The 65,025-nt window shown below is 40.9% G+C and overlaps 3 protein-coding genes across 7 annotated transcripts; all 3 read left to right on the forward strand.

The window, feature by feature from the left end:
* The first annotated feature begins 8,115 nt into the window (after nt 1–8,115).
* On the forward strand, nt 8,116–21,674 carry slc1a3a (solute carrier family 1 member 3a). 2 transcript variants are annotated; one of them, XM_008289475.1, is made up of 10 exons: nt 8,116–8,174; nt 8,661–8,993; nt 9,822–9,959; nt 16,444–16,648; nt 17,008–17,050; nt 17,676–17,944; nt 18,046–18,279; nt 18,639–18,833; nt 19,337–19,471; nt 20,724–21,674. In XM_008289475.1, the coding sequence occupies exons 2-10, from the start codon at nt 8,810–8,812 to the stop codon at nt 20,929–20,931; spliced, it is 1,611 nt and encodes a 536-aa protein (XP_008287697.1). In that variant the 5' UTR covers nt 8,116–8,174; nt 8,661–8,809; the 3' UTR covers nt 20,932–21,674. The 2 variants fall into 2 exon arrangements, with proteins under 2 accessions (XP_008287697.1, XP_008287698.1); XM_008289476.1 differs by lacking the exons at nt 9,822–9,959; nt 16,444–16,648; nt 17,008–17,050; ... (3 more) ...; nt 19,337–19,471; nt 20,724–21,674 and adding an exon at nt 9,132–9,220.
* Nucleotides 21,675–24,690: 3,016 nt separating this feature from the next.
* On the forward strand, nt 24,691–52,449 carry nipbla (NIPBL cohesin loading factor a). Of its 4 annotated transcripts, none has more exons than XM_008289477.1 (49): nt 24,691–25,055; nt 26,582–26,653; nt 28,033–28,182; nt 28,443–28,608; nt 29,555–29,655; nt 29,790–29,901; nt 30,104–30,267; nt 31,955–32,103; nt 32,535–32,625; nt 32,870–33,088; nt 33,286–33,543; nt 33,668–34,416; nt 36,031–36,244; nt 36,409–36,585; nt 36,840–37,013; nt 37,319–37,480; nt 37,609–37,715; nt 37,820–37,906; nt 38,168–38,399; nt 38,943–39,094; nt 39,204–39,284; nt 39,505–39,605; nt 39,831–39,960; nt 40,071–40,153; nt 40,695–40,827; nt 41,247–41,390; nt 41,599–41,685; nt 42,091–42,311; nt 42,501–42,603; nt 42,781–42,879; nt 43,062–43,208; nt 44,220–44,354; nt 44,561–44,659; nt 44,794–44,847; nt 44,939–45,047; nt 45,255–45,385; nt 45,653–45,793; nt 45,901–45,994; nt 46,124–46,278; nt 46,498–46,588; nt 47,233–47,406; nt 47,641–47,831; nt 48,131–48,238; nt 48,800–49,000; nt 49,406–49,552; nt 49,687–50,066; nt 50,209–50,383; nt 50,867–51,064; nt 51,155–52,449. In XM_008289477.1, the coding sequence occupies exons 3-49, from the start codon at nt 28,119–28,121 to the stop codon at nt 51,515–51,517; spliced, it is 7,653 nt and encodes a 2,550-aa protein (XP_008287699.1). In that variant the 5' UTR covers nt 24,691–25,055; nt 26,582–26,653; nt 28,033–28,118; the 3' UTR covers nt 51,518–52,449. The 4 variants fall into 4 exon arrangements, with proteins under 4 accessions (XP_008287699.1, XP_008287701.1, XP_008287702.1 ...); XM_008289479.1 differs by having other exon boundaries at nt 37,612–37,715; XM_008289480.1 differs by having other exon boundaries at nt 33,668–33,843.
* Nucleotides 52,450–53,137: 688 nt separating this feature from the next.
* ndc80 (NDC80 kinetochore complex component) lies at nt 53,138–60,053 on the forward strand. The gene is made up of 17 exons (XM_008289482.1): nt 53,138–53,211; nt 53,683–53,781; nt 54,169–54,243; nt 54,516–54,642; nt 55,161–55,333; nt 55,589–55,691; nt 55,871–55,960; nt 56,081–56,174; nt 56,346–56,446; nt 56,744–56,888; nt 57,394–57,599; nt 57,812–57,961; nt 58,248–58,337; nt 58,454–58,546; nt 58,629–58,759; nt 58,931–59,033; nt 59,524–60,053. Exons 1-17 carry the CDS (start codon nt 53,204–53,206, stop codon nt 59,650–59,652), a joined length of 1,917 nt encoding a protein of 638 aa, XP_008287704.1. The 5' UTR covers nt 53,138–53,203; the 3' UTR covers nt 59,653–60,053.
* Nucleotides 60,054–65,025: the final 4,972 nt, after the last annotated feature.

The following is a 65,025-nucleotide window of genomic DNA, read 5'->3' on the forward strand; positions in this document are numbered from 1 at the left end:
GAGAAGCACTCAGATTTTTTACATAAGCAAATATAACAGCACAGTAAAAACAATAAAATAACATTTTAAAAAAGCATTGTTACAAGTGAGTCCTGCAGGACTTTTTATTCCACATAAAAGTAAAGCTAAACAATTAAAAGTAACATAGAGTAAATGCAGTTAAATAAATTAGAGACTAATAGAACTGTAAACTAATATGGACTGCAAGGTGGGGCGGTGGTTAGCACCGTTGCCTCCCAACTAGAAGGTTGCCGGTTCGCGTCCCAGTGAGGACGCTCTTTCTGCATGGAGTTTGCATGTTCCCCCTGTGCAGCTTCCACAAGGTCCTAAAACATGTTGAGGTCAATTGGTGATTCTACTCTTCCGTAGGTGGGAGTGTGAGTGTGTCCAGTGTGTCCCCTGCCTTCGTCGTAAGTCAGCTGCAGTCCCCTGCAATCCTAGTGAGGATTAAGTGGTGTATAGATGATGGATGTTTACTAATGTGCTAAATAAGAACTGCTCAATTATAGTAATGCATCAAAGTCACTACACACTACTGCCAAATCAGGTGTATATTCCTAAAAGCCACATTTACCTAGACATATACTCAAATTATATAATATACATTAACAATATAATATTATCATTATTTGTGTATTCATGTGTAATCATCACTTGCAGCTGGAGTAAGTGGCACTATATACATATTTTTTACTTTTGACCAGCTTTATATACATCATTCAGCCACAGCATTAAAACCACTGGCAGGTGAGGTGAATATCACTGATTTTCTTGAAACAATGCAATGTTCTGCTGTGAAACATTAGGTCCAGACACTCATGTTGCTACCTGTCTAAACATTGCTGCAGACTAAACACATGCAGTGCACCCTGCCACGCAGCAAAAACTGTTCAACATCAGCTCGAAGAACATGTCACCAAGGTGTTGACTCCAAAACTCCCCAGATCTCAAGATTGAGCATCCTTGAGAAGCTCTGGAATCAGCCACAGAGGTCCCCACCCTGCAGACCACAGGACCCAACGGACCCACTGCCAACATCCAGACACCACAGGACACCTACAGAGGTCCGATGTCCTCAACAGCTTTGGCAACACAAGTAGGACCTTTAAGAGCCAGGTGGTTTTAATGCTGTGGCTGACTGGTGCATCATAAAACATCATCATTTATGAGAGATTTTCTGTGAATGTATTCTGAATCTGAAAAGTAACTTGTAACTAAAGTTGTCACAAAGATGTGGGGGAACGAGAAGGTAGAAATATAAAATAGCGTTAAATGGAACTATTCAACTAACATATCTCAGAGTTAGCTTCTTTACACCAATGAAGACTGGCACACTATAAAACTGTGTGCAGTCCACATCCATGAAAACTACCACAAGATGATATGGTAAATAGATCAGGTTCCCATTCCTCCATCTTTTCAATTTGCTCTTTAGTCATCAGTCAGTGGTGTGGAACGGAAAAGGTTCCCTGTTTGCAGGAGGGGAAGTTTGTTTTCCTGTGTAGTAAACCGTACTGCTTCTGAGCCTCTACTCCTGTTACTGAGTGTCTAGACTTCCTCTGTCTCTTCCTCTGCCGTTAAACACCTTCCAAGTCCTCCTTCCATGTGTCTCGCATCTCCCTTCGCTCCTCGCCATCACCGCTGCGCTCCTTCTCTGCCTCCAGACGACAGGCCGCTGGGACCACATCCAGCGTGGCCTCATTCAGATCAGTGAGAAGCGGTGTGTGAACGGTCTCGTCTCCCATCGCGCTCATTGAACAGCTATGAGTGCGCTGAGACCCCTGGGTTTGAAGTCCGTAACATTTGATCCATGGGAAACCCTCGTGCACAATGATGCTGGTGAACAATGCGGCCCCAGTTCTGTGTGTCCCAAGAGGGCCACGGTAGACTGCAGATCCTATAACCTGTCCTGGATACATCACCCCCATGGGAGAGGACCACTCCCATCTGAAACTACTGGCAGCCAGAACCGGCTACGGTTACACAAACTCACTGATGCTGAGATTGAGGACATGGTTTATGTGTGTTTCTGTACAAAATGTGCCGATGTGTGTGTGTGAGAGAGGGAAAGTGTATGTGTTTGTGACTCCAGGTCTTTTATAACAAGCCCATAGGTTGCTGATGACATCATGTGCCTCTGAAGCTGCCAAACCATCGACCGAAGTTCCCTCTTCTTCTTTAAAACCTGCTGAAACATCTCTCTGTCAGTGATCTATTTGATGAGGGATGGCACAGGCGATCACATTTTTGATTTTTAATGCTTTCGCCAGCATGTCTGCCGCGATCTGATCATCCGCTTTGATCCCAGCACCATTAAAAACTCATGGCCTGTATACAGCGAACAATGAATCAATAGATTGTCACGTCAAGACTAAGTAACAGAAACCCATTTGGTTCCACATTCCTCCTATAATCTGTTTCACAGAACTCAGACTAGACCACTAACTTAAGTACTTGAGGCGCTGCGGTGTCCTAAAGAGAGCTGCCGAGTTGTTTGATCCATAGTGAGGCTGATGAGAGGGGGAAAAAATGGAGCAAAACTTGTGAAAAACGTTGGGTTTCTAACACAAGTGATGCAAAAATAACAAGAAACACAAATAAATCTTCATCTTTTCTTTCACATGCCTCATCTGTCATCACCAATTAAAGCACATGGTGGATGGGATACATCACTGGCTCACTGTCAGTCCTTAACCAAACACAATTTCAGAAGTAGGCTTTTGTACAGATTAAGCAACTACTGTGGAGATGTTGTGGTAGAGGGATTTTGTACCTTCCAATTCTTGCTAAGTTAAACAAACCAATTGCTGCTTTATAATAAGTGTACAGACACAACACTAGACGAGCTTCTTATTTAAGTCCTGGCAAGAAAATGTGAAATTATTCCTTTTAAGTACAGAAAAACAGTCTGTCAGATGAAGACACTCACACAATAAGAAAACATATTATTTTTCGTCTACAAATGAGATGTGACGACAAACACACACACAAAGGCAACAGATTTTTTTTGTCAGGACTCCATGGCAGTTTGACACATTCACCTGCTTCCCTGTTGTTTCTGTGTGTTTTATGGCATGATCCCTGATTCTTGTTTCCTTTCTTCAGTTTACAAGTTCTGCTCTTCGGGGCCGACCCCATCAGCCGATTCCTCGCTTTGCCCTCTGAAGACAAAGGAGTCTGTTGTGTGTTGTTGGTTGTTGGGATAGCTGTGTGACGGATGCCATGTGGGTCGCTGCGGTGAGAGTGAGGAATGGGGGGGAGGTCTTGATTTAAATCTTTCCAGATGAGCTGAGGTTTAACAATGTGAAAGACAAAGTTTTTGGACTGTCAGTGTCGGTGTCACACACACACACACAAACACACACAAACACAAACACACAATTTTCAGGAATGATTTTGCAATATTTCCCTGAAAAGTATCTGCATTCTCTGGAAATGTGAAGACCTGTTCTAAACAGTGACGTGAGAGTCACTGGCATGTGGCCTGTGGTGAAGCATTAACATGTTCATATTAGTTATTTCAGAATAGCACAAACAGACACAGACCGATGTCCCCTGCAGACCAAATCAAATTATACTGATGGTTACTGAATTCAGGACAAGGTGCTCCATTCAAACTTCTCAGGACTTTTGCAAATCATTTCAAAGATATTTTTCTACAATAATTAGATTCTCTTGTTAAACCTTTAGGAAAATAATCTCAAATGTCAATGAAACAATATTTATTTAAAACCAACAAAGAGAATATTGTTTCGTTTTGATCGACACTGTCAGAGAGGCATTCATTTAACTCTTATATCTACATTTTTGGGTTGCAAGGTGGCGCAGTTGGTAGCACTGCTGCCTCGCCGCTAGAAGGTCGCCGGTTTGCGTCCCGGTGGGGGCACCGGAATCTTTCTGCGTGAAGTTTGCATGTTCTCCCCGTGCAGCGTGGGTTCTCTCTGAGTTCTCCAGCTTCCTCGCACACAGTCCAAAAACATGTTGAGGTTAATTGGGGATTCTAAATTGTCTGTAGGTTTGAATGTGAGTGCAGCCCTGTGATAGACTGGTGATCTGTCCACGGTGTCCCCTGCCTTCGCCCTAAGTCGGATGGGATAGGCTCCAGCTCCCCTGCAACCCTAATGAGGATTAAGTGGTGATTGTATAGATAATGGATGGATCTACATTTTTGAGGTTGTGATGTTGGACTGGACTGTATTAAAGTTGTTTTTAGCGTTCCGTGCATTCCTTTATAAACACGAAGAGCATATAAAAAAAACACATGTCAAGGTCAATCAAAAATATAAAATTGAATCAACAGCTCTCACAAACTGAGCATGATAATCATCCTGCAGTGTCCTATATCCTCCCACAATGTTTAATTTACAAATTAAATGTTTAAACTTGAAGACTTCATTTGCAAAAACAGATGACTCCATCGTCACAAACTTTCAAAACACCCCCTTTTCCATCGTCCACCTGTGACAAAATCAATCAAACTTAAGTTATCTCTATGTTTGTCACGTCATTTCTACTGAGTCAACTTCAGTTTGATTGATATTATCTCAAGCAAACAACAAAAAAATACGTTTTCTGAAAACCTGTTATCTGTTTTTGCAAATGAACTCTCCACTTTCTTAAATATGATTCTGTTTTTCAGAATTTAAATATTTTGCAGAAGTCAACACAACAACAGCAGCATTGAACACCATCACAGTTTCATGTACATGTGATGTGCAGCAGCAGAGGACATCAAGTCTTTTTCTTTTTTAAGATTTATTTGAATAATGGAAGTACAAATGTATTGTCAACTCATAATTGCAGTTTTGTTTTCCATCATTGCACACACTAATGGTGGCTTAGCTATTGTGCTATTCAAGCTACTGGCCTGAGCATCTGGAACAATAAAGTGTTTTCTGTGGCCACTTTGACATGTGGACATGAGCTGGTGACTGAATTACTAACCCTGCAAGAAATACATGGACTCACCTAAAAGCTGAAAATCTTCCATCAATACGGATGTGATTAATAAGCAGTAAGATGATAGTAAAAGTTGACACATTAACACATTTTTGTCCAGGCAGCTACGTCGAGTTACCAATTCTTAGCAATCAACTGCTGAAAAGTATGTCACAGCTAAATAAATGTCATGACAGCAGTAACATAGTGGGATTAGCTGTGCTGACAATACAGCCGCAGACAATTCCAGTCTGTGCGATAAGCCGGTGACTCAGTCTGAAGGCCTCAGTCTGAAGTGACGAGAGGAGCTGTTCAGTGTTTCTGAGGCCCATGGGGATGACAGCGGAAGATCACAACACAGTACTGACACCTGCAATTCAGACGCTAACTGCCTGTTTGTCACGAGCTGATGATGGTTATCCAGGCATCGTAGAGGAATGATGATTTCAGCAGCGACTCTGTGCTTTTCTTTGCTGCACATTATATTCTGAATAATGAGTGCAGTCTGAAAATAACAGCTCCAAGTATTTGCGCTCTGATTGCACATATCTTGATCTGCATTGTGTGTTTGCGTGCTTGAGTTTAGACTTAAATGGAAGGTCATTGCTAATGTCTTATGTCAACATGCTTGTCATTGCACTGCCATTGTGTGACCATCCTATCAGTAAATTACTGCTCAGACTTCAGTGAATATTCTCAGTATGTACTCACAAACCAAAGAGTTGGACGAAATAAATTGGACACTGTAGTTTACAGCACAATGTCCAAAGAACTGGAAACTATGTCATATATGAGTCATTGTGAAGATGACATTAGTAAAAGTCCAATTTAGAAACTTATGATCTTTTGGGGGCTGCAAGGTGGCTCAGTGGTTAGCACTGTCGCCTCACAGCAAGAAGGTCACCAGTGCGCGACCCGGTGAGGACACCCGGGATCTTTCTGTGTGGAGTTTGCATGTTCTCGCAGCGTGGGTTCTCTCCGGGTTCTCTGGTTCTCTCCTCCCAAAGTCCAAAAACATGTTGAGGTTAATTGGTGATTCTAAATTGTCCGTAGGTGTGAATGTGAGTGTGCTTGGTTGTCTGTCTCTAAGTGTAGCCCTGGGATAGACTGGTGACCTGTCCAGGGTGTCCCCTGCTTTCACCCTGAGTAAGCTGGGATAGACTCCAGCCCCCCACGACCTTAAGTGACCCTTTAGCAGTGTATAGATAATGGATGCATGGATGATCTTTTGGATGAACCAAAACAACGACACTGGCCCAGATTTTTAAAAAAAGCAGTTTTGCTCTCTTCCACCTCATAAACGTGAAACATCAGGATGAAATATTTCAGTAATTACCATAAATGTATTGTAATTACTTACATTAGCTATTTGTTTTGATTACATTTATTTTTATCGATCAAAATGCAGTGTTTCAGCCTGCTATAATGCAAATATCCCTCCTTTCCATCAAATGTGACATTAGATAAATCAGACTCACAAATCAGTAACTGGCAGCATGGGCAGAAAACTTTCTCTTTTTTTGACCTGCTGTTGTAAACTGTACTTATTAAAATAATGCTAGAAATATTAACATGACACAGACATATGTGCTTTTCTACAGTTAGCATGTACCACGTGTTTGTCATAAATAAATAAGTAAATAAATAATTATGTAAGCAAGTAAGTAAATGAATAAATAATCTACAGACACCTATTTTTTTAAAATTAAGTTTAAGAAATAAATAAATTAAGTATTGACCTCGACAGAAATGCAAGAAAAAAGGTTCCAGACAAAGTCAGCGGATGACCGTGAGTCACTGTGTGATACGATGAAATAATTTACTGCTAAATTTAGTGCTTTGAATTCCTCACAGCAAATGTTGAAATAATGTGCTGCCCTTATCTCCTAATTGGAGCAGATCCAAACTATCTGGGTAAACACTTATGATACCGGGCAGGAGGGAGAAAAAAAAAGGTTTCATGGCCATTTTAAATGAACATTGTCTTACATTCACACAAGTGTAGTAACTCTTAATATCATCAGCACTGGTCGTGTTATCCTTGATTTCTGGAAGTATGCGCCGTCGGAGAGATTATACAATTTCACCAAGGTCATCTGAAATATTTCGCAACATCTCTTGCCATACATGGCTTCCCTTGCTATGACTCAGAGAAGATGGCTTCAGCCTCTCTGCTCTTGCTATTTTTTTTAAAAACACTTTCACCCACTTTTACACACACACACACACACACACACACACACTTCCTCGGTCTGAATCGCATCGCACATGCCAAACTGTAAATTCCTGATGGGGCCACGCTAAAATTCATGTCACGATTTTCTAACCGCTGTGTCTCTTGTGGTAAAAACTTAGGTAGTAATTATGCTTTTATGGCACACTGAGTAGCTGTGACAGCAGCGCAGCAGTCAGCTCGTTTGCCAAAAATCCCTGGAGAACAAAAAAAAAGGCGCACACACAGACTTCCTAACCAGAAGCTTGAGCACCAGTTGCACCACTGGCACTCGGCAAATATTTACCTTCTCTGTTTAGCTTCACAAGCTAAAAACTGCACCAAGAAAAGGCGGCCAAGTGGACTTTGTATGGCAGAACGCACTTAGATGCAACAAGAAAAACAACCGACTGATGAATGTTGGAAATGTGCCAGCAGCAAATGCATGAATGGGTAATCCACTTCCATATTTTGTTTTTTTGATGGATGGGCCACTTTTTTTATTTCTCTGTTGACTCATTCTCTACAGGAATCTCCAATCAGGCTGAACTTATCAAGCGTGAAAAACCATTTGAAAGGAAGGCTGAGAGGGACACAAGAAAACAAGAAGGTCCTTTCTCTTTTTCCTGCTTGGAAAGCTCATTATTCCTCAAGCTCCCCTCTGTCTGAAAAGCACCCCCTCCTCTACCTTACTTCACTTTTTTTTTTTTTGGAGTCTCCGCCTCACCTCCCCACAAGCCCACACTGTGTGAGTGACTAACACTAGTTTTTCTTCTACTATAGCACCGCCTCCATTCTCTCACTGGCTCTTTCATTCCCTCATCCCCGCCGCTGCTCCCTCCTTCCCTTTCTCCTGCCCTCTCCTCTTTCTCCCCTCTTTCTCTTCATTGCTGGTCGTCCACACCGACCAGCTCAAACCCAAAGAGCTCCTCTCTCCCTCTCACACTGATCGAGCTTTAAAGCCACAACTTTCCCTCCTCTCTCTCTCTCTCTCTCCACAGGAAGTTATTGCTCAAGTCTAAAGGTACAGAAACAACTTCTATCTCAGCATTTTACCATTTAAATACGTCTGCAAATGCATTTAACCATTTGACCGGCAGCTGTGATTGTGTGTGTCTGCATGTGTGAGAGAATTGAAAGTGTACACGTGTGTTGTAGTTAGAGTGTACGTATGAGGAAGTCTGCACTTCTGTCCAGCTGCGAGCGCAACACATGCGTTCGTCACTTGGACTGAAAACGTTTCTAAACAGATGTTGAAGCCTTTTTTTTTGTGGGCCGGTGTTGCATCATTATAACTGTTATTGCAAGAGACAGTATTTGTCCAATAGGCTGAAGTAAGATATTGACAGTTTAATCTATTTTGTTTGGGCTGTGTGGGATTTAACTCAAAAGATGGCAAACCTCTATTATCTCACTGAACTAAGTGCTTGACAGATTTGCAGTCTGCCTTACATAAAACCTTTGGAACATCTCCCTCTAACTCTTGTGTCCCTCCCTCCCTCCCTCTCAGGCAGCTCATCTGAACCAAAGCAGAGGTGTGACAGAGAGGAGGAACAAGATACAGGTGAATCAGCGGCACCATCACGGTGTCGACATCCCAGTCGAGCGGAGTTCAAGTTCCTGCACGTTAAAACAGATCTGAAGATTCCCACAGCAGCTATGACTCAAAGCAACGGGGAGAACCCACAAAGGGCTCGCAGCGGTCTCCATCAGATCCGAGCCGGGATCCAGTCCCGATCGCTGCTGGCCAAGAAGAGAGTGGAGAACATCACGAAGGATGACGTGAAGGGATTCTTTGTTCGAAATGCCTTTGTGATCCTTACCATTGCTGCTGTCATTATTGGTGAGTAGCAGCAAATGTTTTGACACTGAACTCTAGATTATTGGAGAACACCTTCTCCTCTTCTCTCCCCGTCTTATAAAGAAAAAGGAAACACATTGTCTGCATCTCCCCAATAACCAATCAATCTGGTGTCTGTAGGAGGACAGGAGAAGGAAAAGAACAGAAACAAAATCACCGGATGAAAGAATAGACGGAACTCAGATGAACTCAGCAGTCTGGCCGTTATCTGACCCCGTTGCCGACCTTTGACCCGCTCCCATTAACCTCTGAGTCTCACCCAGTAGGAAGTGAGCCAGGCCCACCCACCGCCTGCACATCTGCAGCCCTGCTAGAATTACGCCGTGCCACGACAAACACAGTTGATTGATTGTTAAATTCAGGATATTCCTGACTTCGAGCTGCTGGGTCCGCCACCTGGGCTTGTCAGTGGATTAGCGCTTGACTAAACAAATAACTTACTGAGAGCATAGACCGCACTGATCCCGGAGAAAAAGAACTCGCAAACATTTTGATAAGAAAATCTAGTTCAAAGATCAACCAAAGCAGGAGTGACAGCCACTGGTGTTCTGGAGAATCTAAACTTATTCCCCCTCCAACCATCTTAAAGAGTCAACTTTTGCTAATGTTTACCATCATCAAGCTCCACTTCTCATGTGACGTTGTGCCATTTTAAACTACTTAGCATTACTATAGTGTGGATACTGGCTTATAAATATGAAATATTTTGCATTAATCCGATTATATCCAACTGCAGGTGTCAAATCCAGGTTTTGTCACGTTGGCGTAAAACGTTTTCTTCTTTGCTTCCACATCTGACCCACGCTACAGGTATAATCCTGGGATTTGCCCTGCGGCCGTATAAAATGTCGTACCGTGAAGTGAAGTTCTTCTCCTTCCCCGGGGAGCTGCTGATGAGAATGCTTCAGATGCTGGTGCTGCCCCTGCTGGTTTCCAGTCTCATCACAGGTATGAACATCACGACAGTCTAGTGCAATCAGGGCACCGACAGCTACAGATGCATCTCGGAATAGAGTCATACTGATTTAGTTAGTTCACCTCTTACTCTACCTTTTAGTTTTGGATAGTCACTGAGTACAATTTTGATGTAATGCCATTTGTGCTTTAGTGTCTTTGCTACGTCTAAGTCGCTGACAAACTGTCTTATTAATCTAACACGTATGATTTACAGATTGCATCAACAATTACACAATAATCAAAATGTGACAATGTTGTGCACACCCAGTTCCTATACACAGCTCTCCCACATGGTTGTAGCAGCAAGCAAAGTGTTGTCATCCACTATTTTTGTTCTAAATTTAACACAGCGCTTCATGACTCCTCCTGATATCACAAACATTTTCATCAAAGCATTTTCTCGTACGTGCACATCCGTCTGTTCCCTGCTCAGCATGACTCCATTGCTTTGTAAAATACAAACAACCCGCGACAAGACACAATTTCATCCATCCATCTACTACTGTGTCCCCTACAACTGTCTCTCTACTATCCTGGAGTGGAAGTGCAGCGTAGCATGGAAAAAGTAGCACTCTGACTTTATTTATATGAGATTTCAGATAGCAAAATAGCCGGTGTTGTCTTTGTGAAATGGTGATAGTGTTGTGTGTTGTTTTTTTTGGCTCTGCTGATCATCACGTACTTCATGAGTGGCAGAGCGAAGCAGCTGTTTGTTCACACGGCGCTGTTTGTTTCTTTAAGGCCCAGTGGTGGAGGGTTAGGATGACCTCATGAGTGAGACAGAGAGAGAAATGTGTTTTAACTCGCATTTCAGGTCATATGCCTAGTATATGTATTGACGCTCGTGTTCCTAATAAAACACGACCTAAGCAAACCCTGTTCTACTGGGTAGTAATTAAAGCTATTCAGTATTTGTGAAAGGGATTATTTTTGTTTCGGTACATCTTGTACCTTCTGCATCTCACATGAATTTGGGCCAGTATTTCAGGAAAACAAAAAAACATATGACATAGCAGTGTTTTCTTCCGGAGGGCTGATGAGTTTGTTATTGATCGGAATCTCTATTTGTTATTAAAGCACAGGCCGAACTTGTGAGCTTCCAAAAAACACCAGTCAGCAGCACCGACTGACAAATGTAGGTGGGAGGACCAAATGTCCAGGCTCTGAGCGGTGACTGACGGGAAAAGAGGCCAGTCTCCTGAAGGGATGACAGAGACCCGCTGTCCGATAATAACCTGCTTTGTGTTGCAGCGGGGCGTAACATCAGCATCCTCTGACATCATGTCACATGACCACAGCTACAGCATGTGGAAACCAACAATGAGTGCTGTTCTGCAGCCAAGTCATCAGTGGATGTGCACTTCTACGCATGTTATCAGATGTCAGCTGTTGCATCACTACAGTTAACACACTTTTACTTTTACCCATCATCTGAAAACAGACTTGGAAACAAGTATTAGAGTAAAAAAATAGCATTTTTTATTGTTGTTTTTTTTTCTTTTTTTGTTGCTATAATGAAATAGCAATTTTCTTTAGCACACAACAATAACAGACATTACATTTATGCCATTTTTTTTGGAGACAGCGCTGATCTAAACAGACTTTATCTGCATCAGCCAGAAAGATGTGTGCCAAGAACATACACAATGGCAGCATATAGAAAGCAAATTTACCAATATTATTGTGTAGCAAGACCCCAATATGCAGATGTTTTAAGTATTGTGTATTATTTATACCCAGTAATTAGCATATTTGGATTCTAAAATGCTGATACAACAGATTTTGATTGCTGTCCCTTCATTCAGACTTTAATTGTTGCAAATGTTTCTTTCAAGTATTTTGACACGCCGGTTTAACAGTAGCTTTTCATGCACACATGCACCTTAAGTCAAAATTTTAAAAGTGAATCTAAAACTAAATGTCACCTCCTCTTTACTGTTAAACTTGCTCGTACCTTTCCCTGTTCTTTTCAGTAAAAAACTAACTTCCTTATTTACAAATATAGGATATAATTTTGTATGTCAGGATACTAGTCTATACAGCTTTGCCTCTGTTAATCACATCAGCACTATCTTGTGTAATGTATCATAATACTAAAATATGTGGCGCGATGATAACTGTATTTTTGTGGAAAATCAGTCACTAAGTTGGGAGATCATTACATTTTCTTTACTCAGATGAGGGAAAGGTTACATAGCTGATGTTTTTTGTTTGTTTTTGGCTGCGATGTACATCTGCAGGAAGCACAGTTTTCAATTTCTTCCACAGTTCTTTCAGGTTTCAGCAGTTATAAGTCACCTTAGGTCACTTTACGCCTTCTCTCGATCTTGAACAAACCTAAGCTGTTTTTGTTTTTCTGTCCTCGTAGCATGAACTGAATTCACCAGCTTTCCCATGATAACCAATATCTCACAGCTTTAACGTAGTCTCACTGGGCTTTATTTATAGGAGTGGCTCCTTTACATACATGACTCAGAGCATGACTTTGAGAATAACATATTTTAGAGGACAAGAACATCACAGCTAAGCTCCTGTGACTTATATTCCCCAAACACGTGGCCCCCATGCAAAATGAATGTCACGCTCCCAAGACTGAATGGTGCTTCTATGTGAAGCGAGGACTTGCCTGTGAATTGATCCGGTCTAAAATTGGGGTTGAATTGAGAATCAGAAAGTTTGACTCCACAGGGGCCCTGAGAGGTAGCTTGAGCAGAGTACAGAGAGGCCCTGGGAGGTAGTTTGAGTAGAGAGGCCCTGGAAGGTAAGAAATGAAGGAACGAGTGGACAGGCAGGCAGGAAAAACCGAGGATCAAGGATTATGAGAAAAGGGCTTATTTGTTTCAGCAGTAGAATGAGGAAAAGAGAGCGCAGATAACTGTAGAGTTCATAGGATATGGTCTTTTTTTTTTGTATCTCTTAATCTCTTGGTCTCTGTCTCTCACGTGTTCACTCACACAAACATGCTTCACTGTAACCGCTCCATATGTGCGGTCAATATGGTTAAATCCATATTGTCTTCAGGCGTTTCGTTGTGCGAGAGGAGAGGCCACAACAGAGTCTTTATTGAGTCAAGAAGGCGCTGGATGGAAACAAGGAAAGGGGAAAGAGGAAAAAGAGGATGATTACAGGAAGTGGAGCTTGAATCATCTATACATATATATATATGTGTGTGTGAGTCAGCTGAACATGAACGGCTTGTTTGTGAAATTTAAGGAAAAAAACTGCTACTATTCTTCTTTTCTTTAAGCAAAGTTTTATGACATTTTCTTCTTCGTTGACTTATGATGGATTTAAAGAAAATTTTAAGGTCTTGCTATTGCTCCGTTGATGTATCACATGTAAGAACAAGCTTTATTTGTATTTGATTTGCACCATATCCAAGCAACAATGGGGCATATAAAAGGTGATGCAGTTACATTTATTTCTTAGTTTTTTTCAGAATTAGAAAAATTTTAATCCTTGTTGATGCCATGCTGTAGCTGTTGTAAGGCTGCAAAACAGTCTTTGAACATGTTAAAATCGTCAATAAATGACAGAAAACAATGAACATCACAACCTCCTCTAGCTCAAGGTGAGATGTTCCAAATGCTTGTTTGGTCACTCATTTGCTCTCCGTTATCAAAAGACAGAAAGAGCAAAAGCTGTGAAATAAAACATTTCAGACTCTCAAACCGATGAAAAATAGTTATCACGATGGAACAGAGGACTATTTTGTTAACTCTACTGAGCCCCATAGTTTAAAATTCCACAGACTGGGCTTCAAACTGTATGCCTTTAGGTAAAGTCTTGCTAGAACTGTGGAGTTAATGTTTGCCCAGAATCAGTTGATGTTAAATGCCTTCTGGAGAGACCTCTTGCAGTTGCCATGTCCTGCGTTTCAACTCTTTCCCCTGAGTGGGCCTACTTTTGTGTTTGATGAACATTCCCCAAATGAGAAAGAAAGTCATTCTCCTTGCTCTCCTTCAATCTCGCTTCTCTCGTTCTTTTGAAAAGATGGAATTGGTGAGGCTGCGTCCACTGTTGCCCGGACAACAGGCTGGAGATCATTGTGTGCGTGTGGGGCTGACTAAGTCAACAAGTTTTCCCAGGGCTGTCAGAAAAAGGAATAGGAGGAAGGCAAGAGACGGGAAGGGGGTGGGATGGTTCGGAGGGAAAGGGTGGCAATGAAAGAGGATTGCAGCAATAAGATCAGTGTGCAAGGGAAAAAAAAAAAATAGAGGGAGGCAAGATGTTGGAGGGGGGGGAGGGAGGGGACGGAGAGCAGGGGAGGGGTACCGAGGGGCACCCTGAAAGAAGAGGTGGTGATGGACGGGAGGTGGAAAGAGGAGGTGAAGAATTTGGGAGAAGAGAATGAGGGAGGGGAGGATGAGGAGGGGAGGAAGAGGATCAAATAGGGCTGGATAAAAGCCTAATTCCTGGGCATGTTGAGACAAGAGGAACAGAGAGGGCCAAAGCAGGGGCAGCAGGTACACATCAAACACACACATACACACACACACACACACACACACACACACACACACACACACACACACACTCACACACACACACACACGCTTGTGATCTTTGTGAATATGCTCATTGACATAATGCATTCCCTACCCTGACCCTATCCTTAACCATCACAACTAAATGCCGCACCCCAACCTTTACCCCTAACCTTACCTTTCACACCAAAGCCCCGTCTTCACCCTCAAACAGCCCACTGAAGTTGTGAGAAAGTGACGGCAGACCGAAAAACGCCCTCCCTCCCTCCCTCCCGAGGTGTAAAACTCAAACTGGGCCTCGCAAAAAAGCAGGCACACCCACCCACACACTTTAGTGTACACAGTATCAAAGTACCACATGTGAAAGGAACACATACATCTCCCTATCGCACAAAGCCCGCTTTGCCCTGCACGGCTCTGAATGAAGATAATGGCCATAATAGGACCTGACACTCTGAAAATACAGCACCACTGTCATGCCTATTGAGGAAGCTTGTCTGTTTCTAAATCCCGTTTTCTGAATGGCTGTATTTCTCTTCGCCGCCATTATCCCTGCAAAGTCTGTTTAATGCTATTTGAACTGTGGAGGAGAATTGAACCTCCAGACTCTCAGACTCCGTCGCTCTTCTTTCTTGCAGAGGAATGAAACCTTGGTTTTTCTCCAGCACCAATTTCTTGACTAAGAGCAAGATATGTCAAAGCTATTTTAGTTTAACCCAAACGTGATTTGTGGCGTCAGAGCCATGAAATAGAACTCACCACAATTTAGGTTTTGTATAATTTGACAGTATCCAAACTTTCTTGCAGGAATGCGAAATTTGCCCGATGTGGCAGGAAATTAAGTGTTTTTTTGTAACAGGATCTTTGGCTTTCGGGGCTGAATCCTTCTGCAGCGTTCTACTTTCTATGTTTCAGCATTGGATGAATAGATACGGCCCATAGCAGATACATACATGCAGTACTTGTGCCATTGTTTTCTTTGCGACTCAAATATTGAGTCGAGGTCAAGCTGTTAATCTGTAACTGAAATCTGTGCAGCCTGTGTTCACAACAAACTAACGTCACACTCAGGGGCACGCAGGACTTTCCAAATGCAGCTTGAAACAGCACAAAATCACAGTTTAAGAACAACGTTTATGGTACTTCGTTACCTCCTCAGTAGTTTACAGTGTATTGTCTGTATACGAATGTATAACATGTAATTAGATTTTGTTTGTTAGATCTTCCCCTGGGTGCTATACAGTAGTTTAGTTTTCCACCAGCAAAGGTCAGTGTCAGATTGTGTTTCTTGCCGCTCTTTGTTGTCACAGATAGTTATCCAGATAATCCAGATTGGGTGTATTCCACATATAATTACAGCACTTTTTTCCCAAGCTGACGATGCTCACAGGGACAGAAGTGAGTGGCACATCTGTGTAAACTCTCATGGTGCAGCAAGACTAAAGACGATAGGGATGTTTTGTTCATATGTAGAAACAACAAGAAAGATAACAAAGATGTGATCACACCTTTTTTTTTTATTAGTTTTAGAAAATGTATTCTGAGGTTCCTGCATTCTATTCAAATTATACCATCACTCATTTGATGCTAATATATATATATATGAAGATTTTGTTGTTGTTGTTGGTTTAGTAACATTTTCAAGCACATATCAGTGAAAGCCAGTCGTATGTAACTGTAAAGGAAATAAACATGAATGAGTAAAACAGGGCGAGTAGAGAAAGATGAATCAACTAATCCATTCATTAAATGTTGATTGACTTGTAGTGTGAGTAATTTAGATGATTTCCAGTTTGGCTGCTTTTAACACTACGAGCTTGTCACACTGTGGCTGCACTGCTGCTCCCTCTGCAGGACTTTTTACAGCATGAAAGTCTGTCCATGATTCTATTAGTAGCAACACTGCAGGTGATCGTGGATGAATATTTATTTGATAAACTGTAGTACTGGTATACGTTTACAGGATTGATGCGATTTGTCCTTTTCAGGTATGGCTTCTCTGGACAGCCGTGCTTCTGGTAAAATGGGAATGAGGGCCGTGGTTTACTACACCACCACGACCGTCATCGCTGTGTTCATTGGTATTGTCATGGTGCTCATTATTCACCCTGGAAAAGGATCAAAGGATGAGTTCAGCAAGCCGCAGCAGATAGAGCAGGTCAGCGCTGCTGATGCCTTTCTGGATCTTATCAGGTACCTACACGCATCTGTGCAAGCTGACCAAACAAACATTCACTGGAGCAACCCACTACACTGATTCTGTCAACAAAAATGAAAAATCAGAATCCTTTACTAATTTTACTTTTTGATAGTGAACACTCGGATCGAGGCGTTCGACCTGGGAGGAGGATATTAAAGTTCTGTGACCTTTGAGGTGTAAATGGATTCAAAAAAGCTGCAAAATGCAAATCGATATCAGCTAATGATCCTAACATTTGATACAGTGCATGTTGTATTTTTTGGTTTTTAGTGATGTGCGTTTGTCATTTGAAAGTCTGAGTCTAACTCATTAAATCGTAATACAATTATACCTATTTTGTTGTGTTTTCTAGAAACATGTTTCCTCCTAACCTTGTGGAAGCTTGCACCAAACAGGTAACAGTCCCACCACATCCTCTATTTTGTCACTTGGCCTACAGTTACAACAAAGGCTCTCTTCATGAATTCTCTCAGTGTATCATCACCAGTATCTGAGTGTTCAGTTAGCGTTGTTTAGAGCCACACTTTTGAAAGGTTTGCTTTTCATGTGCTTTTTAAAAAAAATTGTATACTCATATTGCCGTTGTCATTCCTTTGGGCTCTCAAAAAGTGCAAAGAGATATTTTACAATAACTGTTTCAGACGGGGGCACCTAACGATTAATTCACTCTTAGCTGCCCACGTTTGCACCTCACCCAGCCGTAACTGTTAACCAAGGCCCCTGCCTCGGTGCCACTTTCACTTCCTTATTCCAACACATTTTGGGCAGATGGAGGTGCTCTAGTGGAATTGTGAAATTATGTGTGCCTGATGGTAAAATAGGAAGTTGAAAGCACAAACAACTTCCCTGAGCTTTCATGATACACATCTGTTTCACAGTAACGCTGTAATTTAATAGGTTCGTCTAAAATTAATTGACTGTGAATCACAAATGTTGTTCTTGAATGAAAGTTATTTACTAAATATTAATGCACCAGGACTTAATCACCATTTAACACATTTGTCTCTTTTAAAAATACAGTTCAAGACACAGTATGCCAAGAGAGTAGTCCAAGTGACGATGACAGTGAACGACACAATATTCGCACCCAATGGCAGCCAGACAGTAGCCCGAGAGGAGATGATCCCAGTGCCAGGAGCAGTGAATGGAATCAATGCTCTCGGCCTGGTAGTGTTCTCCATATGCTTTGGTCTGATCATCGGGAGCATGCGGGAACAGGGGCAACCCCTGAAGGACTTCTTTGATTCGCTCAACGAAGCCGTGATGAGGCTAGTTGCCATAATAATGTGGTAAGTACCAGGAGGGCTGTCTTACCACTGGGACGAATAGATAGCGTTAACGAGGAATGAAATGTTTTAATTATAAATTCACGACACCAATCAATCCTCAGGTACGCCCCCGTTGGTATCTTGTTCCTGATTGCTGGCAAAATTGTGGAGATGGATGACATTACATCCATGGGCAGCCAGCTGGCGATGTATACAGTGACAGTCATTTGTGGCCTGCTCATCCACGCCGTCTTGGTTCTGCCAACACTCTACTTCATCGTCACCAGAAAGAACCCCTTTGTCTTCATCGCTGGGCTGTTGCAGGCTCTCATCACTGCCCTCGGAACCTCCTCTAGGTGAGTGATTAGGTTGAAAGGTCAAGGTACAATTCATATTAATCTCTCCATATATACAGTTCAGAGTTTGATTAACACATTTCCATTGCTCCAGGGCTTGAGAAACACAGTATTATTATAAGCTGACGGCATATACACAACACTAATTTGCCGGCGTTTTCCAAATGTAATTGTAATTATGGCCCAATAGTGTACTTTTCTGATCAAATTTTAATTATCACATCAATCAGCTTGTTGCAGATTTGCAATTGCTCCATATTCACAACACCCTGGGCCTGCAGTGGAAGGTTTTAGACACTGGTATGCTGTTGCACTTATTGCTGATCCCAATCTCTCTCTCTTTCCCCTGCTCTCCCCAGTTCCGCCACATTGCCCATCACATTCAAATGCCTGGAGGAAAACAACAAGGTGGACAAACGTGTGACGCGTTTTGTACTCCCAGTCGGTGCCACCATAAACATGGATGGCACAGCTCTATACGAAGCCCTGGCAGCCATCTTTATTGCGCAGGTCAATGATTATGACCTTAACTTTGGGCAGATTCTAACCATCAGGTACTGACATCGCGTACAATTGCATTTCAACTTCAAATATGTTATTGATTATGTGATTAGGTCAAGGATGTGTGTCACTGTACAACATCTGTTTGTGCTGCAAAAAAAACCAAAGGGAAACCCAAAGGGGGTTTGATTCAGTAAACATTGACTGCTCTGAGAGTTTAATCACTTTTGGATGGATACAGGAATACTTCTATTCTATTTGGCTTCCTATCTGGCAACAACCTCGACTGAACCCATGTCAAGCTTTTCCAAAGCCTCAGAACCACAGTTCCAACTTTACGACTGACTTTCTGACCACTTGTCTGGCTTTTTGACAAGGGATAGATGGAGAATAGTGTTGCAGCCAAGTAAATAAATGACCCTCTTCAGCGCTATTACGAAGGAATAATTGAGAGGTCAATAATGGGACATGTCTGACAGCACAATAAATAATTTTTTAGATAATTCTCTCCATCTGCCTTCTCTTTTTTTCCTTTTGTTTCACTTTTTCCTATCAGTATCACAGCCACAGCAGCCAGCATCGGAGCAGCTGGAATCCCTCAGGCAGGCCTGGTCACCATGGTGATAGTGCTAACGTCTGTAGGCCTTCCCACGGATGACATCACGCTGATCATTGCTGTTGATTGGTTCCTGTAAGTATTGATCATATGTCGCTTTAGCAAATAGTAAAATCAATACAAAACACCAGTAAGTCAAGTTTTTTTTCCCCCCCAAGTTGTACCACTTAACTTCAGAGTTGCAGCACTCTGTGCAAACTGTAAATAATTTGGTTTTATGGTGGTATAGAAAGAGTTTGATGGAGGGTGGATGTAGGGTGGTAGTGTGGTATGAATTCTATGAAATGTGACTGTTGTGCTGTACAGTGTTGAGTGGATTACCAGACAGCTCATAGAGACACTCCCTTCACATTCCATGTCCCTCTATCCATCTGGTTTTTATTCGGTTAACAGCCAATCCCAGTGAAAAACCCTGCTTCTTCCTATCTACTGTCTGTTTCATGTGGTTTGGAGGTTGCCTGAAGCAATTAATGCTTATGTTATAATTATACTTCATTACAATTATACGCTTATAGACCCTCCTCATAGATTTGATTAGCAATGTTTTCACTGTAGAGGTTTATTTTACTTAGTTTGTGTCTTTTTTGTCCTGTCTTGTTGTATCATGTCCTGTCTTATCCTGTCTTTTTGGCTTGTCCAGTCTCATTGTGATTTTGACTTGTCTTGTTGTATCTAATCCTGTCTTGCTGTGTCATGTCATGTCCTGTCTTGTCCTGCCTTGTTGCGTCTTGTCCTGTCTTTTTATGTCTTGTCGGATTTTGTCTTGTTTTGTCTTGTCCTGCTTTGTCCTGTCTTGTCCCATCTTGTTGTTTCATGTCCTGTCTTTTTATGTCTTGTCCAGTCATATTGTGTCCTACCCTGTCTTGTTGTGTCTTGTCCAGTCTTATTGTGATTTTGACTTGTCTTGTCCTGTCTTGTTGTGTCATGTCCTGTCCTGTCTTTTTGGGTCTTGTTGTGTCCTGCCTTGTTGTGTCTTGTCCTGTCTTGTCCCATCTTGTTGCATCTGCTGTGTCTTGTCCTGTCTTGTCCCATCTTGTTGTATCATGTCCTGTCTTTTTATGTCTTGTCCTGTCATATTGTGATTTTGACTTGTCCTGTCTTGTTTCATCTTGTCCTGTCTCCTTGTGTCTTGTCCTGTCTTGTTGTGTCTTGTCCTCTCTTGTCCTGTCTTGCTGTGTCCTGTCCTGTCTCATCCAGTCTTGTTTCGTCTTGTCCTGTCTTTTCCTGTCATTTTGTGTCATGCCCTTTCTTGTCCTGTTTTGTCCAGCCTTGTCTCCTCTTCCCACTCGCTACCTCCGGTCCTAACCTGTTCTGTGTCTTTCTCCAGGGATCGATTGCGCACCACCACTAACGTCCTCGGAGACTCCATCGGTGCAGGTATTGTGGAACACCTGTCTCGCCACGAATTGCAGAGAAAGGACCCTGAAGTGGGCAACTCAGTGGTGGAGGAGGCAGACAAGAAACCATACCAGCTCATCTGCCAGGAGAATGAATACGAGAATGAGCGGCCCGCTGACAGCGAGACCAAGATGTAGGGGCGAGATTTTGGTTCAAGGCTGCATACTTCAAAAAAAATAATTGCACTGCATTGAACCAAACTGGCAACTAAACTCTTTTGAATTTTCAAACCTCCTTCTTACAAGGTTGGAGGATTTAAATTAAATTGATCTACAGCTAGAAAATATTTCAGCCAAGTAAGTTCCACTAATGTGTGAGGCTTCCCTCGCACACTGCAGACTTGAAATGATTCATTGGTTGCCTTGTTTTGTGAAGGGTTTGTGCTATGATGCTTCCTAAGCACTATATGTGAATGCCATCGGGTGGCAGCTGTTTACGATTAAGAATGAATCCAACTCCCTTCAGAACTGTGATGACTAATCTCACCCACTAGAGGCCAGTATTGCTGGGAGTCTTAACACTACAGCAGAATACAGCCTAACACTTGCACAAACTCTTTCTGGCTTTAAAGTTCATTGTTTTGTTCGGTTTTAGTGGTGTTTTATATGAAAAAAAAATGTAAGTGAAGTGGTAGTAAATATCTGTCTGGAGTGTTGGAAATCATGCACATAGTATGGGGGACCAACTTCTTTGGGGGAAAAGGGCTATTACAAACTTCTGTACAGACATCTGTGGCTTTATTTTTTATGATTTGCTGTACAGATTTCACCTGAATGAATGAATGAAATTATTTACCTTAATTCACACATGCTTTTACTCTCCAAAGCAGCAAGTGCTATTGCTAGATATACAAAGCCGGCTTTCCAACTATACAAATTTTTTTTTTTTTAAACATATGTTCCTCATTGCAATCATTAAAACTGACACACCAAAATTACTCAGCTATGTTGTTTAGCTGAGAATTTGATCTGCCGTCAAATTAGAATTGTAATTGTGCTGTTACAGTTCAACCAAAAAGAAAAAAAAACAAACACCAAAAAATACAAACCAAATTTCTGTATAGTTGAATCAAACTCCATCCAATCAAGTTTTTAACCTGCACAAGACAGTGCTGTTTAATAGGAAGATAGTAATAAATCCTAATGGTGACTGTGGAGCTATAAACTACTTAGTCGAAACATTCACATGTCAGTATAAAATATTTGTTGCATTAAATTACTAAAATAATAGGTTGGATATATCATTTTCATATTACACTAGACTAAATTTAAATTGTGACTATTGTCAATTCAGCTTCTTATAGAAATGAAAACGTAACACCTATTTCTTTTCATTTAACATCAATGCATGTTGTAAAGTAATAGATTTAATTTCAGTCCCATTTTTATTTGGAATAGCTTGCTGTTTGTTTTTTTTTTTTTAAATGTTAACTATAATTCAGAATATATAAGAAATATGACATTTGCATAGCTGTTGCTTTGTATAGAAGATTCATCTGAATATAGTGTATTTGTATAGAGAAATGTAGATAAATTTGTATATTAATTGTAGATTGAAAAGGCAAAATGTTATTTTGAGGATTGTTATACATAAAGATGCTATGACCTAATGACTAAACTAACAATCCTTCTAGTGCCTCTTTACAAATGCAAAACTGGCTGATTTAAAGGAACAAATGTTCTTCTTTACGCACTTAAGGAAATGGAATAGTTCCTTTGTTTACAGTTGTACAGTTGCTGGTGTCTCTCTTGATCTGACCCGTTCCCACACACACACACACACACATACACACACACTCACACACACACAGACACACACACACTTGAATAGTAGTTGTAGTTTTTTCTTGCATGGATTTTTTTTTGGAATAAAAAAAAAAATAAAAAGAATTGCTTGTGTGCTCATTTATTTATTTTTATATATAAGTCTATGAAGAGATATGCATTCCTGAGTTTGCCTGTTTGCAGATATTAGGAAACCTCCTGGGAACTCGTCACACCCAAAGCAGTGCAGAGGGACATAATGTACAGATACCAAAAGCTTAGTGAGAGTAGGCGGAGGTAATTTCTTGCTTGAGGTAGCATTAGTGACGACTGGTGTCGGACAAGAGAGCAATTCTGATTCTCCTCCAACAGTCCAGATTGTCTTCAAATGTTGCTTCCAATCAGGAGGTCCTATTGAGAATCCGGCATCCTTCAGGCTGATGGAGTCATTAGATATAGACAAACAAGCACTTTTTTCAGTGTCCATCATATTTAACAAATGCCATTTCTGACGCCTTCAGATCAACCTGTGATTTGATGTTCTTCGTAACACTGTTGCTTGTAATTCCTTTAAAAAAAAAAAAAAAAAAGATCTATAAATTTAACCTAGGCAAAATTGTACTTAGCAGATTAAGCACACAGCGAGGTATTTTAAAACTAGCCGGCCTGTCTTCATAATATGTCATCCAGTATTTGATTTCACTTCAAATTTTGGATGCACTATAGAGGTTTATTTTACTTAGTTTGTGTCTTTTCAGTCATGTCTTGTTGTCTTGTTGTGTTACATTGCGTCTTGTCCTGTCCAGCCTTGTTGTGTCATGTCCTGTCTTGTCCTGTCTTTTTATGTCTTGTCTTGTCTTATTGTGTCTTGTCCTGTCTTGTCCAGTCTTATTGTGTCTTGTCCTGTCCTGTCATTTTGTGTCCTATCCTGTCTTGCTGCGTTATGTCCTGTCTTTTTATGTCTTGTCTTGTCTTATTGTGTCTTGTCCTGTCTTGTTGTGTCTTGTCCTACCTTGTTCTTCATAACAGTGTTGCTTGTAATTCCTTTAAAAAATAATCTATAAATTTAACCTAGGCAAAATTGTACTTAGTAGATTAAGCACACAGCAAAGTATTTGATAAACTAGCCGGCCTGTCTTCATAATATTTCATCTAGTTCTTGATTTCGCTTTAAACTTTGGATGCAAAATGATGCGACCCCTTGCCCATGCATTTACACAGGGGTGAAAAATAGGCTGCAATAGTGAAAAAAAAAAAAAAAAAATAATGCATTGTTTTTAGCTTTTATTTCTATTTAACTATATTTCACACATTATTTTTAATGCCTCCACAAACGTGATTACAATTTGTATGAAAAGTATATTAAATTAGCTTCAGCTTTTCTTACCACATCGATAAAATGATGCTTTTCATGGTAATGCATCAGTAATTCAATGCCATGGTAACAATCCAAAAAGGTCTCTGTGCAAATAAAAGTATTTTTTTTACTTTGAATACTTTAAATATATGCTGTTAATCTAGGACATTTGCTTGCACTAAGCAATAGCAAGCAAGCACTAAAAATAAAATCAATAAATAAATAAAACAAAATACAGGAGGATACATTACATTAACTGTAATAAATAATATTAGATTAATTTAAAATAATTGACTACAACAGCAGAAAAAGACTGAAGACAAGGCAAAATATAACAAATGGATCAGAGTACTTGTTATATCACAACACACAATTAAAAATATTGTTATAAATGTTTGCTCTGTATGTATTTTTGAATACATGTAGATGATATTTTCTTTATTTTAAATATCATCTTGCACATGGCACATATATTTGTTTTGTTATGTACAGTGTACCCCAAAACACCCGTAACAGGCATTATGCTGATATGTGGTACTTCAAACTAAAGTTTCATTGTCAGAAAATGCCGTAATAGTTTGCAAATGTGTGGATGTTAGCTGTTTAGCTGTCCAAAGACGGAGTTCTGGCGGTCTGTAAATGGGCCACACAAGATAAAGTTGCCTGGCAGCGCCCCCTGGCGGCTCACACACAGAACGTCGCATGGCATTTTGTTTGGCGCCGATGGAGGGAGTCACTCCTGAGATCTTTGGTCAGTCAGACGGCAGAACTTCCGGTCGGCATTTTGTTCTACGAGAGGAGAGCCTCTTGATGATCGCAACAATCGTCATATTTCTCATTTACTGTCGAAATTGGCTGCACTCATTGTTTATGTCGGCGCAGACCGACTGAAACTCCGAAGAACGAATGTTTCCCCATGAATGTACGTTGAAACATTCACCCTTGAGTGACGGAAGAAGAACGAATCAGTCCGACCCGGATTATTGTTGATAGCTAGCAGGCTAGCTCATCAGCTAGCTGGCAAGCCAATCGAGTTCCTTCTGGAGGAGCTGCGAGAGAGAAGAAAGGGGGAGCTAGAGATACGGACACGGACACAAACCAAGCTAAAACATTCCCCTCCCTTTGAACGCAACATCCGAAGGTAAATATAATCACATATCTATCTTTTTGAATCTAACTTTTAAAATTGCAATTATTAGCAATAACACTAATAAATGTTCTGCTGCAAGACCACCTACGGCGTCGTTAATCGTTGACCGGGAGGTAACGGAAGCTAGCGAACTAGCCAGCCAAGCTAGCTAGGTGTGTTTTTGCTCTGCCGAGGCGCACGGCCTCAACTGGATGTCATTTGTCGAGCCCGAGGATTGGGCCGTTGCCACGGAATTAGACTCCGTGCCGTTGCTTTTACATCTACTCACAAACCCATCGTTTTTTTCCGAGCTCAATGGAAATTGGCTAACATTAATTAAACCCGACTAGCGCTTCCTTGTCTTATTTGAATTGCCTTCCCTTTATTTGAACGGCGAGCAGCGTTAGAAGCTAACTAACAACAGTTAAAGCTAGTTAGCATAAACTGCTAGCTATTAAAACACGACTATTGTTGTTAGCGAATGTTAGTAAGCTAGCGTTACCAATCTTAGCTGCTACCGTAAGTGGTAACGCTAGCTTCGCGGTTAGCTCGAAAGATCCAGGCAGTTAACTTCTTGGCAGTGTAACGTAACGTTAATGGTTTGTTCGCCAGTAGCGAGCTGCAGCTCGCAATTCAGCTAAGATAAACATTCAAATGGATGCTAGTGTACGTTAGCTAAATGTTGGCTTGTCAGTATTGTGTCTTTTTTTGACAGCTTACGTTGTGTTTTGGTTTACTGGAACCTTTGGCAGGGCTAATGTTGGTTTTGGTCGCTATAGTGTTTTGAAACGATTTGACTGGCCGCGGACTGAACACAGCCTACGTCGCCTCAGCTGTAGTTACTTTTACTGTTTGAGTTTGATAGACATGTTAATGTTGATATCAGGGATTGTAGATATTTTTTTCTTGACTTCTGCAAATACAGCTTGGTAGCAATTACCCAGTTTGCAGAATGCGTACGGTGGCTGTTGGCTTCTGGAGGATGTAGCCCCCCACTACTGCCGCCACCATCACAGTGCATCTGTTCCTTTGTGCTGCCTCCTGCCTGTCAGTCTCACAGCTGTCAGCCAAGCCCCTGCGTACTGAGGGAAACCACATAGACACGGAGCATGCTAACGTTGCCGCTCGCTAATGTCATGTTTACAGTATCCGTGTGTAGATAGTGCCACAGTCACGTCGTGCAGAACAAGTTTCGCGTATTAAGTATGGGACTTCCGTGGTCACTTGCTCTCGCGTCTGGTCGGTTTGCCACAACGTGTTTACAAATTTCTCGCAAAAGTTGCAGAAAAGTTGTTGCGTATTCTGGGAAGTCGTCATAAAAGATTTTATGAAGGATCAACACTTTTGCAGCCTGTGTTTAAGAGTCATACAGCAGTAGGAACAAGAGAAATGCACGTGTTGTTCTGTTTGGCGTTGCTTTGTTGTTTTAGGTTGGCTTGTTAGTGCAACGCTTGTAGGCATAACTTCTTGTGTTGTTGTTACAAAGTACAATGACAGTGTCACTGAATCTCATGCAGAGCCATGTTCTCTTTCAACAGATTGAAGGGGTAGGACTTTTTATCTGAAATGTCAGTGAGTCCACCAGAGACTGCACAGAGTTCTTCAGAAAGGTATCACTGGAATGCTCCGAATCACGCATCGTTTTCCTGATTTGTTGTTATTGACAGTGTTTTATTTTATGAATTGAGAACATGTAGTCATGCTTGATTTGTATGGTCTCACACATTAATTATGAAAGCCTGTGAATCATAATCAGAAAATTGCAGCTGGCTATTTCCCCTTGCCTTTGCTTGACCTCCTGCACTGTTTTACTTGAGAGGTCAAGGGTATCTGACAAGCAAGGGGATTTAAGACAAGTGCAAAATAAGGTATTACGTTGTGCAGATCTGCCATAATACCCTGTGACGTAAGAGCACTATAATTTGAAATAAATGGAGGGTGCTGTGCTTATATAGTGAATATCTATTTAGTTTTAAAGTGTTGGCAAGATTAATTTTATTTGCTTTATAAATGCAGACATTGTATTGCATCACACACATAGTATCTCCTGTATCACCAGGGCAATGACATTACTGAGGCTTTTTCACTGCTGTACATTACTGCAGTCTTCAAAAACTTTTTATGCTAGTGCCTACATGAGTATAAGTCCCTTTCTTTTGCTTAACCTAGTTAGCCAGACGATGCTGTGATGTATTATGCTGCTGTGTTTACACCTGCTTTGCCATATATTTTCTATGCAGAGAATGTATTGGTTTTTGTTCAAGTTGTGTGTACATTGCGTCTCTTCTGTTAGGGCCGGGCAGAGTAAAGTGACATGACATTCAAAGGATTCAAAGCAATTATTCATCAGTATACAGAGACTGAACTGTGACTTACTCTGGAAAATGAAACAGAAATCACAAGCATGCGTTGGACTTTAGCTGCTGCACACACTGTAGAGCAGTGTAGAACCAAAGTGTGGCCTTGATTCAGCTCTCAGTGCTTTAATATCGTTTGGACATGTCTTCATCTGACCTGCCCTCATAGTTGCTGCGTGTCATTACTGAGACCTCTGAGGTTTCCGTCCTTATGGACCTGGACCATGTCACCAGTAATATACTAGATATGTGGCTGAAAGGGATGAGAGCGTGTTTATACACTCAGTATAGAACATGTGAGTTTAACTTGACTGACAGACATTTATTTGTGATGTGCACATGATGCTGTAGGCATCGTTTATACTTCATTAAATGCACAAAGGCAGACAGTATATACAGCAAATACTTCTTCATTTACAGTCCATTTGAGTCTGTGTTTCTGATGTGCCTGAACATGTTTGTTATTATTTTATGATTTTTACTTTCGCTCATTTCTTTATATCTGCATTCTTATTCATTGAGGAAGCCTGTGCTTTTTTCTTTATGTCGTTCATCCGTCTTCTTCTGTCAACCACTTATGCTGTTTTTGTCTCTCTCTCTCTTTCTTTCTTACTAACCTCCCTCTCTCCCAGGTGCCAGGAGATGTGAGGACGGGTGTCGTCCATCGACCCCCTGATCTACCTGTGTATCAACACACTCCCCCACCCTCACCTTCAGCATGAATGGGGATATGCCTCATGTTCCCATCACCACTCTTGCTGGGATCGCTAGCCTCACAGACTGTGAGTGTCACACAGTTGCGTTCCAAACACATGATCACAGTTTTTGTTCTGTCTCCTCTTCTGGTGTAAAATGTCAAGCTCGAATATTCTGTCTGAACAGATGTAAATTTGCAATTGTGACTGCATACACTTCTTCTCTTCTCTACTTTTCTACTACCACATGTCCTGTATGGTTCAAACTCAAATGTCTGTTGTGCACATCTGTGTTTCTTTACTTCCCAAAATCTGTCCTTTCTGAAAACTCTCTCCTCTGTTGTCAGTGTTGAACCAGCTGCCCCTCCCCTCCCCTCTACCTGCCACCACCACTAAAAGCCTCCTATACAATGGGAGGATTGCGGAGGAAGTTACCTGTCTACTGGGCTGTCGAGATGAGAATCTGGCCTCCCAGCTAGCCCATGGCCTCAACCAGGTCTCCACAGAGCATATGTGAGTGTTTTAAGTAAACAGTGTCTGCATGGCAAAATTGTGTCTTGATGAACAGACGGGGTCCAAACAGAATACTGGAGGCAACATGTCTGCATGATAATGGTTAGCCAATCAGTGATTCAGTCTGAGGTTCAACGGAGCTTAGCTTTGAAACATGTCAATAAAATATAGCAACAGTGGACTTGTGGAGATAGAGCGCCATCTCTTCTTTTATTAATTAAAATACAAAAAGATAAATGTTTAATTAGATGGAGACATGAAAGACACTCTTACAGGAATAAATGTTAATCCCTTCCCTATGGTTACATTTGCAAGGTACAAACGCTAATATGAAAATTCTACAACTGTGTGCTCTGTGTTTAAAATGATGGTTTATAATCGTTTTATGCTATTTAACTTTAAAAATGTCTTTTTTTGAGCAACATTCAATAAAATCTAGTTTAGTGTATTTGTTTTAGGGCTGAGCCATTAGAGTAAATTATTACCATGTAGTGTCTTTTTATCTATTGTGTCAGTGCTTAAACATTTATTTTTTTGTTTGCATTGAAAAGAAAAGTACTACTTGGTTTATTATTAACGGTGCAGTGGGTGATGGTGGTGTACTGGACTGTGTTATATTGAAAGATTTTGTCAGTCCCATTAACAGACAAGTATTAAGAACAGTGAATATATATAAGCTTTGTAAAAGTTAAGTATTTGGCAGAGCGATACTAGATTGCATTGAATTGTTTAAAGATATCTAACTTCTTTCCTCTACTGATGTACTGTGTATTTTAAAACCATGCATGTGATGCCGATATGGATTCATGTTCAGACATTAGTCAGTATTCTCTGTTCCTACTTGCTACTATTAATTGTGCCACCCACTTATCTGGACACTGCTGTTTTTTTTTAATGCAACTGTGCATATTTTTTTTGCTGATTATTATTATTTTTTCTTATTTAGAGAGCTGAAGGACAACCTGGGTAGCGATGAGCCAGAGGGAGATGCACCACTGTTGCTGCAGACCATGCTGGCCAGGAACCCTGGCATCTTCAGGGAGAAAAGTATGGAGACGAACACCTGTTTGCAAATTATATTAAATGATTGATATAATACATCATTTTGAAAATTCAAACATAAAGACAAGATTTGTGTTTCATCTATAAAAAAATGTAAACTGTATTTTGTTGCTAAACAGATGTTATGCAGCAGCCAATGGTACCACCGTTTAAGATGACCCAAAATTCCATGCATAGCCCTGCCCAGTCTGCAAACTTCCAGCCAGCTGCAATTTCTCCCAATCCATCAAGGTGGGTTAAACTACAAGTAGAGCAGACTCTAATTGTACATTGTTTTAAAAGTCACGATTTAGTTGTTGAACAGTCAGAGCATTACACAAAGTTTCTATCTTTTATGTAAAGTAATTTAATTTATTTCACTTCATTCGTACAACTTTCTTGTACTTGCTTGCTCACTTTCTCCTTCCCGGTTCTCTACCTCCGCTTTGTTCAGCCGGTTTGTGGCGCCTCAGACTGGTTCCAGTAGCCGGTACATGGGCCAACAGAACAGTCCAGTACCCAGCCCCTACACTCCTCAGAGCCCTGCCCCCGGTTACATTCAGCAGTATCCGCATCAACAACCGCCCAGCTATAACCAACACCAACAGATACAACAAGGTGAGTGTATTTGTGTGTGTTGAATGTTTACGTGCATGCATGAGGATCAGTGCGTTCTTGATTGTATGTGCACCTGGATGATGCACAACATTTATCTGAGTCATTGAAACACATGATGTTCAGATGTCAGACTGCATGTTATTAGGTAATTTGAATGTATTTTTAGTTTGTTATCTTATTTCAGGCTTACCTAAAGAGTTTACAAATACTGACAAAGATCCCCATTTAGTTTTCGTGTACTCCATCTGTGGAACCTGCACCACAGTTTGTGACATGACCACATCTTAAGTTGATTTGACTGGCTAAGCATTACTTTTAATGGGAAGTTTGCATCTGTCATGTCAGGCCACAACACAAAGTTACATCCTTGACTTTGTCTTTTAAAAGCACTCTGCTTACTGATGTGTTGTACCATGTTACATGTGATTACCAGCTCTGAATTTGACAAAATTGTGTGCTGTGTGAAGTCACTGTTATTACAAACCTAACATTTCCCTCAGTTGCTTAACAGTAAAATCCTTTCTGGGTTGCTTCATTGCATCGTTGCTTTGCATTATTGACTTTTTAGATAGCCAACATGATTTTTGTCCTGTTTATCCAGGAATTTCATTTCAATTTCTTGAAAGTAAGAATTAGATAAAACAAAGAAAAATAAATTTGTATTTATTTATATATAAATGAATTTAAATAATTGTATTAATTTATTTGGGTATATTTCATGGTATGAGCCCATTTGTTTAGTCGGGCTCACAGCGGTCCATATCGGCTTAACCCAGGGGTGTCCAATCCTGGTCCTCGAGGGCCACAATCCTGCATCTTTTAGATGTTTCCCTCTTCCAACACACCTGACTGAAATGATCAGCTCATCATCAAGCTCAGCAGAAGCCTGATAAGAATCCTGATCATTTGAATCAGGTGTGTTGGAAGAGGGAAACATCTAAAACATGCAGGATTGTGGCCCTTGAGGACCAGGATTGGCCACCCCTGTCTTAACCTCATGTTGTCATTGTCCAGTATGGCGGTTAAATTCAGTTTAGGTTCCTGATTTATTTTTTCAGCAACTTTGTTCACTGTTAGAACTGTGCTGTTACGCTCACCAAGTGTTACGTTGAATAATAATTTAAAGGATTGTATGTGCGGGTTCACATAAGGGGCAAGAATTTCAATAAAAAATTAATGCCCTGCAAACATGAATAGAATGTGCAAATAATTTTTATACAGCTAACAGTTGTGGCTCCTCCAGTTATAGATGATCAGTATAAATATTTATGCTTTGCTTTTAGAGAGCATCTACTGAGGCATTAAATTGTATCCTTTCAATTCAGTGGTAAAATATATTACCCATAATGAGATGAACAGGTTACTTGCAACCTTGTAGTGATTTATGTGCTTCCTGAACAAGTTAGTGAATAACAGGCAAAATAGGTTTGCCACTTAGAAAAAAGCACTTTTCTCTGTATGTGCAAACTCCCATAAAGCCTTTTTGAAGCTCTTGGAGGAACTGAAGCTGTTTAAACAGTAAAACTCTTGGTTATATACATGTTTATTTACTTTATTTTACAAGATTTTTTTAGCCACATGTCTAATTTAAAAAACAAGCAAACTTTTTATCATCTACAAAAATAGTTACCTTACAGATTGATCATTTGAAATAATATAATAACGTCTTTGTTCTTTGATCCGTCAGTGTCTGTGGCCAGTCCCATGGTTCCAGGTGGGATACGAAATATCCACGAGGGCAAAGTATCGGGGCAGATGGCCAACGCTGCCAACCACCACTCAGACAGACATGGTACTGAGGACTACCTGAACATTGTGCACCGACTGGGCAGTGAGGTACGACTGATTAAGTCCGTAAAGAAAACGTGTGAAGTTTACTATCAAATCAAAGTTAAAAAAAAAAAGTGTGTAATGGAACAACAGATTAACAGTGATGTGTTTTTTTCCTTTTGCACAAGGTTTAGAAGTTTTAGAAATGTGAGCCAAAAATACATTATCCACAGAAAGTATAGAGGGCATGCATATGATACCAATGTATGTGAAAGTCCCCACTATAACTCTTTAGGTAGCAACTGTCAGCATCTGCCAGTGAGGAGGTTTGACTGTATTGTGTAAAATTACATTATTATGGATATGAGTTGTGGGAAAGCATCTGTGTCAGAGTTGACTTATTTGGGTCGCCCCAGTAGTTGTGAAAGTGTAAAGGACAGCCAGGTTGGAAGTCCAATGTAAAGCTCATACATGTTGTGTTGTCTGTGTTGTTTTAGGAGGGTGACTCCGCCATGAGGAATCCTTCTTTTCCTTTGAGGTCTCCACAGTCAGGCTGCTCCCCAGCAGGGAGCGAGGGAACACCCAAACGTAAGGAGGCACTGCAATGCATACACCTCGCTTACCTTTTCTTCATTAAGAAGAGAAGCTCTGACAGGCTCATAGTTTGAGTCTTACAACAACTGAATAGTTTGATTATTCCTCAATAGCAAATGCCAGTCGTCATCACGGTGCTGTGTCTGGCTTTGTGCTATTTCGTTTTACGTGCCTTTTTAAGGGATGATTTTCCTTCTCACAACTTTCATCTTCTGTACTTGTTGTTGCTTCTTCGCAGCGGGTTCTCGTCCCGTGATTCTTCAGTTACCACCTCCCTATGCACCCTCACCAAGGGACGGAGGACCGGACCAGAAACAGCAGCTCCAGCAAAGGAAGAAAACCCCAGCAGTGAAAGAGGAAAAAGATATGTACGACATTGTTAGCTCTCCAAACAAGGACTCGACAAAACTCACCCTCAAGCTGTCCAGGGTCAAGTCAAATGAATCTGATCCCCCAGGTAAGATTTTGGATGCGCTTGATCTTGGGTCCCCCAGTTTGTTACAGTTTCACAGCTGTTTAACCAATTAGCGGTCTAAAAAATGATCTGCTGTGCTAATGTCTTTTCAGCACAGAAAGAAATCTCACCCGTCAGCACTGGATACCATTGTCTCTTGTTAATACAACTCTGTAAAAGTATTTTTGTCAATATCTCAGGTGATGTTGTGCCGGGCATGGATCAGAACTCGGACAGTATTGAGGCAGAACAGGGATTTCAGCAGGTACCTGTTGTCCAGCAAAATCTTGGAGCCCGGCTGCAACAGCAGCAGCTCTCCCAGCAGGGAGGTGGTGCCAGTGGCCTTCAGCCTCCCAGTTCCCCTTACGATGAGGCAGAGCTGGATGCCCTTGCTGAAATTGAAAGGATAGAACGGGAGGCAGCGAGCGAGAAGTGCTCCAAGGAGGTGCAAGATAAAGGTCTGTAGGATTTCTCCCTATAGTTAAAAACAGTTATGTCCACAAGTTACGATATAGTTAAAAACATAGTGTAAGTGTGTCTTTTTTCTTTAACATTTAATTCTTTATGTCTGTCTCATTCCAGACAAGCCACTGAAGAAGAGAAAACAGGACTCTTTTCCCCTGGAGCCAGGTGCAGGGGGACCAGGAGGCCCCACAGGTGCCCCAGGCAGTGGATCAACAGGAGGGGGAAATGCTGGCAAGCTGACCCCACAAGAGGCCACTGCAGCTGGGAACGGTGCCAGCCGCCCTCCCCTCATGGTGAGCATCGACCTCCAGCAGGCGGGCCGAGCTGATGGCCAGCTCGACCCCTGTCTGGCTGCCCCTATTCCAGCCCTTGAGGCCCAACGATGGCCTGAAGAACCGGCTAGTGGTCCGGCTGCTGTGGAAGGTTCTGACACGGCTTTGCGGTTGAAGCCAGACGGACGGCCGGAAGTCATCAAGAATAGGGTCGATAAACATGACAACCGGAGAGAAGGTCGGGAGTCGTCAAAGCACCGACATGATGAGAAGCCCTCAGACAGACGGGGAGAGATGCCAAAGTCATCCAGTCGAGGGGAACATGGACGAGACAGGGACCGTGAATCTGACAGGGATAGGAGGCATCGGAGCGAGACTGGTGGTCGAGACAGGCGGTCTCCTGATTCTCGCTGCCGAAGTGATCGAGATAGGTCTGGCTTCCGGGCTTCTTCCACCGGAGAGCCTGGTCGGAGCAATAGGCAAGATGGTTCGAAAGCGGCCTCATCTGCTTCTGGTGCTAAACTTCCAGATTCTTTCCCTGCTCACCTCCTGGGAGGGCATAGTGGCGCACTGAAGAACTTCCAGATCCCTAAGGTGATCTGGGCTGACCCAAACCAAATATCTACCCACCTACCAATCATTCAACTGTCACTGCCTGCAATCTCACAAAACCAAATCACACCACTGCTCACTTTTGTTTTTGTTTCCCATTTGTAAGCCTTTTGTTTATTGCTGGGATTGGTTTGAAAATTCTATTAACACATTAACTCACACCTAACCATCTGTTTAAAGTAGAAGATTGTTAGTGTGTAAACAGAAGCAAATACCTTAAAGAAATCTTCCACTGCTGTTTATCAGATATTACATGTGGGCGAATACCTACCCAAAGTCCTCACTGTCTGTCGTCCTAAACCCTGGACTGAACAGAGCTAGTTTTCTCCTCACTGTCAAGCTTCTAAAGCTGGAGTGAATACAGCGATCAGAGATGCCACATGCCACGACGCACAGCCCCAAACACAGTGAAGAGTGCTGTCGTCATTTTTAGCGTGGTAGCATCTGTATATTTGCATGCACTAGCCTCTTTTGCCTGCTTTATGTTTCTCAGCAATGCTTAGCAGCAATTAAGCTGTTAGATGGCAAGGTGCGGCTGTTGTTGGTAGTATGTAGGGCGTTGCGATGTGAAAAGGCCGTGGCGTTGACTTAGGAGTTATGACTGGCATTAGTGGATTGAATCATATTCTGTGAAGTTTTCTCATTTCTACTACCTGATCAGGAACAGTATGCTTCTGATTATTGTTGACGACTTGATGGACTGAATTGTTGGTAAACACAGTGACTCTGTTCATACCTTATGAGGTAAAAGTACTTCTTCTAGCGTTTGCTTGCTGGTTAGTCAGGCGCCTTTTGCTGATTCAGCCGGTTTGGAATAATTGCATATTGCTCATCATTCATTCTGTTAAAAATCTCTGTGTGAAAAGTGTTTCTACGACTCAGCCCTATTCTTAGTCACTGTCTTTAGCACAACAAACCTGCTGCATTGAACAGCACAGTGTGGGCCTGTGCTGCACGGCTGATCAGTCCTTGTTTCTACCTGGTACTGATGACAGGCCCAGCTTGCTTAATTTGTGCCCCTAATTCAATGGTAAACCAAATGAAAGCCATAACAGTAACAGGCAGACGAGAGATATTAACTCAGTGTTAGTGTAAGCTTTGCTTCTGTGTGCGCATGTGTTGTATCGGCTTACTTGTTTATTTGCGTAAATCTTAGACACAGAAGTTTGGCATTCTAATATGTTGGACACACCTGAATAGTTATTCCTTTGATGAGTATATAAAACAGCCTCAGTCGCTGAGCCCATTTCGGCGGAGGGTACTTGCCACATCGGCACTGCAGTGTTTAATGTATTGACAGTTAGTCCGACTATTTCAGTCATGGGCATTTTGTCAGAATAACAGTGGAACATATCTTTATGTCTTTGCTATCAGGTCACTGGAAACTAACATCAGAATCACTAATCTCATGTCAGTTTGAATCATTGTTTACATTTTATTATCTTACTTGATTTTCTATTCTGTAAACAAAGCTCATACTTTCTGTTGAAAATTGTGTCAAAAAGTGTGAATGTAATTGACTTTTGAACTTGAAAACCCCAGAGAGCTTTCATGACGCTTCTTTTTTTTTTGTTTTTTTGATGCTTTTCTTTCTAGATCAATCGTGATAAGGATGGCAGTGGGTCAACTGAAAGTCAAATGTGGGGCCAGCCTAAGGTTAAACTGGAGAGGCTGGGTTTGGTGAAGGACTTTGAGAAGCGGCCTAAACCTGTAGTGGTTCTGAAAAAGCTCTCAATTGACCAGATCCAGAGGATCATTCGGCACAGCAAGTCTGGAAAGAACAGGATCTCCTCAGGAAAGTCTGGCAAAAGTAAGAACATAAAGCAGTGGTGCTGCAAGCAATTTGCTCAGTTTATTCAAACGCCTTGACAGCATTTTTTTCATCCTGTTTTTGCTGCGTTTTTCTGCGCACTAAGAGAAGAGCGTCATTATCTTGTTGTTACTAACTTGAACATGTTATTGCCAAACTTTCAGGTGGTATGGACCCAGCAGTTCTGAAAGAGCTCCCCCCAGAGCTGCTGGCAGAGATTGAGTCAACCATGCCTCTGTGCGAAAGGGTAAAGATGAACAAGAGGAAGCGAAGCACTGTAAATGAAAGGCCCAAATACGCTGAAGTCAGCTCGGATGATGACTTTGATGCAAACGGAGAGTGTGAGTCAGTTCATTTAATTAATGGCAGTTCTCCCTAGTACGGTTTGCAGGTTTGGTCATTTAATTAAGAAATATTAATTACATGTAATGGATGTAAATACATGAGTTCAAGCCTGTCAAGATTATTATGTATGAATATTTTTGCTTTCTATTTTATAATTAATTTTTATTTCTGTGTACCAATTTATTGTTGTAAATCTTTTCTTTTTTTTTTGATTGTTAGGGTCTGACTTCTTTGTGCTATATCTCTACAGCTGCAAGAAAGAGGCAACGCAGAGAGAAAGACAGAGCCTGGGAGTTTGAAGAAAGGGAGCGACGAGGTTCAGGGGAACACCGGAAAAGCGGGCACCGAGACGGCCGACGAGGCTCAGGGAGCCGCTACCGTGACTCCTCTGAGGAAGATTCACCACCACCCAGCATGAGCGAAAGTCTGTATTCAAGCATTTTTAATTATGTTTCTCTTTCTTTGAAATATGTGTGATAGTGAGAAAACACTTACGTCTATGTAGTATTCACTGTTAGATCTTACTGCTGCATTAGATTGGATAGTAATATTTTTTATTTCCATTATCAGAAAAATGAATCCATGACATGACACCACAGACCTTAATGCATTAAATCATGTGTCCATATTTTGCTTGTGAGTTCTCCGTTAATTGGAACCTAAAAAAGTGATTGTTTCTTGAACAGACAAATATATAACAAAAAAATAAATAAAACTTTTCCCACTCAGTTGCCAGAAAAATGAAGATGAAGGAGAAGCAGAAGAAACGGAAAGCATATGAGCCCAAGCTGACCCAAGAAGAACTGATGGAATCATCCACATTCAAGAGGTTCCTAGCCAGCATTGACAACATCCTGGAAAATCTGGAGGATGTGGATTTCACTGCTATGGGTAAATATCTGCTCAGACTGCCTTTCAAACTGCCACTGTGGGAATGACATTTTATAAAATCCAAATACTTACATCTAAATATATTTTTGGTATTTTGTCTAATGATTTGATTTGTGTTTTTTTTTCAGCAGCAGATGATGATGAGATACCTCAGGAACTGCTTCTTGGTAAACACCAGTTGAATGAGCTGGGCAGCGAGTCTGCCAAGATTAAGGCCATGGGCATCTCCAGCAGGGTACTGTATAGTATATTTATTGGTATCAAAACTTTATTGGAACTGCTCTGTGTGTGTGATGCTGCTTCAGGTATAGGTCTAAATAACTGTCTCTGTTTTTATAGATCCCATCGGACAAGTTAGTGAAGCTCCTTAACATCTTGGAAAAGAATATCCAGGATGGGTCCAAGCTCACGACCATGATGAACCATGTGAGCTCCCTTCCTCCCTCTCTCTGTTTTTAATATTCAACACAGCAGTACCTAATAATATTTTGGTGATACTCTGGAGATATCTATACACTCTCTGTGAAAAAAATAGAAACATGCTGTTACTGGTGGCTGCAGCAGACGCTTAATTACTAGAATGATACAGAAGAATTCTTGCAAAAACGAATACAAATGTTCATGTTTCAGACAGTGATTTCTTGCTGTAAAGCATATTCACATTTTTTCTTTCTTTTTCAACTTCAGGACCACGATGCTGAAGATGAGGAGAGACTTTGGAGAGACCTGATAATGGAGAGAGTCACAAAATCGGCAGACGCCTGTCTGACAGCTCTGAACATCATGACCTCAGCGCACATGCCGAAGGCTGTCTATATAGAAGACGTCATAGAGCGGGTGCTACAATACACCAAGTTCCATCTTCAGAACACACTGTATCCGCAGTATGACCCCGTCTACAGGGTGGACCCGCATGGAGGTGACGATGAATAGCTTTATTTACATTTGATTCTGTACTTTTATGGTCTGAATGAAACGAAGTGAATGAGTTTCAGTATGTGACTAATTGTGTGAGAACCTTCACTGGTATCATGTCACTTTTGTCTGATAGTTACAACATTTCCAGTAGAGAACACTGATTATCCATTATTGCCTGTTTTACTGGCTTCATGGACATTTATCTTAAGTGTCATAAGCTGTAGCAGGAAACTGCAGCTGTAATAAATTAATCTCCAAGCATCACAGTGAGCTTCACAGTGCACATAATTCTTTAAGTGTTGCATGGAAACTAATTTGTATAATGGCCTAAATGACTTCCTAAATTCTATTTACCAAATGTGTTTAAAAGGCTGTTAGCTCTGTTCAGATATATGACAATGTCCCTGCAACTCAAAGGGAGTTTATCAGGGCTAGCAAAAGTTTGCTTGACATTTTTAAAAAAAAATGTAGCAGTCAGTTATGAGAAAGTGTTTGTTAGAATTTTTTCTGAAGTTTTTAACAGGGTTTCTTTTTCTTTGTCTAGGTGGCATGTTGAGCTCCAAGGCAAAGCGTGCAAAATGCTCCACACACAAGCAGCGCGTCATTGTCATGTTGTACAACAAAGTGTGTGACATTGTCAGCAACATCTCTGAGCTCCTAGAGATCCAGCTGCTTACGGACACCACCATCCTCCAGGTAAAAAACTGAAAGTACTTGTAGACAATGTTGGACTTAAGTTAGTTCATCAAGTCAGAAATTGCATTGCAAACCAGATGATGACTCATGACCATTTCTCTTTTTCCAGGTTTCTTCTATGGGAATCACTCCATTCTTTGTGGAGAATGTCAGTGAGCTGCAGCTGTGTGCCATTAAACTAGTTACAGCGGTGAGTCGTTTGTACAGAAATTCAGTTTTTCACTAACAACACTGCCAGAGACCATCCTTTTCAGTCGCTATCCAAAATACTACTTTGTATTTATTTATTTATTTTACAGTTCTCCTTCTGATTTTTGTCTGTATTCCTTGTTGTATAAACCATGTGGTTTAAGTAGTCTGCAAAACTGTGAAGGCGGCAGAGACTATAGAAATGTATTCCTTGTCTCCAGGTGTTCTCACGTTATGAGAAGCATCGGCAGCTGATCTTGGAGGAGATCTTTACCTCTTTGGCCAGACTGCCCACCAGCAAACGCTCCCTCAGGAATTTCAGGTAACTTGTGTTGCATGAGTTGGCATTGATTTATGGCCATTTGGTGTTGCAGTAATAAGGTGGGAAAGTCTGGTGTGTGTCTGGCCATCAGTGTAGTAAAATAAAAAATGCGGCATAGCTACTACCTCCATTGTTACAGTGTGTTCCCAAACTCAAGTCCATTACTTTTCTGGATAACTCCTGTGAAGATAACTTACTGGTTATCTTGAACTTTTTTTATGTCAGGCTGAACAGCTCAGACCAGGACGGAGAGCCGATGTACATCCAGATGGTAACCGCTCTCGTGCTGCAGTTGATCCAGTGTGTGGTCCACCTCCCCAGCGACAAGGACGTTTTCGAAGAGTATGAGACCAAGGTAAAACCCCAAAACCAGTATACAAACAAGCGTTTAAATATTCTTTCTAAATTCAAACAAACATTCAAACATATCATTTGTTTAAGAGTTCTTTTTCTTTTTCTTTTTAGGTGGATCAAGATGTGTTGATAACGAACTCTTATGAGACGGCAATGAGAACGGCGCAAAACTTCCTCTCAGTCTTCCTCAAAAAGTAATTTTGTTCTGTCTTATAATATGCTACGTATGCTTTGATTACACTGTTGTAGCTGTCTTTGGTCACCCTAAGTATTTATTGTCAGTGCAGATTAATGCTAAAGAAAATGCTTTAACAACTACTCTCTTAATCTAATATAATTATGATAATAGCTTCATTTATTTGTGAAGCATTGCGACCGATCATGTGATTGTTTACTATACTCTGGATCACACCTGGGTCCTCCTCATGGTGTGCATGTTTGCATATGTGCATGCTCTTACTGCTTTAGATACAAACAGTACAGGACCCGTATCAAAACATTGCTCAAGACTGCATCAAGGAGTCACCACGTTTTCTAGGGTTTGCTGGATATATTCAGCCGGCATGTTCAGCCTTACACAGTTACATTTTCTCGTCTTAATTTTCCTGGTTAACAAAAACCCTGATTATAATTATTACCGCTACCAGGCTTATTACCATTAATTCCTTTGCTTTTTCTTTCTTCTAATAATTTCCCTGTTTTTAACCCGTTTCCTCCTCTACTGCTTTTCCTCAGGTGCGGCAGCAAGCAGGGAGAAGAAGATTACCGGCCGTTATTTGAGAACTTTGTCCAGGACCTTCTGTCAACAGTAAACAAACCAGAGTGGCCTGCTGCAGAGCTGCTGCTCAGTCTGCTTGGGAGACTGCTGGTTAGTATAACAGAGACCTTTCCCTTAGCTGGTAATGCAACTATTGGTGCTTAAGTGGTTTCAAGAATAGATTATTTACATTAATAGCAAGAGGCAGCTTTACATTGTTTGACAAAACACTTGGGAAAGACATCCCCTGATATATATTCTTGACCTTTGAAAATATGAATTATGTTGTTCCTGAAGACATTTCCATAACACTAGTGCCATACTTTGAACTTGCTTAGATGTTCACCATCAACAGATTTACTTTTTGATTTGCTCTAAAGGATATTTAGACACTAATGCAAACCTAAAGGGTTTTCTTTTTCAGTTTAGAGTTCAAATGAAAGTCAGACTTGATCTAAAAGTGTTATAACAATGCATTTCTAGCTAATATTTGTCCTCATCCTCTGTATGTCTTTCTCTGCTCCCATCAGGTCCACCAGTTCAGTAACAAGCAGACAGAGATGGCTCTGAGAGTAGCATCTCTCGACTACCTGGGCACAGTGGCTGCACGTCTAAGGAAGGATGCAGTCACAAGCAGGATGGACCAGAGATCAATTGATCGTATCCTACAAGAGGTAGAACAGCCGTACATTTCAATACTATCACTTTCTTATGAGCATTTGATTGTTTTTTGTTTTTTTTGGGTGACAAAAGTAAGTTAAATGGACAAACAAAAACAGTGTCTTAGAGTTTAGTTTTAGTTGTTTTTTGAAGTTATGCGTCCCAATGGATGAATATGAATTGGAATTGATGAATCTTTTCCCTTTCTCTCTGATTATTTAGTCTCCAGGCAATGATGAAACCCAGCAGCTGCAGAAGGCTTTACTGGACTACTTGGAGGAGAATGCAGAGACAGATGCCTCTCTGGTGGTGGGTTTACATTAGACTGAATGTTTAAGTGGCGACACAGTTGGAGCTTTAGATATCTGAAGTCTCTTTGCATTGTCTGAGTGTCATGCTGGCTTTTAGTTTATTGTTTTAATTTAGCTATTTAGCCGCATATGGAAGCACCGTCCCATAGGAAACTGCCATATGCAAACATAACACTGAAAAGCTTCTATTGTCGTCGTTAGCCAAGTATGCTTGCTGTACTTTGCTGAACAAATTCTGCCTTTTTCAGTCAATGAAATGAAATGTCAACGTAAAAAGCACATAGAAAATATTTATGAGATCAATTACAGTGTGTTATGGAAAATATTACATTTTATTTGTTTGTGACTAATCATATTCTTTGAATCAGTCAAAGCTGATACTGAGGCTGTCTTTGTTTTCTAGTTTGCTAGAAAGTTTTACATTGCCCAGTGGTTTCGCGATGCCACCACGGAGGCTGAGAAATCCATGCGGAACCAAAATCCAAAGGATGAGGACTCATCGGATGGACCACAACACGCCAAGGACTTGGAAACAACCGGTGAAATTATGCAGCGGGCTGAGAAGCGGAAAAAGTTCCTGCGCAACATCATTAAGACCACGCCGGCTCATTTCACCACACTGAAGTAAGAATATGTGATGTCCCAGTGCGGTACTCCATGTTAGTCACATCACAGTCTTGTTTGATTATTCCAGTCTTTCTTGTTGATCTGTCCTGTCTGTCGTATTTGCCCTCACAGCTGCCTCTCAGTCTCACTGTCAAGTGTATGCTGGTGTAAATCTATAACTTTCTTTTTTTCCCCTTTTCTCTCCAGAATGAACTCTGACACTGTGGACTATGAAGACTCTTGTCTGATCGTGCGTTATTTGGCCTCCATGAGGCCGTTTGCCCAGAGCTTTGATATTTATTTAACACAGGTAAGATTTTAATTTTTTGTCTGTAATTATATTGATCTTTTTAGTAAAACACAAAAGCTTCATAAAATAATCTAAAACTTTTCACACACTATATTATTAAATAACTTGGCTCACTGTTTTGCACATTTTTGAACAGAATAAAGACAAGATTGTTTAATTTTGTGTATTTTTTAATAGATCTTGCGAGTCCTTGGGGAAAGTGCCATCGCTGTAAGGACTAAAGCCATGAAATGTCTGTCTGAGGTTGTGGCAGTGGACCCCAGCATATTGGCAAGGGTATGTTTGCCACACATGTACTAGACAAAATGTGGGCTGCCTTTCCTCATGTTCTTTTTACACATTTTGTACTTAAAATGTAAATTTTTGTTCTGTGCTATTTGGTTATTCATGCAAGTTAATGTTTAGTCTTTTTTTCCCCCTTATGCTTTATACTGACGATCTCATGTCTACTTGTGCAGTCCGACATGCAGCGTGGTGTTCATGGTCGGTTGATGGACAACTCCACCAGTGTGAGAGAGGCAGCTGTAGAGCTGCTGGGCAGATTTGTGCTCAGCAGACCCCAACTCACTGAACAGTACTATGACATGCTCATAGAGAGGATACTGGTAAGTTTCCCAGTCACACTCTTAATTACAGTGATGTTATTGTATGCTGCATCTTTAAAGATACTGATCTGTAGATACAGCTGTAGGTGTTGATGTGTCAATTCAGTGTGGTTCTCACAAACTCCAGTTCCCCACCAACCTATGCAAATGTGTGCATGCTGTGCAAATGTCCGTAGTCTCATGATCTTTATGCCACAGCTTGAGTGTGTCATTGTGATGCTGCAATTGGAACTGTTGTTCAATTTCTCAAAACAGACATGTTTCAAATTATTTCCAGTTCTCCATCTTTAGTGATTTACTGTGTTTGGATAGTCATAGTACTTCACAGCTGTCATTCTGTACACGTGCAGTTGATGGGTATTGCCCAAGCCACCACACCTCTCTAGCGTAAATTTAAGAGTCTACATGTTAAGCTTTTTGATGATATCTCTCTAAAACCCATAATATGTTTGTAGTTTTCTACAGTTGTGCAATACAAGTCTTTCTAAAACAATTCATAATAAATTGCACATTTAAGTGCTCTTACTGTACACTTCTTCTGATGCAATGGGAATGCTTTTTTTTTCCCACTTACTGAATTTACATAAAGAACCTCTGCAGTGATAAAGTTGCCTGAAATGGTTCATTTTGGCTGGTTTGCTTTTACATGATTGAAATAATTAAGTTTGGAGCCATTTCAGTAGCAGCAGATGTTTGTGATGTATGCTGAGGTGATATCAACACTGACATGCAGTCAAACACAAAAGCTTTCCACTAATTCTTTGTACTTGGCATCTAGGAAGTGAACACATTGGAATTGTTGTAGCCGTTGTCATAGAAATGTGCAGGAGGGTTCATGAGAAGTTCACTCTTCATTACAGTCTTGTACTGCCACCTTTTGGCTTACAAATGCTATTGCACCCTATGTAGGCAGTAATTTAGTAAATAAAGAAAATAAAGAGCCTTGTTTTCTGTGTAAAGCTTTCAGAACATTGCATGACTTTGATGAACTGAATTGTTTTTGATGCACAGGACACTGGTATCAGTGTAAGAAAACGGGTGATCAAGATCCTCAGAGATATCTGTCTGGAGCAACCAACCTTCAGCAAGATCACTGAGATGTGCGTGAGGATGATCCGCAGGGTCAATGACGAGGAAGGTATCAAGGTACGAGTCCGCTGCATCTTGTCTCTTCATAGATATATGCCGAGATATGACTTCCATTGTTTTATAGTTACTATGATATTTATTTTTCATACCTCTTTTTAGATCAATTTCTCTGTATCGTGGTTTTACTTTTAACCTTTAAAAGTTTGGTTGGAAAGGTCTGCACAAACTATAGATCAAACTAATGATGAGCTTGTCCTCTATAGAAATTGGTGAATGAGACATTCCAGAAGTTGTGGTTTACTCCGACTCCAGCCCATGACAAAGAGACCATGACCAGAAAGATTCTCAACATCACTGATGTGGTAAGTTTAAGTGACTTATTAGTTTGATGTGTACAATAATGTAAACTTAAAAGGCACATCCCTCATTAACCCTGTATTGTTTTTGCTTAATGGTGAACAATATTGTTAATTTTTCTGTCTAATACCGTCTTCAGGTTGCAGCGTGTCGAGACACTGGCTATGACTGGTTTGAACAGCTTCTTCAAAATGTGAGTGTTCGAGTTTGTGTTCCGTCATCACATGAGAAATGTATTGTCGTCTAAAACCTTTTAAAATGAACATTGTCTCGTCTTGCTCCAGCTGCTCAAATCTGAAGAGGATGCATCATATAAGCCAGCCAAAAAGGCTTGTGTTCAGCTGGTGGACAATCTGGTCGAGCACATCCTTAAATACGAGGAGTCTCTTGCAGGTACGCATGTTTATCACTAGACAATAACATCAACTGTGTCATAATGCTGCTGTTTTTAATGAAACTACTTTTGGTACTTCTTGTTGAGTCGGTTGTTTTCTATAGGAAGTTCAAGATAATTAAAACAGTCCTTTACGCTTGCAATGAACTTGAATCAGGAACATGTAAGTGATTTTTTCTTATATTTTTCCCCTCTGTCCTGTGTAGAGAACAAGGGGGTAAACTCAACACGGCTAGTGGCGTGTATCACCACCTTGTACTTGTTCAGCAAGATCAGGGCCCAACTCATGGTCAAACACGCCATGACCATGCAACCCTACCTGACCACAAAGTGTAACGTAAGTTCTGTTTACTACATTTGAAACATGTTCTTATTGTGGAATTATTGAGAAGAGAAGTTCCATAACTAATGATCCTTTCCATCAGTGTGAATTAATCCACCCATTAGATGGAGCAAAAACACTGTGCTTACTCGTTTCACTCTTTTTTTGCAATGACTTTTCTAAATGGTAAATTTAAACACTAGCAGTGAAGTCATTGATACCAAGTCTGACAGAGCTTGTCCAGTAATCACAGCTATTATTTATGTATTGTCTCCCCTGCAGACTGCCAATGACTTCATGGTCATCTGTAATGTGGCAAAGATCTTGGAGCTTGTGGTGCCTCTGATGGAGCACCCCAGTGAAACATTCCTTGCCACCATCGAAGAAGACCTCATGAAGCTCATCATCAAATACGGCATGACGGTGCGAGACTGTGGCTTTTTAGAAATGTATACAAGGTTGTGACATGTAAATCAGTTTTGTGGTAGAGCTGATGTGTGAGACATGATGGCTTTCCTTCCCTTCTCCAGGTGGTCCAGCACTGTGTGAGCTGTCTTGGAGCTGTTGTCAACAAAGTCACACACAACTACAAGTTCGTGTGGGCCTGCTTCAACAAATTCTATGGTGAGAACTTGTGCCCCCTTATTACATTTCAAGACAAGAAAGAATAAGGTGAAAAAAGAAATAACAGGCAGCACTAGTAGTCTGTCTTCTTGAAAATAGCTTCTAAATATTTGTGTTTTTTTTCCCCAGGTGCACTTAACAAGCTGAAGATTCAGCATCAGGAAGATCCTAACAGCACAACGTTGGTAGCAAACAAGCCTTTCCTGCTGCGATCACTCTTCACTGTGGGTGCCCTGGCACGACACTTTGACTTTGATCTGGAAGAGTTCAAGGGCACCAACAAGGTATGACAGCAATCAGTGTTTAGTGATGTAAGACATTTGAAATTAAAGCTGTGGAAATCATCTTTAAGTACAGTTCTGAGTTTGTAGGTTCTGCCTTTGTTAGAGAACATGTTTGAATCACTGTCAAGAGCAGCTAATATGCAAAAGCCCATTGCTACTGTAACAAATGATTAAATGTATGCTGCCTCACAATCTTGTGTTTGCGTATGTTGTGTACAGGTTGTTATCAAGGAGAAAGTTCTTGAACTGCTGCTATACTTCACCAAACATGAGGACGAGGAGGTCAAGACCAAAGCCATCATCGGCTTAGGTAATAACAATTTTTTTTTAAAAAAAGCAATTAAACTCAATCAGACTTTGATATAGAAAATTTCAAATGTATCTAATGCAATTTCAAAGTGCTTTCCAAGTGATTGACAAAGCATAGAATGTTAAAATTAGACTTAGAGATTAATAAACACCAGCACAACAAAGTCGAATAAGACAGAATTAGAAATGGGTTGTCAAAAGGTTATACAAGCAATAAATATAAAATGATAAAATATGACACAGTACAAATTTGGGATTGTTTTTGGGGGAGTTTTGCTTTTATTTGATAGATACGGTGGAGAAAGGATATATGGGGAAAGGCAGCGACAGAATGACAGAAATAGTCCAGCCAGCTGGCATTGAAACTGGCTACTCATTTGTGCCCATGTGGCGTGTGCCCTATCCACTTAGCTGTTGGGTCTCCCTCAAAAACTAACATATTTAAATATGATTCAATGTGACAAATGTGAATTTATCCATATTTATTGTGTGCCAAACTCCTTTAGTGCAGAGAGACTAACAGCATCGGATGTCGTGTTAGTGAGTCAGTAACCTACAGAGTTATATTTCCAACGTGCAGGACAGCAGAGGTAAGACCAGAGATGTGCTAGAAGCTGAGACTGTGTCGTTTGTTGTCCTCTTCAGGTTTCCTTGTGATCATGCATCCCAGCCAGATGTTTGTCCCTGAGGTAAAATCCTTGTACAACGGCATCCTGGCTGACGCCTCCTCATCCATCAACCTCAAAATCCAGATCCTCAAAAACCTCCAGACATACCTTCAAGAGGAGGACACGCGGATGCAGGAAGCAGACCGAGAATGTAAGTAAAGCTGAGATCGTGGCTGTCACAGCTTTTTGACTCGGCACTAACTTGTTGCATCCTCTGATGGCATTTTGTTTGGAACACCACCGACAATGATCAATGAAATGTTTCTTTCAGACATTTTCCTAAGCTGTGCTTCCAAATGTACAACATTCGTGCTCGCTTACTTCAAAAAATACAAACAGTGTAACTGAAGGGAGATTCAGCGCTTTGTATTCTGTGTCCTTGTAGGGAAGAAACTGTCGAAACAGGAGGATCTGAAGGAGATGGGAGACATCTCTTCAGGGATGAGCAGCTCCATTATGCAGCTTTATCTAAAACAGGTGTTGGAGGCATTCTTCCACACCCAGTCCAGCGTACGGCACTTTGCTCTCAACGTCATAGCTCTCACACTCAACCAGGGTCTCATCCATCCTGTACAGGTAAGCTGTGAGCAGGGACATGTGATGTCCACATTATATCAATATAAAATTATCATTTTTTCTGTTTGGCATGTTCACGTTAGTCTTTTTTTTTGGGGGGGGTGGGGGAGAAAAATGTTTTCGTATATGACCATCTTAAAGCCTGAAAATAACAACAACAAAAACCCAACCCAGGTCTATTACCTTGTGTACAGTAGTTAAAATGAAATAGTTCAAATCTTTAGTTACCTTCATTGTAAACAGAGATATAAGCAAATGTTTGTGACCCTAACATGTTGTTTTTGGTCTTGTTTGTGTAGTGTGTACCCTACCTCATTGCAATGGGAACAGACCCAGAGCCCAGCATGAGGAACAAAGCTGACCAGCAACTGGTGGAGATTGACAAGAAGTACACAGGATTCATCCATGTGAGTTGGTGTTTAATGTCACAGATTTAAAAAAAAAAAATTGTCCTGTCTTGTCACTTATCCCAGCTCAACAATGAGTAATTCTAATACATCCCTTTCCCTCTGGTGACCTTTACCACAGAATGTGCAGCAGATGATCACTTAGTCATCCAGCAAAATCTTATCGACAGTGATGGAATGTGCAAGTTGACCCTTAGATTGATGTGACTTTAAAATACTGACAATACATATGAATATGTCAACGTGAATGAGATACAAAAATGCAAAAAGAGTTGCGGATCTCTTCCGAGGTCATGTTTTATAGCTGCTTTACTGAAGTGGCTTCGATTGATGGCCAGTCGTCCATCACTAGGATTATGCATGCTGAATGCATCACAGATTCTACATACAACAGTTTTCCCATCAGAAGAATGTGGATGGAACTTTTGTAGCGCTGAAGAAACAGTGTAACATGAATTTTGTTTTTTATTTTGTTGGCAAATTCTCGTGGCAGTGACTGTCTCAGCAGTTGCCAGAAATGCTAAGTGTGTAACACTTCTCTCACAACATATTGGATCACAGATGAAGGCAGTCGCTGGGATGAAGATGTCGTACAGTTTGCAGCAGGCCATCGCTTCGTCTCGTAAGGCCATCATAAGAGGCTTCAGACAGGATGAGACCCACTCAGCACTCTGCTCCCATCTCTTCACTATGATCCGGGGAAACCGGCAGCATCGGAGGGCTTTTCTCATCGCACTGCTGAACCTCTTTGATGACAGTGCTGTGAGTTAACCTGCGCTCGTCTTAACACGTCTTGCGCTTTGCTAAGCGTAAAGTGACATTTCCTGATTACCCAAATGCCAAGTGCAAATCCACCTTGTGTTGTTTTTTTTTTTTTTACACATTTCCTGGCAGTGTGTCTTGGCACGAAATGTATGAAAATGTGTAAGTGATTTGTGTGACTCAGAGATACGACTGGTTTTAAAGCTGTTAAAGATGTTTGTATAAAGAAACAACAGACGCTGTGGGGTTGAATCCTCGACCTTTCTCACTTGCAAATTTAACAAGACTAAGACTTTTTGACCACACATGAATACTTAAAGTCTAATTAGTGAACACTGCAGTGGGAGTTTGTACTAGGCACTGACTCTTAATCACACTCTTCCCTTATTTTCTTTCTTTCTGCAGAAGACGGAAGTAAACATGCTGCTGTTCGTGGCAGACAACCTTGCTTGTTTCCCATACCAGAGCCAGGAGGAGCCTCTCTTCATCATGCACCACATTGACATCACCCTGTCTGTCTCTGGCAGCAACCTGTTGCAAACCTTCAAAGAGGTAGGATGACATTTCTTAAAATAGCCTCGATCTAAAATGTTCTTTTTGGAAAAGAAATGAGGTTTGAAATAAAAGTCTTAGAATAATTAGTACCAATATGGATTTTTATTGAACTTTCTTTCCTCTCTGTCCAGCTTCTGCTAAAGGAGCCGAGGCGCAAGGAGAAAAAGGTAAAAAAGGAGTGGAAGAACACGTCGGACGGGGAGGACGAAGAGGAAAAGATGAACTGCGATTCTCCCAGGAGTGACGATGAAGAGAACGGCAACAGCGATGAAGACAATGACGACGACGTGGTACGGCGGCCCAAGAAGTCAAGACGACCTGTTGCAAACTCAGAGAGCTCAGAGTCTGAATCTGATCTCGACGATTTGGACGTGGAGGATGCGGAGAAAGTTATGAGGCTCCTCCCGGATAACCCCACAGGTCTCTTGGACTTTGCGAACGCTGTTCAGGGCATCCTGCTTCTGCTGGTGCTCAAACAGCATCTGAAGAACCAATATGGATTCTCTGACAGGTAAGGTCTTTAATCTTCTTCAGCCTTTATCTATATAGACATATAGACATTTGTTATTGTGGATTCATTCCAATTCAGACCTTTGATGAAGTTGGGAATCCCTTGATCTCTTTAACTTAAAAGTGTTTTGTTTTTTCAACAGCAAAATCCAGAAGTACTCTCCAACCGAGTCAGCCAAGGTGTACGATAAGGCAGTGAACAGGAAAAGCAACGTTCACTTCCACCCACGACAAACCATCGACTTCATCTCCAACAACATGGCTCACGCCTCGCTGACAGACGATGTAAAAAAGCGGATAGTCAAGCAGTACCTAGATGTAAGTAACAACACTTCATCGTACTTGCTTGCAAATGTTTTGTGCAGATCATTGACTGCCAGTCAGTCTGTAGGTGGGTTTTAGTTTCTTTTTTTTCAGTCCTCTCACCAGTTAGTTACATCAGTATTTAACTGGAATGCCATTTGTAAGTATCTGAATAAAATCCTGCTTTAAAAAATAAGCGTTTTTAGTCTGGACCTTAAATTTGAAATTAATAAACTTGGCCAGGATTGGCTGATTGCATTCAGTTTAGCATGCAGACATGTGTCTCTGGTTCTAGCAGGAGCATTTCTTCCAAAAATAACAACATGAGCATGACAGACTCGATTTGTTTATTACAGAGCACATTGTGCAGCTGTGGAATATGTGTGTTGACATCATTGAAGAGTTACTTCAGCTGCATTTGGTTCTTGGATGTTTCAACAGATGATGATTGTGAAACTTCCTTTAAAAGTCAGTTTCTCATCTTTTCACTGCCCACAGTTCAAGGTTCTGATGGAACATCTGGATCCAGATGAAGAGGATGAGGAGGGAGAGGCATCTGCCAGCGCGAACATCAGAAACAAAGCCATAAACGCCCTACTGGGAGGCTCCGGCCCCATGTCAGGACCCAGTCCGCGAAATCAGGCAGGACCAGAGACGGATGATGATGATAGCGATGGTGACGAAAGGACCCCGGGGGTGAGAGGGATTGATATGCTCCCTGTTTGTTTGTATGTATTTGTCAGACATGTGGGAAACTAACGCAACATTTTTTTGTCTTGCCTGCAGTCCTCTCGAAGGTCAAGGCGAGCAGGTGACTCCTCGGATCCCGGCCGCATGAGCGAGACAGTGGATGCTATGGACGTGATCGCCCTTTGCTGCCCCAAATACAAGGACCGGCCGCAAATAGCTCGAGTCATCCAGAAGACCTCCAGTGGATACAGCATCCATTGGATGGCTGGCTCCTACTCGGGGCCCTGGGCGGAGGCCAAGAAACGCGATGGCCGCAAACTGGTGCCTTGGGTGGACACTATTAAGGAGTCGGACATCATTTACAAGAAGATTGCCTTGACCAGCAACCACAAACTGAGCAACAAAGTAGTACAGACTTTACGCTCACTGTATGCAGCGCGGGAAGGAGGGGCTAGCTAATGGCTCCCGTGTGGTGTTTTTTTTTTTTTTTTTTTTTTCCTTTTTTTTTTTTGTTCCCCCGCTCCATTTCTACTTTATCAAAATCCTCCTCTTCCCTGCTCCTCCTCCTCCTCCTCAACCTGCCACCTCCAACGACACAGCCAAACTTCACTGGATTCCTACCCTCCCCCTCGCCTTCCTCATTTTTGTAAGAAAACACAAGAGGGCAAGAATATTTGACACTACATACTTTTACATGAGTTATTCTTGCAAAAATGACACAAAACATAAGACTTATATTAGAGGGACTGCTCATGTTTTGTTTGTGTACAAGTTCAGAGGATAGAATCCTGAAGGCATTAAAGGAATAATTCACCCAAATTATCCCTTAAAAGGCTATCAGAAAAGAGACCTGGAGGGAAATGTTTTGTCAACATTGTTGTGGGAGCTCCTTCGCTGTTGTGCAGCAGATTCTAGTCGCTCATTTCTACTCCCACTGTATCATAGTTTAACACGACAAAAAACTAAAATGTTTATATCTCTGAAGACAAAAAAGCTGTAAAAAAAGAATAAAACCTTAAGTGAATGTTGGAAATTAGTCTTTTTGATGTTCTTATTAAAGTGTTTTTGGAGTTTATTATACTACTAGCACCCTGATGGTTTTTCCTTTTAGCTTTTAGATATTTGAGAAAAAAAGGAAGAAAAAAAACAGAAAAAATAAGAATTTTTATTTTTGTTCACTTTTATTTGTCCATGCTGTACAATGGCAGAGTCCTCTGAATATAATTTATTCTATTTCGAACTACGCATGCAGTATATGTGGCCTATTGCAGGAGGATATTTTGTAAATGTAGATTTTGTTGTATTAGGTCACCCTAGTAATAAGAGGAAAAGGGGTCCATGCCCTTTTGGTGGAACAAATACTGCAATAAATTTTCTACTTCTCTTTGTCACTTGTCTGCTCAAAGTGTTAATCTGATCTTTTCATTTTGCAAATTGAAGCAAAGTATTGGACCTGGATACTGTTAAATGTAGGGTTGAAATGACCAAGAGGATTTATGATGTGAAGGGAAATGATGCCAGAAAACTTAAACGGTAACATTTCTGTCAGTAGATGTCACAACAGACAAGAACAGAGGTACAGTCATGATGTGGTTTTAGTTTATTCTGTAGGACACTATCATGTAATACTGTCTACTACGTTGGAGAGTCAGGTTACACCTCCAGTCTGTCAAATAATAATAGGATTATTAGTCAGAGGTTGTGTAATAGGAAAAGCTTTGCCAGAGGACTCCTTCAGCATCGTCAATATTATATTTGTGCAACTATGTGGGACACAGTTAATACACGTTTTTGTTTTGTTATTGCCTTTTCTTAAGATCGCTTTCAAAATTACAACTTCAAGTTAAGACATTTACATGTAATCTTACCGCTTGTCCTCCAGCGTGTCTTGAATGAGTCATTGGCGTATTAGACATTCTGAGCCCCGCCGGTTGGTGGCGGTGTTGCACCAACTCGTTGGTTGACAGCCGCCAATTAACACCGAAGAAGAAGAAGAACCCGAAGGCCTCCGCTGTCGTACGAGTCGAAGCGAAACATGATTGAACCAAACGGCTCTCCGTAGTGACGGTAGTTTTGGCGGGGTTTGCGAATATTTTCGGATGTTCGGTTAGTTTGAAAACATTAGTGACCAGCCTGCGGGAAAAAATGGAGCGGTACGTGTAAAATTCTACAGAAAAGCACTTTTTTTTCTCGCAATACTGAAAACAGTTAGAAATGTAATGTTTGTCGTAGTTTGGTAACGCCGCTAGCAGCTAGTCGCTCTTATTGTTGTCTGACGCCCGCTGCCGTTAATTTAAAAGACGTCACCAACCACAGCAGATAGTTAACGACTGCTGTACTTTAAGACACCGATTTTTTTTTTTAGATTGAACTTGAATGCTACTAATTAGTCTTGTTGAGTTATCTGAAGTTAGCGTCAGCACGCTGTATAATTATCGGTAGATAGCTAAGCAACTACATAACTTGACGTTAGCTAGCTGTAGTCATACTCAGTGACAGTCGTTTGTTAATATAGCATTGTGGCACTAATGTGGAGTTTTGTGTGTTTTGGGAGACATTGCAGAGCAGTAGAATAATATGAATAGAGGATGTGTTTTTCTTTTTTTGTAACATCTTGTGTCCAGTGGAAGGATGAGTCGAGCAACCGGCAGCAGACCATCGGATCTGCCGATGCGAGTGCAAGACAGCAACAGGATGAGCATGGTGTACACAACGCCCCAGAGGTCAGTTTAACACATCGAATGCATTTAGACACGATCATTAGTCAGCAAAGATACTGCTTTCCTTTACTGTGTGCTGTGTCTACTTTTGTATTTGTGAAATAGTGATTGCTATGAACAAATGCTAACCACACCCACACAACAACAACAACAGAATTTGCTGTTATCAAAGGGCTGAATCCAAAATATTTGACTGAGACTGAGGAATATACTGGATGCACACACTTGCTGTTCCTTATTTGTGTAATAACTATGGCTTTAGTTTGTTTTTGACATGGCTTACATGTATGGAAACATTATTTGTGAATATTTGATGACCTTTAATTAGTGTAAGCGTTTTCAAATGTGAAACAACCACACTCATTTATTAACAGTTTTTTGTCTTTACAGCAAATTTGGAAAGCTCAGTATACCCAAACCCCAGTCTGGGACTTCTGAGAGGCGGACCAGCTTCTTTGGTGCCCGGTATGTGAAAAATATTGTAGAAATGAACAAAATGGTATACCAGTTTGTCTTACATGGAAGTGTAAAAACAACAATATTCATTAACTTGATGTAAGGTACATTGTAAGATAAAACACAATTCAGAGTGTGAACCTTACACAGTGTATCTCTTCTAAGCATGAGACCAAATGAACCACTTCTATATTGCAGTAATTTGGATGCAAATTAACATTTTCTCACCAATTAACAAAATATGATGTTTGATTTGTGGTATGCTGATATATTGAATGCAGGACTAGTGGAGCTGGCATGCCTCGCAACAGCACCATGTCAGGGTTTGGAGGAACTGAGAAGATCAAAGATGCCAGACCTCTGCATGATAAATCTTTTGTTCAGCAGTGTATTAGGCAGCTGCATGAGGTAAGACACTTTATTTCTCAGTCTTAATGCCCCATAGCGATTGTGTCTAAAAGCATTGTTGTCACACCACTATGTCTGATGGACACGTTTACCAGACAAAGATCTAAAGGTTTATGGTTAGGTTGTTGAATTGTAGCAGTATATGACAAAAAGAACAATCGCAGGCAGATAAGATGAAAGTGTTATGTAAAAGTAAATGTGGCTTAGTGTACATGTCAGTTTTAATACTTTTCTTATTTCCTCAAGTGATTGTGCAAATGTAAAAATCATTATATTTTATGTCTGCATCTACCATTAAGCCATCTTAATAAGAGTGGGCATAATCTAATAATCTAATAATTCAGGAATGATTTCATATTCTCTACAATTGATTTTGAGGATATATTTGCATTTGCAGATCGCCTAAATTAATTTGAAAATATCTACATGTTAGATAACAGCAAAAGTGCAATATTATGCATCCCAAGTGAGAATCCGTACTTTGGTCCAACCAGATTTTCTCTCTTGTATTTTTCTAGTTCCTGACAGAGCAGGGTTACCCAGGCACTTTGTCCTCCAAGACCCTCCAGTCTCCCTCTACCAAGGAGTTTGTCAAGATGTTTGAGTTCATTTACCGCCAGCTCGACCCAACCTTTGAGATGCCAAACTCAAAAGTTGAGGAGGAGATTCCAGCTATCCTCAAAGCTTTGAGGTAAAATGTTGTGTTTTACAGCCTTCAGTGCATGTTCTAATGTAGAAAGCAATTGCTAGGCTAGCTATTTATATCAAACTGCAGTTTAGTCCCTCTGAGTTATAAGGCTGGATGAAACTATTAAAGACTACAGCATATAACAGAATCATGAACACTGTACCTTACCATAAGTTGTGAGCCTCTTTGTTGTCTTCTGTATTTGAAGAAGCATTGCTGACTGCCAGTCTTTACTTCTCTCCATGCTTCTTGTTTCAGATATCCATTTGTTCTCTCAAAGTGTTCAATGTACTCTGTCGGAGCTCCCCATACCTGGCCCCAGGCCCTGGGTGCTCTTATGTGGCTGATTGATAGCGTCAAGGTGAGAAACAAACACTGTATAAATGGAGTCACATTGAACCGTCTAAACTGTGTCTAAAACCCCATTAATTTTCACAGAAGGCAAAAAGCAACAAAACAAAAAAACAGTAAAAGTGTAATTTTTGTTTAACGAAATTGGTTGAACTATTGTGTTTTCCTCATGTCATGTGTCTGTGTCAGATCAACTGGAGTTTGAATAAGCAGGACCTGCTGTTCAGTGACTTCTGTGAAGACAGTGACAGTATTGAGGAGGGAGCCGAGTATAACAAGGTACTCTAACTTCTTTAAACAGCAACGCAAGGCATAACTACTATGAAATAATACATATATATATATATATATACATATTTGCATTATTTCAATGTCCTCTTTCACTTTGTTCTTGTGCAGCTCTTCCTGGACTACACAGCTGAGACATACTCCAAGTTCATGCAGGGTGATGACACATTTGAGGATGAGGATGAAACCTTCCTAACTAAACTAAGTAAGCACTGCATCACAATAAAATTCTGTTTATTGTTTCAAAATTATGAATGGATTTTTGTGTATAGTCAAACATAATGTTATCCCAGTTAGTATCAATTTGCATATATCGTTTTACAGTCAATTTAGAGTTTCATCCATAAAAACAAGGATTGTGTGTTTGTCCTTACAGAGAGGCTTTACAATGTGGACGAAGCCCTGCTGGCCTCAATGGAGGAGAAACACAGAATACTCAGTAAAGAGGTTGAACAACTGGAGAAGGAGAGTCAGACCGTAAGACTTTGTATTGACATTCACATGTGTATGACAGATTTTAACGTCTGAATATTTGCATCATTATGTACAGTGAGGGTGATTGTACTGTATTAATTCTAAGTGGAAGCAAAGGAAACCTGAGTAATGTCAACAAAAAATGCTGCAAAAAATGAAGGCGAAATGGACATGTATATGACTATAAGAGGTGCAAATGTTTTTTTTAACTGCAGCTGAACCATCTGTCAGTCATCTGAAACATCCTCCGTTTGAGCAACAATATATAAGACAGATTATTTTCTCCTTCCTCCTGGACAGGACCGTCTAATGACCAAGAGAATGGAAAAGGTGAAGCTGCAGGCAGACCTCAAGAAACTCCAGAGTTACCGAAGCAGCCTGGAGACTTTTAAAGCCAACCTGGAAAACAAAGCTTCAGAACTGAGTGATGAGCTGGAGACCACTGGTACATATGGGTGATATTTAGTTTATTTAACATCGTCAGACAACCAGATCTTTGTCAGGATGCACTGGATAATTTGTAAGCCTGACATCTGGGTTTATATTTACAATAAAGTCTTTACAGTAACTGGAATTACAAATTGTCAAGTTGTTTATAGGGTTGTGCACACTCAGCACCAACATAACATCTAGTTCTGGACTGGACTCATGTCTTGGCTCAGATCCTCTCTCAGTTTGAGTCCCTGTTTAGAAACATTCCTGTTTTTAATTAATAAGCCACTGGAGACCATACTTTACAGTGTCTTGAAACCGCTAACGGCAACGACTGTAAAATCCAGTCTTGCTATCAACTGCTAAGTATACAGTGTAAAGTCACTACTGAGCAACACAATACTTTACTTGTAGCTACACTGGTTTAAAGTATGACATGCTGTGAATGTTTCCAATCAGGTCAGAGGGTTTGATCTGATTTCATATACACCTACATGTTACTCTCTGTCATTTTTCAGTCAGTCATCTGGAAACTCTGAAACATGAAAGAAACGAGCTGCAACACCTCCTGCAAAACCAGAAGTTTACTCCAGCTGACGTAGAGAGGATCAACAGAGAGAAGAGGGAACTCCAACAGACCATCTCCAGTCTCAGCAAGTCTCTTGAGGATGCTGAACAGCACAAGTGGAACGAAGAGATTGCTTTTGCCAAAATGAAAGAGAAGGTACTGTATTTGTACAAGCCAAGGGGAGCAGCCTTAAGCACATCTGGTTAGGTGGTTTTGAATTATTTTCGTAATTTAAGGATTATATTTTGTTATATCTGGTTTATAGTCAGTTGGTTTCTCATCCAGCGGCACATATTTCTGACCCATCATTTTACTTGTTTCTTTGCTTCTCCTGTGTCTTTCCATCCTTTTATTCCCTTTAATTCCAGGCGGAGTTGAAGCTGGCAGAGTACCACAAGCTGGCACGTAAACTGAAGCTGATACCACTGTCGGCAGAGAACGCCTGTGGTCACGATTTTGAGATCAGACCTTTTGAATGCGGGCCTGGCAGCATGGTTCAACACAAAACACAGATACAGGTACTTAGAGCTCATGATTCTTTCTACACAAGTATGTGGATTTCTCATAGTTATTAGTTCTCAATTCAACATGAATAAGACTAGCTTACACTGCCACACACTGTACGCATTTAGTTGCAGCCTGGACGTGCATCTTCTTGGTTCACACGGCTGCTTTCATGAATCTGGGAATTTAATCAGTCATGATGCTTTTGTTGGAGGTTGCTGAAAGTCTGTTGTATAATTGTGTATTATGATAGAGTGATACAGTTTGTGTAGTTAGTCTGATTGGTACTGTGTGTTGCAGATGCTCCTGAGAAAGCTGATCAGTGATGTGGAGGAGGACAACAGTCGGTTAACCAACACCAAACTCAGTCTGGAGGAGTCTTGTGAACAGGTAAGGACTGTATTATATATGTTACCAGAAATATTTCAATGAGTAGCAACAGGCACGTCTTAGCCCAGTGGTGTTGCTGCGTTTGTAACGTTTGTGTGTATGTGTGTGTCTTTCAGGTTAATTCTAACATAATGGACAAGTCCAACGATATGAAGCAGCTGAGAGAGCAGATCCGCAAGCTGGATGAACGGTTGGATTGTGACATGCAGGTATAGTCCATAGTCTGCATCACGACATAGAAAACACAGTGACTTCGTACTTGTGGTGCTTCATATGTGTGTTTCTGTACAGGAACTCGCCCGAGAGGAACAGGATTGGGCAGTAGAGATGGAGTCAGTGGAAAATCACCGCAAACTTCTCGAGAAGAAAGTGAACTATGGATATGACGAGGCTGTACAGCAACTGAAGGCGGCACAACAACAGTAAGCAATGGCTGTGAAAACACTGCTTTTTTCCTTAATATCTCTGCCTCTGTAAGTAGCATATTCATGAAATGGGGCTCGTTGTGTGGGCTTCCTTGGGGTCTTTTTTACTCTAAGTCTAAATGATGATTTGTTTTAGAATAAAATGCTTGTGGTCCTCTCTTCCTCAAGGTACCACCTCGTGCTGCAGGAGACTAACGAGGAGAGGCGAACGGTAGCCAACAACCTGGCGTCTGTATTTACCACCGCTGCTAACCACCTGTCCATCACAGAGGTAACCCTCCTACAGCTCCATGTCTGTCTCTTGCACAATGAGAAGGAATCTGCATCTCTGAAAATATATTTTTAATTTAGAGGTGTGAGCATCTACACACTTATCTGAACACAAAGAATTAACTGTACAAGAGAGCTAAATGCTAATGTGCTGTGAAATTAAGTGTTTTGTGCTTTTCTTCAAGTGCAATCATCAGAAATGATTTTGTTTCACTGTGCTTTAGATGTGACTATTTCATTATAATAGCTAAATATCTTGTAGCTTAAAGTCCGATTGTAATAAATGCATAAAAGAAAGTCCAGCAAAATTATATTATATACCAATGAAGAGAAAAATCTGTTTTAAAAGCTGAACTGTATCGCTTCTATGTGCCTGTATTCATAGTTTTCAGATGTATGACTGTGTTTTATGTAAACGTGCTGAGCTTGTTCTCAGTTCATGGAGCTGCAGCTGATTTTTTTCACTGTCTCCTGTGGTTCTTGTACAACAGAAGTGCCTGGAAGATCTGCACAGCAGAGTGCAGCGTGTCTGCTCGAAGGCTGTCGAGGAGGATGAGGCTGCTGTACAGAAGCTGCGGGAAACTTTGAAGAACTTCGTGTCCAAGGCCAACAATTTATAAAGAGAAGCAGCAGGGTGGAGATGATTTCAAGAACATCAGAAGTGTGGATTTACCCCTCATTTGTTTTTTTTATAATTTTTCATTCTGCAAAAAAGAAAACTGATTTTCACGTGTTTGTTCTTAACTTTTCTATATCTTACAACCTGACATTAACGTTATTTTAAAATCTGGTTCCATATAAATAGACTTGTACCCTGTCAGTTTTCTGTGTGTTAATTTGTGATTACATCAGTGTGTTTTTGTTGTCACAGACACATTGTAAATACAGATCGGTTGCAGTAAGATGGAAGTTTGTAAGTAGTTGAGCCTGGATTTCTATGTGTTTGTATGCATTCTGTATTTAAACAATTTTCTGTTTGTGTTTTTATATAATGCTTAATAAAAGTTTGTTTAAAACCTTCCAAGTTGTGTTTTGCAGTGTTAATGTTTTCATGTAATGGAACTAATTTTGGGCCATTTTCGTCCAACACCAAAAAAAAAAAAAAGCATTTAAAAGTTTAGTAATCTCTAAACCTCCTGAGTCCATTTTCACTGTATTTAATAGACAGTTGTGTTGTCCTGAAGCCACTAGAAGGCAGCACACACCACTGGCTGCTGAAGCTCTTTAGGTTGGCAGCAGGCTGATAGAAACATGAATATGATGTTTCTGTTTTGCTCAGTACATGTTTTAATCTCTCTTTTCTCCCTTCTTCTTTAAGCTCCTCTAAACTTCTGGACACATCTTGTTTGATTGCAGAGGGGAGTCAGCAGCAACCAGTACCACCAGTTCTAATTGTGCGGCTGTAGTCAACACAACACTCGTACAGCACCACTATCAGTCCAAAGTGGTAAGTTTGAGCCTTTAAACTAAGCTGATTGTCTTACTCACTTTTTCTCTCCTTTGTTTATTCGGTCTTCATGAAATGTGTTTCCGACCCATTTATGAATTCAACTTCTGTGAAATATTGCTTCGGGCAATTACTGGTTAACGGAGAACCAGCAGGCATAGTTTCCACTTGTGTCAGTCTCATCCTATTTTTACCAAAGCACATTAAAGCATTTAACTTCCACATATCAGCCAAAACCCATAAAACTTGACTGACTCATTAGTAAATGAGACGTTTATTTTTAAAGTTTGAATTTTTTTCTGCCCTTCTGGCAGGAACATTTATTGCAAATCATTTCACCGAGGCGAAGCTGGCAGCGAGGACACAAACAGGAAGTGGTACATATTTCTCCACAATGCTTTCTCCAGTTATGGTCAACATAGCTTATTGTACCTGTTTCCAATGAACTCTGCATACTTGGCGTCCAGTATTAGTATTTTTTCTTCTTTTTGCATCTATATTCAGTCCAGAGATTCAATCCAGATATCCTGTGGCGATCAGCGTACTATTCTGATTCTGTTTTTTTTTTTTTTTTTAAATAGTTTGAGAAGCTTTAAATCTTTCTGTATGTTGTAATATCAGCCCCGATCCAGCGTTTGTCAAACCGACGCTTCAGGGTTCACACACCCAGAGGACCTTTTTAAAATAAAGATGTCTGTTTTCTAATTCAGCTTCCTTTGTTGGACACAGTGGTGTTGATTTATGATTTCACAGAAGAGCATCTCTTTCCAATTCCCGCATGTTGTTCCACTTTAAAGGGAGCATCCACCCTAAACCTGTTCAAATTAGATGTGTCGCTGCTGGGTTCAAGTGGTTTTCTAGTAACAATGTGAATGATTTGAGGCAAAAATATACAGAGGATCATTTCATAGCAGCAAAAAGAAGAACAGTAAGCATGACCTTCGGTAAGTGTGCTCAGAGTTGCTGTGGTTTTTTTTTAACTTAATGGCTCAAGTATAGCTGCAGAAAAACAGGTGTGTTAAGTGAGATTTGTTGCTCTTTTAACCTTTTGTAAAGCAGCCTTTGTTGGAAATGTAATAAGAAACCAAATCAGAAGGAATGAATTCAGATAATCGATCAACTGTTTCAGTCACTTTTAAGCCAAAAGGACATTTGCTGTGGCCTCTCAGATGTAAGGATTTGCTGAACTGAATATCTTTAGATTGTTGAGAGCTTGGGAAAATATCACAGAATCAGTTAATTAAGAAAACACTCAGCAGATAAATCAGCAATGAGAATAATTGCTGCAATCCGCAGTTTGTTTTCTAAATCCTCCAACAGCAAGTGTTTCTAGCAGCTCTTAAAGCGTAATCCTGGGATGCGGGGTGGCGGCCGAACCCTAAAACTCCACATCGCGTCAATGCGGCGAGGACGTTTTCACAGAGGACCCGTCAGTGCTGCAAGCGTGAGAGAAATGTTTTGGCAGATGTGATGAGGAGAGATGAGGTGATTGTGAGGGGCTCCATGGAGAGAGAGAAAGAGAGAGAGAGAGGGAATGAATAATGTGATGGATAACTTCCACCACTAGAAGAAACAACCCTGGACTCTGTGTGTGTGTGTGTGTGTGTGTGTGTGTGTGTGTTGGGTGGGGAGGCTGTGCAGGAAGGAAAGGAGAGAGGCCGGTGCCATGTGTTAACAGCTACAAAGACTTAATTCAACTAAACAGGACAGAGCTCGGTGTGTTTATCGGATCCCATATGGACAGGTGGCATCCATAAAAGCCATTTTACAAGACCTGTCTTTGCATGTATGAGAAAATGAATGTCCTGATTTGCCGTGCCCTCGGGAGCATGTGCACGGCGGCCAACGTGTATGCGTGTGCAGGGATTTGCGTGCATATATCTGTGTTTGTGTTTTTATGCTTTTTTTCCCCTTTTTTTACATGATATGCGGTTATTTCTTGAGTGTGTGTGTGTTCTCCCGTGTCGCCCGTGGCCTTCAGCCTGTTTGATCCCGTCATGGATCATTGCGCTCAAAGACGCAAATGCACCATAAATTCTTAATACACTGTATGTTCCTGCTCTCACACAGGGGAAGTCGGGATGACCTGGCTGAGGGCACGGGGCTTAACTCTTGCAGGGACTGTAGCTCTCGTGGGGCCTCTGACAAGAAGGCCGATGTGAGGAGGACGGTGTGGGATGGGAGGCAAAAAAAATAAAAAGCTAAAATGCAAAGGTTATCTTCATCCCTGACCTGGAGAAGGTGTGTGTTGTTGCTTCGCCGTGCACCGCGAGGCTTTCAGCAGCTAATTCATCATAGCAGAGACGGGCAGACACAGTAGAGCAGTGAGGCGTTAATGTGGAGTCTTATTAGGGGTTAATCTCACCCGTCCGCCACTAGAATAATCTGTTCTACAGATGTGGGAAAAGAGGGGCAGAGAGAGAAGGGAAGATAAAGGGAGAGAGAGCAAGTTTGGTCTTATAATTCAGCCGTGCTCTCGTATTTTCTTTCTCCCAGCTCCCTGTCAAAACACCATTGTGTAGCTAAAATCTGTCTTCCTTAGACCTACATTATGACTAGCTCTGGCATTTTGATTTCTGTTCCAGCAACTAATTGTCTCCAGATTTGGAAGACAAATCAACTTCTGCTATGGCTGTGTGGCAAACACACGCAGAAATGACGCAACTGTTGTAACAAGACTCAGATTTGAAAAGCTTTCCTGCCTATCGCAGTTATTAATACCAATAACACAAACAATTCATTATGTGTCCGTCTGTGGCTGTCAGATATTCGCTTTACCATGTGCAACATTTGCTTTTCGCAAAGTGCTTGTTTGAGCTGATTTTAATGTGTTTGTGATGAGTTGAAGAAACTTGCAGGGTTTCCAGCTGGAGAGTCTCGGTTAAGGTTACATGGATTTGAAATGAATTATAGATGAGTGCTTACAGACAGACGTCGAAGTAATGTGGATCAGACAGCTTTGTGTGCGAAACAGCCAAACGCATAACACAAGATGCGGTACATCATGTCGAATCAACTCTGGTAACGTCTGCGTACTTAAGAAAACATTTTTTCTACATGAGCAGGTGTGCGTATTTCTGTCTCGTGTGATTCCTCAGCTCTGGTCTTAGCGTCAAATCGAGCAGTTTCCACTTTTGTCATCATTTATCAGTGGTTTTTAAAAATTGTTTGGCGTTGAATATCCCTGTTGGAGGTAACCAGGTACATTTACATGCATTACAAACATAATACTGAGTATACTGCGTTTAAGCACTGTTGATTCTACGCACATGTCACGTTTATTTTAACCTGTGAACCTGTCTTGTTATGTTCTGTGTTGCTCTAGAGCAGTGGTTCTCAAACTTTTTAAGCCACGACCCCCAAGATAACATAAGTTTGTGTTCGTGACTCCCCAGTTTGAATTTTGAATATATCATGAGTAATAACTTTGTTGTTCATGCACTAATGCGTTAAAAATTAATGTGTTAATACCACAGATTAGTCTCTTTACATTAACACGTTAATTTTCTTTTGAATGAATGAATGAATTTAATTTATTTTGAACAAATTAAACGGGAAAAAAACACAAAAACAAAAGAAAATAATTTTAAAAAGAGCAAAAAAGAAGAATATTATCGCATAATCAAATCATAATATTAACAAGTCTGAAGAAGTATACACTGAAGTAGAAGTATACATTGACAGCCCTAATACAACTTTATTTGATAAATGGATGCTTTATTTTTATTTGTGTTTTTTTTACAATGATCTGGTGACCCCCTGATATTATCTTGGGGCCCCCATTTTGAGATCCACTGCTCTAGCGGACAAGTCTAAGGAAATAACCCAGATGATGTCATTCGGTTTATCTAAAATCTGACCTTGAGACTACAAATTCAGTTCAGAAGGTCTAAATTACACATTGAGATGTGGAGTTTAGAAAGTGCCAAAAAGATCAACCCTTATAGGAACTGTAGGATCTCATGTTTCTGGAGGTTGACTGGTACAGGACACTGAAAGTCGGGACATCTCAGTTTCTTTTTCAAACTGTCTCTTATTAGTTCAGATTTATATGGCACTTCTCAGAGTGGCTTCACACTGTCAGTATTCATTCACACACATTCATTCCGGTGGTGGTAGCTACGATTGTAGTCACAGCTGCCCTGGGGCAGACTGACAGAGGCGTGGCTGCCATTCTGCCCCTCTGACCACCACCTCAAACAATCCATTCATACACATTCACACCAGGCAACATGGGTGAAGTGTCTTGCCCAACGACCATGACACAGGTTACAGGGTGGAATCAAACCGCCAACCTTCTGATCATTGACTGACTCGTTCTACCACCTGAGACACAGCTGCCCTTCTTTATATGTACTTCTTAAACAAAACTTAGCTCTCAGTGCTGTACAACAGTGATGAGAAATCATTGCGGCACACAGACAGCCCTTCACTCATGTCTTGTGCAGGCTTAAGTAGCATAAAGTGGCTCCTGTCATCACGAGTGTGTCATGACAGGAGTCGACAGCGGTTGTCATGGGCTCCACAACTGCAAATCCATATGCAT

This window comes from Stegastes partitus, unplaced genomic scaffold (genome assembly GCF_000690725.1).
Source record: "Stegastes partitus isolate 25-593 unplaced genomic scaffold, Stegastes_partitus-1.0.2 Scaffold618, whole genome shotgun sequence".
Classification (NCBI taxonomy): Eukaryota; Metazoa; Chordata; class Actinopteri; family Pomacentridae; genus Stegastes; species Stegastes partitus.

Excerpts from the sequence above, each read along its gene's own strand:
- ndc80 (XM_008289482.1), top strand. Across the intron at positions 56,889-57,393 it reads TGATGAGCTGGAGACCACTG|TCAGTCATCTGGAAACTCTG; the intron begins GTACATATGGGT and ends GTCATTTTTCAG. Across the intron at positions 58,760-58,930 it reads CTGAAGGCGGCACAACAACA|GTACCACCTCGTGCTGCAGG; the intron begins GTAAGCAATGGC and ends CTCTTCCTCAAG.
- nipbla (XM_008289477.1), top strand. The coding sequence starts at position 28,119 with ATGAATGGGGATATGCCTCATGTTCCCATCACCACTCTTGCTGGGATC. Across the intron at positions 34,417-36,030 it reads AGAACTTCCAGATCCCTAAG|ATCAATCGTGATAAGGATGG; the intron begins GTGATCTGGGCT and ends TTTTCTTTCTAG. Across the intron at positions 36,245-36,408 it reads CTCAGGAAAGTCTGGCAAAA|GTGGTATGGACCCAGCAGTT; the intron begins GTAAGAACATAA and ends CCAAACTTTCAG.
- slc1a3a (XM_008289475.1), top strand. The coding sequence starts at position 8,810 with ATGACTCAAAGCAACGGGGAGAACCCACAAAGGGCTCGCAGCGGTCTC. Across the intron at positions 17,945-18,045 it reads CTAGTTGCCATAATAATGTG|GTACGCCCCCGTTGGTATCT; the intron begins GTAAGTACCAGG and ends ATCAATCCTCAG. Across the intron at positions 18,834-19,336 it reads GGGCAGATTCTAACCATCAG|TATCACAGCCACAGCAGCCA; the intron begins GTACTGACATCG and ends TTTTCCTATCAG.